At 45.1% G+C, this 72,089-nt stretch overlaps 1 protein-coding gene across 1 annotated transcript; it reads right to left on the minus strand.

Moving 5' to 3' along the window:
- Nucleotides 1–9,840: 9,840 nt before the first annotated feature.
- On the minus strand, nt 9,841–30,779 carry ZBTB7C (zinc finger and BTB domain containing 7C). Its single transcript, XM_075268829.1, has 3 exons — nt 30,587–30,779; nt 17,349–18,521; nt 9,841–10,465 (listed from the first exon to the last, which is right to left on the minus strand). Exons 2-3 carry the CDS (start codon nt 18,503–18,505, stop codon nt 9,847–9,849), a joined length of 1,776 nt encoding a protein of 591 aa, XP_075124930.1. The 5' UTR covers nt 18,506–18,521; nt 30,587–30,779; the 3' UTR covers nt 9,841–9,846.
- Between the last annotated feature and the right edge of the window lie 41,310 nt (nt 30,780–72,089).

Raw genomic sequence — 72,089 nt, forward strand, 5'->3', positions numbered from 1 at the left:
GTTGGCTTTGCCCTAGGCCCAGAGTCTGAAGCCTGCGCCAGAAGCAGATGGGTGAAGATGGAGGCGGCGCTTGAGAGAGTTCTCTCGCAAGATAAGGGACGCCCCCAGTGCTGTTTGAGCGTTGGGGCCCGCCTCCAGTGCTGTGAGAGAACTCATATACATACCGACCAAAACCGGGATTTCAAGTGAATGGCGGCGCGGAGAAGACAGGAAAGTTAGGAGAAGTATAGACTTTCTTAAGGCTATTCCGACGTGTTAATGAGAAAAAATTGTGTTTGAATGGTAGGATCCCTTTAAGGAAGAATTTTGAGGCGGAATCCACCCTAAAATCGGATCTAAATCCCTCCATGGGAACATACCCTAAGGCTCATATAACATTATGGTGCCATCATATGGCTGGGGTCTATGGGATGCTGTTACTCTCTGATATACAAGATACTGCAGAGCGTTATGGCTTCTATTATGTATGACACAAGTGTGAACTGAGCCTAAATAAATGCTACAACAATCTATAACTCAATAAGTAACTCTGTATTCTGATTCTAAGACTCACCCGTATACTATCTCGGACCATTCCCCAATCTCCCTCTTGTTAACCGAATCCCTTACAGAAGGACCTGGAGATTCCCGTCTTATTTGGCGGCCTCTGAGGGGTTTAAAGCTTTTTTTGAGAATGAATTGAAATGCATTTGTAGATGATGGCGGAGATCATGATGACATCGCATCGGTATGGGGTAACTCTAAGGGGGTGATGAATGTGTAGCCATAATATCGGTTATTTGCTTCGTCGATGGAAGTTTTACAAGACCTTACCTACTTCTTTTATATGTTCCCCTTCTCTCCTTACTATACATCTTCATTCACTCTCGGTCACAAAGGCAGATTCACTTGATTTGGAACAGGTTTTCTAGATGGTAAGAGGATGGGGTAAATTCGGAAATGGCCAAACCTATCCATGTGGGATTCCACAATGATCTATTTATGGTAGATTCACTCTTGTGATCACCTGCGCCTGGATTAGGTTCAGAGTTTTCCTCCCGGATTCCACTTAAGAGGACTTTTCTCTCCATATTTTTCGGGTGGACCTGATTATAGTCTATGAGGTTCGCAGGTCAGTGCTTTTTAAGCAGATCAGGTTTCGGTTCTCGATACTCTAGTGTGAACCTAGGGTAAGCCCTTCCTGGACTCAGTAGGTTGGCCTACTCTCTCTGTGCAAATTTGGCTCCGCCTACTTTTATGTTGACTCCGCCCATTCTCATTCATTTTTCACGTGCCCCCACACAGTATAATCCTCCTACAGTCACCCGTAAATTATATGTCCCCCCTCTATCTCTCCCCCAGTTTCATATACACCCTTCATCTGCCCACAGTTTCATGTCTCCCCTCCATCTCTGCCCCCAGATTCATGTCCCCCCATCTCTGCCCCCAGATTCATGTCTCCACATCTCTGCCCCCAGATTCATGTCCCCACATCTCTGCCCCCCAGATTCATATCCCCCTCCATCTCTGCCCCCAGATTCATGTCCTCTCCATCTTTGCCCCCAGATTCATGTCCCCTCCATCTCTGCCCCCAGATTCATGTCCTCTCCATCTCTGCCCCCAGATTCATGTCCCCTCCATCTCTGCCCCCAGATTCATGTCCCTCCATCTCTGCCCCCAGATTCATGTCCCCTCCATCTCTGCCCCCAGATTCATGTCCCCTCCATCTCTGCCCCCAGATTCATGTCCCCTCCATCTCTGCCCCCAGATTCATGTCCCCCCTCCATCTCTGCTCCCAGATTCATGTCCTCTCCCTCTCTGCTCCCAGATTCATGTCCTCTCCCTCTCTGCCCCCAGATTCATGTCCCTCCATCTCTGCCCCCAGTGTCATGCCGTCCCCTCCTTCATCTGCCCCCAGTTTCACGTTCCACCTCAGTGTACACATTAAACTTACCTTCTCCTTGCTCCCCCGCCGCTCTCTCCGCGCCTCTCTCACACACAGTTGTAGGCGCGATGTGACGTCATCACTTCGCGTCTACACAGCGACTAGCGGCAAAGCAAGGAGCTGAGCTGTGACAGCTCCTTGCTTTAGTCGCGTCTGTATTCAACTCAGATCTGCGTCCTACGAACGCAGATCTGAGTTGACTGCGTGGGCATTAATTCTGCCTGAGCGGGGCGGCTGCAATAGGTGAGCGGCCGCCCACATGCGCACGCTATTGGGAACAGTGGCCTCGGCTTATATTCGGGTCAGCTTATACTCGAGTATATACAGTATGTTCAGAGTTTTTGAGGTTCGCAGGTCAGTGCTTTTTAAGCAGATCAGGTTTCCATTCTCGATAGTCTAGTGTGAACCTAGGGTAAGTCCTTCCTGGACTCAGTAGGTTGGCCTACTCTCTCTGTGAGGTCCAACATGCTATTTCTGCAGCATCTAATGGCAAAACCCAAGGCCCGGATGGCTAATCTTCTGCATATTATAAAATCCTCTCCCCAGAGATTGGACCCCTCTTTACCCAATTGTATAATGGGATATTATAGGATGAAGGCAGGTTTGACCGACTTACTGCATCCTGAACAGTCCTGCTGCCAAAACTGGACAAGGATCCCTTACTGGTCCAACCAAGCTTTGGGCAAGAATTTTGGCCAATCGCTTGCAAGCTATCCTGCCACAATTCTTGTATAAGGCACAGGCAAGACCGATCTACAATGAGACCTATTAGCGTGAAGAACATCCGCTCCCTTAGCCACGGTAGCCATGGTTTTGGCTCGGTATCTTTTGCAACCTGTAGCCATGTTAATGAGTTTCGATGTAACAAAGCTTTCAACAAGGCGTAGTGTTGGATAGGGGAAATTTCAGCAGTGGGTTTACATGGTCAGGGTTGCCCTTTATCTCCTCTTCTATTTAATCTGTCTATTGATCCCCTTCTCCTACATTTACCGGACGTCTGTAAGTTTTGGGGACTCTGGTGGAATAATGTTGTATTGAAAGTCATTGCGTTTGCAGATGATATCCTTTGTATTGTTAGAAATCCTAAAACATTACCTCCCTCTTTGATAGCAGCGTTGGATCAGGTGCTTTGGATAAAACAGAGGATTTGCTGCCTTATGGTCCGTCCAGACCCTCATGGTCCTCAGGTTTCCATTTTCACTGGAACCTGTACTGTATAATAATATAATATCGTGCTTCTTTATATCCGGATTTCCAAGATGGCCGTCCCTATAGTATTTATTACCGTTGGAAGGCTCGAGGTCTCACTTCTATTGGACACTTTGTACACTAAGGGCCCGTTCACACAGGCACAGAGGGGGTGGATTATGCTGCTGAATCCTCGTTGAGCCGCGGTGTCCGCCTCCCGGCAGCAACCTCCGGAGTCGGCCCATTCATTTGAGCCTGCTCAGGAGGGAGAAGCCGCGCCTGTCGGAAGCCGCGACAGTCGTGGCAGGTTTCATTGGGAATCCTCTCCCTGTTTGGCAGTCCTGGAGTGGTGTTTGGCGTGGTTTTTGGGTCCTGGGGTCATATTCCGCACACCTATATGTTAGTGAAGTCCCTGCCACCTCTTGAATGTTAACAAGGACCATATTAGGAGCGGGTTCAAGGGTGGGCCCTTATGGAATTCGGACCTCTGGGGTGGCACTTTGTGGGTAGCACGGTAGCCTTGCTGGGGTCCTAGGTGCGAGTCCGACCAAGGGCAACATCTGCATGGCGCTTGCATGTTCTCTCCTGATTCGTGAGAGTTTCCTCCCAAAAATATACTGATTGGTAATTTGGCTCCCTGTAAAAAACAACTGACAACATGATATAACATTGTGGATTGCCACAACTGGATGCCATTTTTCGAACCGGATTCTGAGGCGGCCTCCTCGTCAAAATCCGGTCCAAAAATCCCCGTGTGAACTTACCCTTATTATGTTCTTGTCTTGCTTATACGGAAAGAGTTAATAAAAACCATGTAAAAAAAATAACACAAGATGAGTCTTCTCTGTATAATATTGAAATATTTAGGAAGCGATTGGCCCAAATTTTTGCCATAGAACAGGAGGGGGGCACATATTTTCCTGTGTATCTTGTGTATGGTACATGTAGTCTGGTAATTTACAGGGGTGGAAGAAGAAGACACTGGTAGACTCGTGTAGAGCAACTTCTGGAAAAACCTGACATCATAGCGTAAGATAATTCAATATATGGTATGTGCCAGTCTGGTATTCCTACAGAAAAGCAAAAACAAATGTTGCAAGCGATTAAAATAGGATGGGCAAGTCCTGAAAGCAAAAAACATCCAAGATTAAAAACTTCTGGAAAAGTTGGATGAGAGATGAGATCGCTGCTGCCACATGGCAGAAGAAAAACATCCGCCTTATGATGATGCTGTGGGACATTAACCAGCAATGTCACCTCCATCTTTGTATTTAGGTCTACCTAGGTAGCTGATGATACACAGATAGTACTGCCCCCTAGTCTTCATTTCTGATATTCTAGGCACAGATCATACTGCCTCCCCCTCTCTTCATGCAAGTATTACATGCACAGGTAATACCGACTCCATGTTTCTAATGCACATAGATTATATGAGCACAGATAATACTGCCTCCTGTTCTCTCCATGTAGATGTTGTAGGCACATATAGTCAAGGGTGGATTGACAATGTCACCGGAATTCCAGGTGGGCCGACTAGAATATGGGGAGCTGGGCCGGCAAGCTACCTGCCCTGAAGCCCCTTAGGCCTTGTTGACACGGGGCACGGGACCGCGTATTTTGGTCCTGATTCTGATGCGGGAAGCCGCGTCAGAATAGGACCAAAATGCGACTGTTGTGGCTTCCAGAGGGTGCTGTTGTGAGGCGGACACCGGGGCTGATGCAGCCGCGGAATCCGCCTGAAGAAAGGGCAGCTCGCTTCTTTTTTCCGTGAGCCGGAAAAAAGGAAGCTAGCGCTCTACATAGACCTCTATTGTGAGGGGGCGGATTCTGAGGTGGATTCGGCATTAGAATCCGCCCCCTCTTGCCCCATGTGAAAGAGCCCTTACCCTGACTATTGCTGCAGAGTGCAACCCGGCTAAAGGTATAGAGCGGAGGATGTCGGACAACACTGAGAGTATTTGTTGGACCTAACCTTCTCACTCCATGTAGATATGGTGGGCACAGATAGTGCTGTCTACCTGTCCCATGATATAGGTAGATGATGTAGATTTGATATAAAGATAATACTGCCTTCTTCTCTCTCCATTTAGGTCCAGATAGTACTGCTGTCCTGTTTCCCCATGAAGATGTGTCAGGCACAGACAGTACTATCTTCCTGTCTCTACATGTAGATGATATAAGCACAGATTGTTCTGATTCCCTTTCTCTATATGTAGATATTGTATGTACAGATATTGCTGCCTCCCTGTCTGTCATGTAACTGATATGAGCATTAACTCAACTAAAATATATCCAATCCAATCATTGTCTCCTCCATCCTCTCCTGTGTTATAGGGGCTGATTTTACTAAATAACATCAATGAAAAAGCTTGGAGAATCCCTTTAATCCTACAGAAGGTATATTAAATCTCAAATCTCATGTTTTATTCCAGAAACAGCGCCACCTCTGTCCAGTGGTTGTGTCTGGTATTGCAGCGAAGCTGAGTTGAGGTAAATGAGCAAAAGGAGCCGTGTTTTTGTAATTTTGCACACGGTTTTTCCGCAGTGCTTTATAGCTCCGGGTCATCCCGTGGGGCATTAGCTTTAAAGAGGTTTTCTATGCAAGCTGGAAAACCCAGGGAGAGGGCTAAAATCAAAAAGTGATACTCATACCTACCCCTGATCCTCTGTTTCGGGTGTCGGGTCCCCTTTTCCATCCCATGCAGCCATTGGCCAACTCATAAGTGACCTCTGCGGCCTCGGCAGTCACTTGTTGGGTATCGGTGATGTATTAGCGGTGGCTTCACCGGTACCCAATACGTGACTGCTGAGGCCAGTGATTGGTTGCAGCAGTCACCTGACCCGCTCTACTTCTGACCCCACGAGGACCTGCATTGGGAGTTCTACATTGAAACAGAGGATCGGGTTTGGTGCATATCACTTTATTTTAGCCCATCCCTAGCCACCCCATAGGTTTTACAGCATCCCTGGAAAACCCCTTTAAGCCACACCCTCTTCTCATAAGAAATCCAAATTAGCATAGACGGCATCCATTTTACAATGCGGTTTGTGGGACCATCCTAGGAATAGCCAGACCTTGGACTAGTACGTCCTGGGTGAGCAGCAAGACGTCCCTTACCCCCACCATTCATATCATGAAATTACTCAGCAGAGGGCGACACTGAGCGCGCGGCACAGCTTCTCCTAAGATAAAGAGACAATAAAGTCTCCCGGGGTGACTAGAATTACTTTATAACCTTCGACTCATCTCTTCAAGGTGGATTTGGCCTGATAAGTTTCTGCTATTTCCATTTTCAGAAGCCGCTTATGTTGCCGAAGAATAAAAATGACACCAGATTAGAACAGAATCAGGATTTATATAAAAATTCATAAAGATTAAGGAAAAAATCTGTGCAAAATAAAAGTCAGAGAACTTTTAAAGGAAAACTCCGCATTTAAACAAAGAGAACTCGTCATTCCACAATGGATGTCTGCTGTACTCTAGTCACACTCAAAGCTAAAGGCAGAATGATCCCGGTTATATCTGTTTCCAGTAGAATTTCTAAAGCAGCTTTAAAGGTGAATGGAGTATAAGGGTGAATTCACAAGCGGCAGATTAGTTTTCCTTGTATTTGTGCCTGCACTACGTATAGGGTGAATGAGACAGAAATTTCTGCAGCATCTGCCATGTGTGAATTTAGCCTCCCCCCCAAAATGGACGAGCGAACGCACTGGCAGTGAAAGCACATGGACCCCATAGACTATAATGGGGTCCGTGTGCTTGCCGCGAGATCTCCGCAGGGAATATTCGGACAGGAAAATACTTCACAATATACTTTTCTGTCCACATGACTCGTGTGGAGATCTGACGGCAAGCACACGGACCCCATTATAGTCTATGGGGTCCATGAGCTTTCACTGCACACCGCTTGTGGTCCATTCGAGGGGTCCCCATGCAGACGCCGCGAACGGATTACCAACTCAGATGTGAACCAAGGGTAACACTTTCTTACTGTTTTCTGACCACAGCTCCAAGGCCTATCTATGCATCTCCATAGTGACAGACAACAAACCCTTTGTAGTCTGATCCACTTCTAGCCATGTCCTACTTCTTCCTAACAGATATTCGGCAAAGTAGACAGTAATAGAGGACAATACACTCACTGACAAAAAAATTATTGCACCAAGGAGGTGTTATACTGAAATGAAGTTTTCTTAGTGTGATGTAATGGTGATATATGAAGACCTGAGAAGGTTCTGGGGCAAACTGGACAACTGAGCGGAGGCTCTAGGACCCTACTGCCTGGATACAAGAAGAGATACGGCAGGGCATGGAGGTATACAGGTTCTGTATAGTATCCTGCCGCACATTTGCCAAGAGATGTTGCCCTGTAAATCCTGCACGCTTGTAGGTTGCTGAAGCTGGCACCATAAATATCTGATTGGTGGCAGGACAAGGAAGTGTTGTAATCTGTGGAGACGTTCCTGACAGATCCCTTGCGTGTGCGGGTGAGCATTATCCTGCTGAAAAATGCCAGCTGTCCACCCTGCAATGAGAGTCAACACATGTGGCTGCAGGATGTCCTGGACATATCACTGAGCTGTTAGGGTAAGTTCACACGGGGTTTTTTGGTCCGGAACCTAAGGCGGAGGCCGCCTCAGTCGCCGGACCAAAATACAGGTAGCTGCGACTGGATGCCGATGCAGTATCCAGTCGCGCACTCTGCTCCAGATTAGGCCCAAATGAGTGGACCTAGTCAGGAGGGAGTGTCTTCAGGCGGAAGAATGAGCATGTCGCTTCTTTTTTCCGGGAGCCGGAACAAACGGCTCCCGGAATAAAGAACTGACCGGCTCCCATTGATTTCAATGGGAGCTATCTTTTTGGACAGGATTTTAAGGCAGATATGACCAAAATACCCCATGTGAACTTACCCTTAGTGTCCTTGTACCACTACTAAGGGTGATCGACTGTCACACCAGCAGGGGGCAGTGTATCACTCCTCAGCAAAGGTAGGATTGAAGTGCTCACCATGAGACCTCCATACTTAAATCTAACCGTCATCAGATCCCATAAACAGTCTGGATTTGTTGCTAAAGACAATACGGTTCTAGTTTGGAGCATTCCGGGTTTCTTGTTCATGACAACACTAAGGCAAACATGACTGGCTGTCAATGGCAGGACATGTAATGGGTGGGCTGATGCCAAATTTCCTTCTGCTAAAGCACCTGGAAATGGTCCAGCCACAGACAGGGGTGTGTAATACAGGGGCCACCTTTGCCTGGATAGTGGACATGGAAACTGTGGTAGCCGCTCATGCTTGTTGGTGGATCAAACAATCATCTTTATTGGTGGTCTATCTACAACCTGTGGCTCCCACCACCTCCTAATAGCTAGCTTAGAACAGCCTAGATAGTGGGGATAGCAGTCAACGATCTCTCACCAAGAGGTACACTACCCAAAAGTAGCCTCAGAGAGCCTTCTTTTGGCAATACTCAGTCAATAGGTGGATAAGGGTATGAGTTCAGGATCAGAATACACAGGGTTATTAGTTGTCTATTACCATGCATACACATCAATGTGTCTAGGAGCTATAGATACAAAATGGTGGTCAATTTTACAGACCATTTCCAAAGTTGCTTCAATCACCATTAAAATTGGAGTTACCGTTTAAGATTTGAAGCGATTTGGTGCTACAAACAATTTAGAGGCATAAACAATGATTCTTATATCTATTCCTTAATAACAGAATTGCTACCACTGGCGTGATATAAATAAAGCGCCCTGGAAACAGTGTTCCCCACCTTTGTGCTCCTTCCCCATCAACGTACGTAGAGAGCCATTCCTGGCAGTCACTAGACCTACACATTTGTGGCATATGGTTTGTACCATTGTGTTTGTTCCCTATAACCCAACCCATCCCCAATAGACATAGTCTGTGATTGGTGGCCATAGTTATGTGACGCCATATGTCAGTAGACCTGGTATCACTACCGTAAGGACTGGTGGAAATAGGAAGCAACGGGCTGAAGAGGTGGAAACAGTGGGGTGAGATTCATGAAACTGCCTCCAGACCATAGCTATAAGGGATGCGGAGGTAGTAGTTGCAAAGGGTTCCTTGAGTCCCATAAATCCCTCATAAGAAGTCACGAGTATATGAACCCATAGAGGTTCAGATGCATTGAGGTCCAAAAGCTTCGAATTACAACTTTGGCTACCGACCATAGAGAGAAATTCTGAAAAAAACCCAAATGGTGACCAGATGCCATTTTTAGTTTTCCAGATCTAAAAATGTTGCCCCTGATTTTCGTAACTGTGCCTCATAAGGTAAAGTCCTATAACTATGTGAAAGCCCTGCCCAAATTGTACAATAATTTATTCGCCTTTCCAGAGTGCATGAATCACAACCCCAGGTCTTCACCTAATTTCCAAAAAGTTTACTACAAGAAAAAGTTTACATGCATAAATGAACTTTATACTTATATATACATATAGTCATACTATACATATATATCGTGTCTGTGCTTCTTTGGAATGATTCGTCGACGGTCAATATCCATACAATTGTATAGAAAAAAAAAACAAGGGCTACAACGGCGTGCATGTTGGTTCCTTGATGTGGACCGGCCACCTAGTCGATTGTTATAGCAGCCAGTGATGGAGTCCAAAGAGAGCGCAGTCAATCAGAAACTGCACTTCGAGCCCCATGTCCTTAGTAGATCGGTACAGTCCACCACATGGCTGCCTCCATTTTGTTTTAGGTACTAGTGTCAGAAATTGGAGCATGGTTCAGTGTCATATTCCAAGGATCGCCTGCTCCGACAAAGAACGGCTGAGGGGAGATATTCTCATTGTGTGCCAAAGAGAAAGCGTAAAGTCCGCCATGCCTGTCCGACTCCAGGCGTGTTCTCTCTAGAAGTTTCATGTGAGTCTCCTCATACTGTTTGTCCAAGTCTTGCAAATTTAGAATGTTTTTAGGTTCTTCAAGTAGATGTTTTGGGCTAGGCCCCGGTACACTAATAGTCCCATTGGCCCTGTTGTTACCACTCTCTAGATTTGGTGGCATCATAACAAAGGCCTCGTCTTCTGGCCGGTTGTTGCGGGTAAACAGTAGACTGGAGGTTCTCCAGTAGGCTGGCTTCCGGCCTCTCCTGGGCCTGGACATTCGACAGCTCTGTCTCTTGATGTGACGGTGGAGGTGATCAGACCTGGTGAAGCTCTTGTAGCAGAATTCGCACTGGTAGGGCCGGATCCCCGTGTGAATGCGCATGTGGTTCTTAAGGTCATAGTTATGGACAAATTTAGCGTTGCAGTGGATGCACAAATATGGCCGCTCCCCGGTGTGTTTCCGCATGTGAATCTTCAGCTTGTCCTGCCTGAAAGAATAAGAGGTCTATGTTTATTTACCTGACAAATTCCATAAAACTACATCTATCTATCTATCTATCTATCTATCTATCTATCTATCTATCTATCTATCTATCCATTATCCTATGTATCTATCTATCATCTATCTATCTGGGGATGTGTCCATAGCAGCACAACCCTTTTAAGCTTGGCATATAAGTCTTAATGGTTGTTCGTAGTCTTGGACTGGCTCACAGGCAAATCCCTTGGGAGGCCCCTGACCCTTGGAAAGTAGTTGGTCCTAGCCCCCAAACTTCTATGCAGCATGCCATAGTACAGTTAGGCATTGTACAGCATCTCATACAGCCCATGTGCCCATATAATAAACTGGGTAGAATATTTAAAAAGCTGCCCAATTTATTATATACTAGCAGGAGGACCCGGCTTCGCACGGGTATATTTTATTTTTTGTTTGTGTACTAGCCCCATAAGAATTTCCCAGTTTTGCACTGGTGTATTTTGTATGTCGTTTGTGTCTGTCTATAAGCGTCATGTGATTATGTGTATCTCAGTTTGGATATCAGTGAAAAACCTGTGATCAGTTGTTATGGAGACCTGGAAGTAAAGCTGTGTGTATGTGACCTTGTGTAACAGTGTCAATCACAGCCCCCTGCCCCTTTAAAGCAGACATACAACAGTGAAAAAATGGCTAGGTTGCTATTGGAAACCTTGAGCAAAGCTCTAAAGCTTTGATGTGTGATATTGTGTGCTGAGCCACGTGTCTAATCCTTCAACGTGTGACACTGTGTGCTGAGCCACATATCTAATCCGCTGATGTGTGATACTGCGATCTGAGCCTAGAATCTAATCCTCCTACGTGTGTGACTGTGCACTGAGCTGCAGATCCAATTCTCCGACGTGATACTGTGCACTGAGCCACATATCTAATCCTTTGAAGTGTGTTAATGTGCGCTGAGCTGTGTATCTAATCCTCCAATGTGTTATGCTGTGCGCTGAACCATGTATCTAATCCTCCAACGTGTGATACTGTGCAATGAGCTGCGTATTTAATCCTCCGACGTGTGATAGTATGTGCTGAGTCACGTATCTAATCCTCTGATATGATAGTTGGAATATGAGTGAAAGACTTGCAGGTTTGTATTGACTAATGCAGGTCATTGTTTTGAGAATACTGTATCTCAGAAACGGTTCATCCTAGACAGCTGAGACCCGATCTAAAACCTTCCCGGACACCTGATGTATCTGTGTGCCAAATTTGGTGAAGATCGGTCCAGACGTTTGGTCGCGCATAAAGAACAGACAGACTGAGATGACATCTAGGGAAAGAGACAGATTAACCACTATTGTCCCTCCTGGGCCCCAGCCTCTTACTATCATTGTGGGGCCCTCATCATCAATCATCTTGCTCACAGAACTAAGTGGGCTAAGGCAAGGGGTAGGTAGCAGGCTAAAAACATGGGAGGGCAGGTAATAGTTACATACAGCAAGTGGCCCCAGAATGAATCCTACTGTTAGGCCCTAGACACTCCAGTCTGACCCTAGGCACTCCAGTCTGACATTGTTTTTATTGCCATTATATGTGACATTATAGCGGCACATTTAGGGACTAAGCTTCTTTATAAAGGTGAGTATGAGTGCAGATGAGTTGGGCTCCTGTCCTTATACCAGTGACAACAGTTCCGCCTGTGTCGCCATAATGGAGACCATATATAAGTATAGAATATCTGGGCACTGTGCAATATACAGTGTGTTATACACAGGCCAGAACTGTACACTAGGAGACTCTATCAGGATCCTCGGCCAAGTACTCCACATTGTAATGTTTTATTACACAGCCAGTTTCTGGCACAGAACCATCACCCCGGCTGGAAAGACACCAGATAAGACACGGACGTAGCTGTGAACAGAAGGAGAACATGTTATAACTGACATTGTGTTAGCAACACAGATAATAATGGGATTCCTGCAGCCCAGTGCAACAAACAGCCCGGCCTCGGGGATGGGAGAAGAAGGGGGGTGGGGCGATGGAGAACATTTACAGTCAGTGAATAGATAGACAAGGGATATTTTTTATTTTTTTTTAATGTTGGAACTATTTATTTTATACTTTTGCATTTTTTCCAGGGGGTGGCCATATTGGAGTGACACATGACTTGTCCATATAGAGTGCAGCAAGTAGAGATGGGGGAACTGATTCATTACGAGGTGAGTTCAACCCCAACCAGAGCCCTCAATGGTGACCTCAAGCGCATGAGACCCAAAGAGAGAGTGCCAGACACAGCAAGGAGGCCCATAAGAGGCAACGTGAGTATAAATGGTTATATTTTTTACACCTCCCCCGGAGCTCCACCTATTATACTCTGGGATCTGAAGAGACCCCACAGTATAATGATGTCACTTCTGGTTCTATCCAAACTCGTTTGACCCGAACGAATCAGGGACCAAAGCCATCCAATATTACTAACAAGTCAAGGTATAGATTGTGTTGCGTGCCCAACATAAATTGGATAGACAAAATTAGGTGGGGAACCCTAGTGAAGGACGCATTAAAATATATTCTTTATTAAGAATTAATTAAAAATCCCAACGTGATCAAACTACGAAAATTGGTCTGGACAATATGAGATATATAGGGGGTAATATATGAGATATATAGGGGGTATTGGCTCAACAATCACTGTAATAGCGAGATCACTAGAGGCAAACACCCGCCAACCGATGTATAGTATAGCTTGATAACCCTATGTCTCACAGCCAATATAACGTTGTCGTCCCCATGACAAATAGCCACAATGTCAAAAATGTTAAAAATTGCCCTCAATAAAGGGGTAGGGGTATGAAGATGTGGCCTCCATCCTTATATTCCGCCACTAAATCGTTACAATGATACCCTCACCATAAACTAAGATAGGGCTATAGCATTAACTAATGTACATTGCTTACAAATAGTAGCACTTCGATGATGTAATTAGAATGTCAGTGTCTCAAGTGTGCACACCAATAGAGGGCGCTGACTGAGAATGTGCAAGTCTATCTTCCATGATGTAATTAGGGTCAGGGGATAATCGTACACATCAGGGAGAGTGTGTGCCTACATAGGCAGTACGGAGACTTACAAGTCATTCCTGCTCCGCTAGGGATTCTGGGTAAAAAATACTGGAGAATAGATTTGCATATGATATAATTAGGAAGACAGAGTCTCAGTCAAACAACCCTATAGAGGGCGCTCCCTTTAACATCATGCCGACCTTCTCAGAGGCCTTTGTTTGCAATGATGTTGGGATTATACCAGACGCAGTCTTCTCAGCCAAGGATAGCCGTTTCGATGTATTTGCATCTCATCAGCTTGGCGTAGAGAGGACTGATCTGGCAGAGCCCTCTATAGGTGTGTTTGACTGAGACTCTGTCTTCCTAAATACATCATGGAAGATAGACTTGCACATTCTCAGTGAGCGCCCTCTATTGGTGTGCACACTTAAGGTTCTGTCTTCCTAATTACATCATGGAAGTCAGATTTACATATTCTTGCCATGTTTCTTTGCAGTGGAGTGCTCATGGCTTAATAAGACTCCACACACCTATATGGTGGTCTCTCCCTATGGAGTGACGATATCCCCTTAATAGTAGCACTTCTTCATAGTGGAAAAAAGAAGCGATATGCTCGATCTTGCTGCAGCGTCCGCTCGAGACACGCTCCTGTTTAGGCCCATTTATTCGGGCCTAAGGCTGAGTTCACAAGGGGTATTTTGGTCAGGATTTTGAGGTGGAATCAACCTCAAAATCCTGACAAAAAAACCCGCTTCCATTAAAATCAATGGGAGCCGGTCAGCTCTTTTTCCCGGGAGCGGTTTGTTCCGGCTCACAGAAAAAAGAAGCAATGTGCTCATTCTTTCAGGCGGATTTGCCTCGTGACCTCTGCCTGAAGACACTCCCTCCTCCCGACTAGACCCATTCATTTGGGCCTAATCTGGAGCGGAGTGCACTGCACCGGCATCCAGTGGCGGCTACCCACCCGTCTTTTGGACCGGAATCTGAGGCGGCCTCCGCGTAAAATTCTGGTCCAAAGTATCCCGTGTGAACCCAGCCTAACCAGAAGCGGGATGCCGCGACAGAAATAAACACATGGCAGAAAACTTTTCCGCCGTGTAAACTAGGCCTAATACGGCACAATGTAAAAACCTTCCCTCTCTCAGGCTGTCACTTCTGAGTCTGACTTGTATAGTCGATCACATGATTATAAAGTCATGAAAGTGTTTCATTCCCTTCATGTCATCTCCTGCTGCCTCCTGCCCATGTACATCTTACCGCAGGACATGTACTATAGAGATGGCTGTACTTGTCACCCAGTCCTCTCCATGGCAGGGAGATCAGTTAGATATATTCATTGCATTGAGCTTCATCTTCTGCACTGATCTGACAGGTGAGATTTGGGCTGAAGTGGGGGGGATGAAGCATGTAACCACACAGCTCCCTCTGTAATTGAGTAAAGTGCTTTATCATCTCTTTTTCCAATCATTATGGAAGCGATCAGAGGGCTCTGGCTCTGCTGGCGGTCAGGGGGTCTGGCTCTGCTGGCGGTCAGGGGGTCTGGCTCTGCTGGCGGTCAGGGGGTCTGGCTCTGCTGCCGGTCAGGGGGTCTGGCTCTGTTGCCGGTCAGGGGGTCTGGCTCTGCTGGCGGTCAGGGGGTCTGGCTCTGCTGGCGGTCAGGGGGTCTGGCTCTGCTGGCGGTCAGGGGGTCTGGCTCTGTTGCCGGTCAGGGGGTCTGGCTCTGCTGGCGGTCAGGGGGTCTGGCTCTGTTGCCGGTCAGGGGGTCTGGCTCTGCTGCCGGTCAGGGGGTCTGGCTCTGCTGCCGGTCAGGGGGTCTGGCTCTGCTGGCGGTCAGGGGGTCTGGCTCTGCTGCCGGTCAGGGGGTCTGGCTCTGCTGCCGGTCAGGGGGTCTGGCTCTGCTGCCGGTCAGGGGGTCTGGCTCTGCTGCCGGTCAGGGGGTCTGGCTCTGCTGCCGGTCAGGGGGTCTGGCTCTGCTGCCGGTCAGGGGGTCTGGCTCTGATGCCGGTCAGGGGGTCTGGCTCTGCTGCCGGTCAGGGGGTCTGGCTCTGCTGCCGGTCAGGGGGTCTGGCTCTGATGCACCCCCGGACTGTAAACTAGCAGGAACTTTTTGCCAAGATTTGTTTTGTTAAAAGTTTGTGTTATAGTTCGAAAAATACAGTAAATATTTTTTTCCATTGTTATAGGCCCATAAGGTCTTGTGTTTTTGTGGGATAAGTTGTATTTTTTAATGGTAACATTTAATGTAATGCATAATGTATTGAAAACCATAGAATTTATTTAAAAACTAGCATCTGCCTGCGACTTCGTCTGCGGGTTGGCGTGGGTGCTGAGCCGCTTGTATTTAGCGAAGTGGTGTTGGTTAGGATCCGCCATGTGGCCCCCCCTCCCTTGCCTCTGGCCTAGCCGCATGGCCTCGCTACCTACCGCCTGTTCCTGGCTTCCCCCTTCTCACCCGCGAACCTGCCCCCTTCCTCCCCTGCACCCATGCCCCTGCTCCCCCTGGCGCCCTTGCCCCATCCTGCACCCACTCCCTCCCGCGCCCCCTTCCTCCCGGGGCCTACCACCCCTATCCCGCGGCCCCCTGGGCCTCCATCCCCGGCCCCCCTCCCGGGGGCCCCTCTTTACATTTCTCTTTTCTTCATTCACTTTATTTTGTTAATGAATAAAAATAAATCATTAAGACTTATGGAAAGATTCTTACCTGCCTAAAACATTTGCATAGTACTTTGTGCGTGTATGTGTATATATATATATATATATATATACATAGCTGTGTGTGTTAAAAAAGCGCTGAAGAAATAAGCAAAATCTCTCTTTAAATAAAAATTCAATAAAACAAAAAAAAAAGTTTCTGATCAGTATCCAGCTAAACCACTAGATGGCACCAGATGTTTATTGACTGTTCGTGATTCGCCTGATGGCGGTGTTGGGAACTTCTGCTTCCTGAGAAGAACTTTCTGAACCCATTCTCAAAACAGACCTTGAAATGTGTGAATGTTGCTTAAAGGTACAGAGCGAATATCACCCCCAGTAGATAAAGCAAACATTACATGACAAGCTGGAAGAATATTTGTAATGTTTATAGGAGTCGCCACTTGGCTATACCCCAGATCGCCTTTAAAAGGGTTATCTAGGGAGTAATAATACATTACTTGTACTGGTTAAGCTTTATTACTAATATACACCCGTGTCCTCTGAAGCCTCATTCAGTTCCCGTGAAGTGGAGGGCAGCTGGGGAGGCCAGAACTCTTGTTCGTGCCAGCACTCCGACTCTCGGTCACGTGACCAACTCCCCTCTACTCATCAGGCCTGTGGCAATGGATTCAGTGATGTCAGTGAGAGACAGAGTGGCTGCAGGGGAGGCAGAGGTACCAGAGTTCTGGCCTCCCCAGCTGCCCTCCACACAGGGATGTATATTAGTAATAAAGCTTAGCCAGTGAAGAGAAAGCACCAGTAAGCTTTATTACTCCCCAGATAACCCCATTATAGGGGTTGTTCAGTTTAGAAATACCCTTTTTCCATACACCAAGGGAGAGTCCTTTTTTCAGGTTCCTGGGACCTGGAACATATGTTGTTACGAAGAGTGTCTCATGTCCTGTCCAGCATTATACAAGCAACCCATTGATTTGAATGGACACTGTGTAATGCTTCATTTCCCCTATGGTGGCGCTGCAGGGATATTGAACACTTACTGCCAGGTTCTCCTGCCGATTGCTGATCGGACAATTTATTGTCTGCGAACCCTCTTATTAAGTAGGATTTTTTTTCCTGCTAAGAAGATAGAAGTATATACTGTATACTTCTAGATACTCATATAACAGCTACTTTCTATTGGGTTCTCACCTGGTGAATCGGACCTCACAGATACTACACATGTATGGCTTCTCTCCCGTGTGTGTCCTCATATGTCTTGGAAGTTTTCCGGCTCCCATGATGACCTTATGACAGATCGGACATTGTTGGGAAGCCTTTGGCTTTATTTTCCTCTCTTCTTCCAAAGGCCATGGTGGAAACATACCCAAGTGAGCAGCACTGAGAAAGCTAAGATAGGCACTGTAGTCCATTTCTGCCTTTATCTGCCCAAAGTGCTTGGAGGAATGGTCCAGGATCATGTCTTTGAAGAAATCAGTGGAGAAGGGAAGGGTTGGGATCTCATCGTTTTCCTCCTCCTTAATTTTCTTGTCTTTGATCACGAGATTTAGTGGCCCAATATCGACTTGCTGCTCTTGGAGTTGGGAAAAAGCTGCCAGATCTCCATTCCAAAGCTGCGGAAAAAAGCCTGGAACAAAATGAGATATGGTTGGCCTTTTGTCTGCCATGTTGTTTTTGGGATGAGAGTCCTCACTTAACAAAGACTCAATGGAAAAGTCCTTGACAGCACTTTGGTGGCCAGAAGAATTATGGGTGGAAAAGTATTGGGTTGGTAAGTCCTTCTGAGATCCATGGTAGGTTTCTTCTGGATGGTCCGACGCAGGAGGACTTTGATGGCAGCTACTTTCCTGAATATCCATTTGGTTCTCCTGGTTCACAAAGTCTTTAGTGTCCTCTTCATCCTCATCATCATCTTCATCATCTTCTTCCTTCTCCTCCTCTTCTTCTTCTCCATCTCTCGGTGCCTCAAGGATCTCCAGGCAGACATTGATAATACACTGGATCTCCAACATCTCAGCCGCATCCAAGATATGTTTGACATTGGACGTGGTGATCGTGAGCGTTGACGTATAAGCAAATTCCAATATAGCAGAAAACGCTTCTGGTTTAACAAAGTCAATTTCATAAATGTAGGGTTGGTCAATGACCGATCCAGTGGTGAAAAGCTTCTTGAAATATTTACTGCAGGCGGCTAGAACGGATCTGTGCGTCCGGTACTCTTGGTCCTGGATGATGAGGATGACGTCACAGAGGAAGCCGTCATGGCGCTGTTGATTGAGGCCACATAGGATGTCACTGCTGTGGTTGGGGAATGGAATGCCGATCAGATCTTCATCGCCACTTGCCATGTTCTCATGAGTGGTCCTATAATAGAGGAAATTCGAGATCAGTATAGGAATGTGAGGTATCATATACAGAATTATCAACCCAAATTACTTTATGAGTAGGCTATGACTAGAGAACCATGGTTGGTAATGGCCATGATTGGTAATGGCTCATAAATAGTTCCAAGTTCTAAGATATTTGCCAGTAGATTAGAAGGAACGCTGCTGTTCCCATCTCCTTGAGCTCCATTTTGACTACCGGTGGGGAAAACCTCAACATGTAAGGCCAAACGTGGACATACAGATGCAGGCCCATAACATTTGAACCTCTCCGGAGACCTAGCTATGATTTCTCAAGCACCTTTATACTGAGTATCCGTCTTACAGGCTATTTTATTTGGCCTGTAGAACCAATGCAAAGCCTTCTTTACGTGACAACCTCATCCTGTTGGTGTAGTTGGGCCGGGACACGATGAGGTTGTTGATGATGTTACTCTGGATGGTGCAGTTGTCCTTTCCCAATAGGACTTAAGCGTACCATGACTTCATGCCTAATGCAGTCATTTATTAAGCCACGGCTCCACCCACTCTGATGGATATTAGAAAAAATTTCCAATAATTGTTACTAATCTTTCTACTTTTTTTTTTTTCCATTTAAAGGGCATTTCCACCCAAAATATAAAATTGTCCAAAAATCACAAAACAAGATTGCCACTAGATTCTGGTGACCATATTGGATTTACTTACATATGTTGGCATATGGGATGGGCATGTGGGAAGTACAGCCATATTGAATCAGCTTCTCAGAAACAGACAAAACGATTAGTTTGCCCCTTTCTGTTGTCACCTTTGCCAAAATATCACTGCCACAACTGAATGTAACAGTAGGGTAGGGGATGTGTCTGATTCCTGGGGATCGACCATGAGAACAGGGGTCCCCGAGTCCGAAGACGTGACCAGCACATAATGTGCCCAAGTAACATAGATAATGGCAGAGAAACCAGAAGATACAGTTTTGCCCACTCTTGTGAGACTCGAGGAGGTCACCACTTTTGTCAATAGGTTCCAAAATCAAATTATCCCCTATCCAATCCAATCCATCCAATCCAACTATATTATAAATGTGAAAGTTTGTGTGTTTGTTCCTCAATCACGCCTAAACGGGCAAACGGATTTGGCTGAAATTTCGCACATACATACCTTGGGTCCCGGATTGAAACATAGGCTACATGGTATCCCCGTAGACCACCGGAATACACTTCCGCGAACGATGATTTTCACTTTGGAATTCGCTGAAGGACCTGAGATGACGTCATCCCAGGCCCTTCAGCTGCTCACCCAGTTGGCTGCCGCTTCTCTGTGGGCGAAGCTATTGGCTGGCCAGCATGCAGAAGAACATGGCGTCTCTGAGAGGTCCGGAACGTCCGTACTGTGAGGCAGCGAGAAGTGTACCAGCTGCCCCGCCTGTGTGGGCTCGGCGCGGGACCGCAGTGCTCTGCCGTGGCCAGACAGGGGGTCCCCTGCACCGCTGTGTGGAACGCCGGTTCCGCCTGCTTTCCCACAGCCTATGGAGTCTGCATGTCAGTCAGGGATGTAGCCTATGTCTGCAGTCCCACACAGTGTCAAGTCGCCACCTGTGGTGAGTGCACCCTGTCATTCGGCAGGAGAGTTAGGGGAGTTTGAGGAGGGGGAGGGAGGGGTGCTGAGCGAGAAAGGGGTGTAGAGGGTGTGGGGGTTGCTGGTCCAGCAGAGGACACGGGAAAGGGGGAGGCTGGGGAGGTAGAGCCAGGGGCCCCTGGGAGGGAGAGGGGGCAGGGGCACCACGGAAGTTGCCACGGACGGGATGGGGGTACAGGGCTTGCCGTGAGGGGGGGGCTGGGGCCATGAGAGACAGAGGGGGGCCGGAGGCGCCGGGGCCGGAAGCGGCATCAGTGTGGGGGACCAGCGTGGACGGGTAGAGCAAGGGGCAGCCGTTAGGTAGAGAGGCCGCGGGGCCAGGCGAGGAGCATATGTGGCCAGGGCGCACAGGGGTGGATGTGGCGGCGGCGGATCCAAACCAATGGCGCCTGCCTAAATGTTACCGGCTCAGCGCCAACGCTAACCTGCAGACGAAGTCGCGGGCAGATGCTAATAGGGGATAACTTACAGATCAGTGGGGGTCTGATCGATCAGGAGAATGGAGTAGTGGTCAGGCAGTACACGCACCACCTCATTAAAAGGGAGTCAAAATGTACTTCGGCAATCTCCGACACTGCATTGAAATGAATGGAACGGTGCATGCGCCGTCCACCACTGCTGAGCGGTCATATCCCCACTGATCTGCCAGTTATACTCTACACTATGGATATTGTGATAATTTACTTGGAAGAGAAATCCTCTTTAAGGTTGGGGTCCCACATGGCGTAAATGGGACAGTAAATGTACAGTGAATGGGATTCTAGCAAATACGCACTGCGGATGCGCCATGGTTTCCAAAAGCATTGTGCTTTTGGAAATCGCAGCATATCAATAATACAGAGACACCAGCAGTTTCCCTATAGGTATAATGGAAGCAGAAAGTCCACAGAAACTCCCCAAACAGAAACCCGAACGCAGATTTGAATAGAACCTATCTGCGCCACCACTACATCGTAACTAATGTCCTATAGAGTGCAGACACTATTACCTGGAGGGAGGCAATGGCCGCCTGGTGTAACACTACTACATGATAATTTCCTTTCTATCTGATGTAACCGGACCTCCCATGTCCTCCTGTGTTTTTCATTCCTCTGTGACTGGGGCACCTTTAAGTTGCACAGTGGAATTTACACGCTGCGCTGGCTTCCTTTTTCTTCATGGAAGATCAATGCATACAAGGGACCTTGTCCTGATCTCTGTCCACCTCCCACCCCCACACACCCAGATACTGTAGCAACACCAGTATGACTAGCATGTGGGAGCAGGAAGCCTGAGGCCATGGGAAAAAGGATGTGTAAATATTACCCTCCAGCTGCTAGGGGGGGCTACCTACCTCTGAGAGCCATTCAGGACCATGACCTTCTCTGCAGGGACAGTTAACCCTCTACACGATCATTTCCCATCATATAATGCGGCCATAAGCACTATGGATATATTACTCTAGAACTGACTAGGTACTTGGACCATCACAGGGCAACAGGTTGCAGACTACTCCTGTAAGGCCCGGTCTCACTGGGGTCTGGTCAGTGAGATACAGTGCAACTGAATATTGGATGGATTTTAAAGGGGTTAAAAATATCTATCCTCTATCCAACAGCTATGGAGTGAATGGGAACAGGGGCTCATCTCCATCCACTAGGGGGTTGGGCCACTTTTTGTGCAACTGAATTCCCAGTGGGGATAAAGCACCTCCACTCTTAGGTTGTGAATGTGTGGGGGGGGTGGGGGTGGGGTCTCAGATATCAGACCATGGATCAGCAATTTATATTCTATCCTGAGTTTGTGGATGATTCTGCCTTACTTAGACATCTAACAGTACGATAAAGCTGTCATGATATCTCTCACCCTCTAATGATAATGAGATGACTCTGCTCATCATGTCCCAATCTATACGGTAAAGCTGACAAGTGAACAACAGAAAAGGTCAGCTTATTGCAACTCTTTAGAAGCCAGTGTAGAACTATTTCAAGATATAAAGATTAGAAGAAACCTCACCAAAACATTCATTATATATAATTTAAATAATATATATATTTTATACAATCCTATCTCCACCGCACTGCTACAGCCACATCAAAGCTGTATTTACTGGTTACACACACACGTGGACATAATTGTTGGTACCCCTTGTTTAATGAAAGAAAAACAACAATAGTCACAGTAATAACTTGGGTGCCCCCAATGCTGCGAGTGAACTCTCTCCAGCGCCGCCTCCATCTTCTTCCGCAACAATACTGTGTAAGCGGCCATTTTCTTGTGGCCTGTGGGCACGTGCAGTCTGCTCTTCCCAAGGCCTAGAAGTCTGAAACCTGCACCGGAAGAAGACGGGTGAAAAGGATGTTGCTGAAGAAGATGGAGGCGGCACTGGAGAGTTCTCTCACAGCATTGGGGACGCCCCCAGTGCTGCTTGAGCGCTGGGGCCCGCCCCCAGTGCTGCGAGAGAACTCATTTACATGCCGACAAAAAACGGGATTTATACCGAACGGCGGCGCGGAGACGACAACGAAATGTAGGAGAAGAATAGCCTTTCTTAAAGCTATTCCTACGTGATACTCATAAAAATATGTGTTTGAAAGATAGGATCCTATCATTTCTGTCCAGGCCTGTTTCATGAGGTTTTATTTAAAAAAAAAAAAAACTGTTGAAGCGAAAAGCAATTTTCATAGAATTTTTATTTATTATTACTTCTGTCAGATTCAAGTTATTTCTGTGACTATTGTGGGTTTTTCTTTCATTAATTGAGGGCGACCAACGATTTTTCCACGTGTATATATAATATTTTTAATTTTTTTTTTTTTTACCAGGTTCATCGCTATGTTCTTGCCTAAAACACAATCATATGATATCTAGCGATGGCGAAAGATCGGATTCCGCAATAACGTCAACTCATTAACCCCTTAATGCAAACCAGGTCACATGGGCAGAGTGACTCCTTGATGGGTTGTTCTTAGTATTCCTACAGGTTGTGACTCAGTCCGCCGGGGATTGTGACGCCTTATTATTAATGATATTGTTTTCCATGCTATACCAGCCAAAGGCGTAACAGTCATGAATGTGCTGACAGCTATACTGACCATGAATCCAGGGGGCTGGGACCTTACAATACCAATGAATGAGCGGAGCGGTGTTACGCTGCCATCTGTCCTACTATGAATATTCCCATGGTGCAGTCATATATATACCTGACACCAAAGATATCAGAGTGCCGGACTCCAAGGAAAAAAACTAAAAACTGGCCATACACATTCAGCATCAGACATAGGTTCCTTGGCCCCAAAATTTGTAATAATATCAGGAGCTCACCCTCATACAAACCCTATAAATAGACCATAGTAACCTCTAGATTTGGGTGTCTTCTGCTGGACCATTATTGTCTTAGACCCTGGGCTCACCGGAGGTTCCTCTGATAGGCCAGGCCAACAACCAGCTATCTAATGTCCCAAATTTCCCCCATTGACAGATGTCAGGCAGAAAGGAGAATCAGACATGTTATATTTGTTCCTACAGGAAATAACAGGGTCATACTGAGCTTTGGCCCCTTTATCAGACTGGCTTGAGCGTTACATAATATCTAACCCGTACTGTGAAACTAAAAAGAGAATCTTTTATCGATTTCTGAATTTTAACAGTTTCCAGGGAAGGGGAGTGCCTGCCAATATGGCTGCCATTACACTGCCAAAAGGACTGGTCACCCAGCTCCTACGCTGACACCCCACAAAGGCTGTGCACGCTACAAAATCTGTAACAGGGTCCCCACCCACTATGTATCCCTCATACCCCATAGAGCGATTTCCTCTTTTGCTCCCAACAGAACGCCTGTGGATTTATCTCCTCCCTTGCCCCCATTCCCACAGAGTCCCTGCCCTCCTGCTGTCCTCCCCCCAGTACTGTCACAGAACCCCTTTCCAGGTTGCCTCTTCCCCCAGTCTACCACATCTGCCATTTTCCTAATCCCCAGGCCATTCACCTGCACAGTCCTGCCCCCTAATATCTCCCCTTCACATCCCAACAGTGCTCCTTCATAGGGCCTCTGCCATATTGCTCCCTACTGCAAAATCTGTAATCCAGCTCCCAACTTACTATGTACCCTTCCTACACCCCCACTGAGACCCTTCAAATCCACTGGCTCTGCTTTGTCCTTGACAGAGTGCCTGTCCCCTTATTGTCTTCTACCCTTGCCCCCATCCCCACATTAATCTGTCTTCCCCGTGTTTCCACAGATCCCCTGCCATGTTGCTTCTTCCCCATGCCCACTACACCTGCCACTTTTACCCCTTCCCCGACAGTGCCCCTTCCTACCTTGTGTCCGTAGCCCTCTATAGGACCCCTGCAAGACTACTACTCATTGCAAAATCTGTAAGAGGATCCTCCACCGACTCTTACTCCATATCCAAGTACTGTCTCCTCTTTTTCACTCTACATAGTGCTGTCTACTTATTGTCTTCACCTTTGCCCCCATCCATATGGAGCCCCTGCCCACCTGTTGTCTTCCCTTCAGTACCTCCACAGATTTCCCTGCTAGGTTCCCTCTTGATCCAGTCAACCATACCTGCCATTTTTCTAATCTCCAGCCACCTCTCCCACCTAATGTCTGTCAACTAATGCGTCGCCATTACCTTCCAACAGTGCCCCTACCTACCTACCATCCCTGTCCCTTCACAGAGCCCATACCCAGGGGTGAACCTGCCCTTTTTGCCGCCCGAGGCGGACGACAGAAAGCCGCCCCCCCCTTCCCCGGGAGGAGGGGGCTGAGCAGAGGGGGGCGTGGTGGAGGGGGCGTGGCAAACCGAGGGGCGTGGCTTAGAAGGGTTTGCAGGCAGAGAGCAGGCAGGGAGAGGACCTGCTCTCTGCCTGAGCGTGAGGGGAGGCCGCTGGAGCAGCGCTGCTCCAGCGGCCTCCCCAATTCTCCCCAATCGGTGCTAAGCCAGTCCAGGACAGCTTGTCCTGGACTGGCTTAGGTAAGCAAAAATGCCGCCCTCCCTGGGGCCCTGGCATAGCGCCGCCTGAAGCGGTCGCTTCAGGTTGCCTCATGGGAGGTTCGGCGCTGCCCATACCAGGTTGCTTTTCTCATTTTCTGTTCCTCTATTCCATTCCACCAAATTAGAACTTTACATTAGGGTTGAGCGATCCGGATCGGAAAAGATCGGATCCCGATCGGCGATCGAGCAAATTTCACGATCGGGATCGGCTGGAAAATGATCGAAAATCGGATTTTGAAATTTCAAGATCGGCTCAACCCTACTGTCTATATAATACACAATTAGGGTTGAGCGATCCAGATCGGGAAAAATCGGATCCCGATCGGCGATCGAGCAAATTTCACGATCGGGATCGGCTGGAAAATGATCGAAAATCGGATTTTGAAATTTCAAGATCGGCTCAACCCTACTGTCTATATAATACACAATTAGGGTTGAGCGATCCAGATCGGGAAAAATCGGATCCCGATCGGCGATCGAGCAAATTTCACGATCGGGATCGGCTGGAAAATGATCGAAAATCGGATTTTGAAATTTCAAGATCGGCTCAACCCTACTGTCTATATAATACACAATTAGGGTTGAGCGATCCAGATCGGGAAAGATCGGATCCCGATCAGCGATTGAGCAAATTTCACGATCGGGATCGGCTGGAAAATGGTCGGAAATCAGATTTTAAAATCGATCCTGAAATCTCAAGATCGGCTCAACCCTACCTTACATACCTACAACATAGCATTTGTCCCTACAGAATCCTGCCAACTTGTATAATTTTCTCTCTCCAGACCCTCTACATGGGAGGGCAGGGACCCAAACTCTTACGCTACTTGGGGCCCAGAAATTCCTTATGGCACCCCTGTGCACACCCCCTTCACTGACTTGTTTATAACATATGTTCATCTTTGCAAGAAACTTGGCAAAAAGTTCATCCGAAAGTTTCCTATTTCCCGGTGATATGTTGGATTTTAAGGGTTAATGTTCCTTTTAGCTGCAAAATAGAGGATAATTTTGAGAATAAGAAACCTTCTCCAATCCCTGTGCACACTCTGCAGTGCCTGTCATTAAGATCAGTGGCCCTTACATTGCCCCGCGCTTCGATTTTTCATGTTGTATAGGAAGAAGACGTTCACAGGTCGATATTTAATTGAGAAATAGAAGAGGATCCTGTTTATTCAGTATATACAGAAGGCATTAATTGGCGAGGTGCGCTGCCTGCAGCCATTGTCCTGGTTAACCTTGATATATTGTAGATCAATACAGCAATAAAAATATAGCCATCTCTCCTGGAATACTAGAAAAGTGCTCAAAGAAAGTAATTGTTTTCTTAATCTTAGGCCGTGTCCGACTCTGGGGAGACATTCGTTCTAAGTCCCAGACACATGATACTCCGGCTCATCGCACTCCCACGGAGAGACACAAAAATGGAAAGCAGGAAAATATTTATCCGATCGGTGACTATTATACTTCTTATAGCAAAATGAATACGCTGTGGCAAATAAGACCTTTTAAATGGGGGGGGGGGGTCCAGTTTAGAAATCCATTGACATACACTCTATGAGTGACTTTTCGGTTAATAAAGGGGGGTCCTCTATTTAGGATCTTCATCTCTCGGTAAGAGTGGTTACAAAGAGTGTCTCTCCCTCTGGAGGACCCATCCTGTCCTGCATTACATAGACAACCCATTGATAGGAGTGGACACTGTGTAATGTTTCATTTCTCCAGTGGTGGCGCTGCAGGGAAATTGAACACATACTACCAGGTTCCCCCACTGCTACAGCTGATCACTGGGGCTCTCAAAAGTGTAGCATTTTGTGATCAGGTTATTGCCAAGGGACCTTTCTAACCAGTGGCGTAGCTAGGAATGGCGGGGCCCCGTGGCGAACTTTTGACATGGGGCTCCCCACCCCAACCGACACCGGTTGGGGGCCCCAGAGTATAATAATCGGAGACCCGGGGGGAATAAAAACATAAACCACTGATTCTTACCTGTCCTGCAGTTCCTACGCTGTCGGCCTCGCTGCCGTCCTTCTTCAATGATGTCGGACGTCACATGACCTGGGACACAGGCCTGGTTCATGTGACATCAGAGACGTCAGACAACTAGGAAGGAGGCCCGGCAGGATTGTGGAGAGGTAAGTAACAGTGTTTTTTTTATGTTTCTTACCTCTCCTGGGCCTCCGATCATTATACTCGGTCTGCAAAAACCCCCGAGTATAATGATATTGTTTGTGGGGCCCGCGGTGTCATTTACCGATTTCGGCCCAGCCAGGATCGGTAAGTAAATAGGGCCCGTAAGGGCCTATTTAAAAAAAAAAAACGCAGCGGTAACGGCTGTCACCGGGCCCCCTAATGTCCCGGGCCCTGTGGCAGACGCCTCTGCTGCTATGGCGGTAGTTACGCCCCTGTTTCTAACAAGTAAGGATTGTCCAAAGTGCAGAACCCCTTTCAAGGGTTTTTCCAGGCTAAAAATATCTATGCCTATCCATTAATATTATTTTAGTGGGTGTCCAACTCTAACTTTACTCAGCAGTTGATACACAGAGAACAAAAGCAGGAAGCAGACAGCGCTGTACTCTGTGTAGTGGTCAGACCAGGTACTGCAGATCAGCTCCTATTCATTTGAATAAGCTCAGTTCTGCCACAACACAGAGAACAGCGCTGTCTGTTTTCTGCTCCATTAGCTGTGTAACAGCTGATCGATGGGGGGTCTCAGGTGTTGGATCCCCACTTATCTAATATTAGGCACCTCAGGCTTGTGCAAGCACTAACAGAGTTAAAGAATAGGAAGAGCCATTTCCAGAGAGGAAGAAATGTAAGTATGATGGGGTGAGGGTATATTGATGACGTTCCTTTTCCGAAATGGGGATACATAACGTCACCAGATTATTATCAGAAAGTGTGCCCCATTGATATGGGTAATTATAGATTTTTTAGGAAATTAGAGTTAGGTGGGCAGAAGGGGTTTAGTTTATTGATTCATTTTAATTTTATCCTTGACAACCCCTTTAAGAGCTGAAAATCTGCCCTCTATCAGTGTAGAATTGGGAACTTTCAACCTGTAGCTCAGGACAGGTGTGACCACTCGAGTGGCCAACTAGACGATTGCTTTGAGGTCCTGCAGACCAGGGGACATGCCTGTTGCCTCCCCTGTCGCCCCAGCTGCCAGTTTCTATTAGGTTAATCATTTTTTCAACTATTTTGCAAAAAAAACATCAAAAACAGACAGCAGCCTTATAAAGGGTATGGAGAATGTGGGGGGTGGGCCCTCTCAAAAATGCTACGAGGCCGAGAATTTTCTAGCTACACCCCTGGAGCTGATAATTGTGTTGCTGCTAGGCTTGACTCATACTGATACATTGTAACAAACCCTGGCACGTACACATTTACAGATTTGTTCCCACTCCCTAACAGCAGGCAAACAAGAAACAACTCTCAAAAGTGAGAAATGAGACAAGTAAAGAGCGGATGCAAAAATTCTCAGAATAATTGTAGAATAGTTAGACCTTTTATACAACATAAAACTGGAAACCTGATTTAAAGGAGATGTTTGGTGTACAAATCCAATTTTAAAAGCATCCTGCAAATTTAATGGGTTCTCTAGGTTGGTGAAAGAGTTAACAGAACGAGTCCTCTACTCAAGGGTCCTCATATCTGGTTACAAAGAACTTCTCTCACTCCGGAGACCCTGTCCTCTCCTGCATTACATAGGCAACCTATAGATTGGAATGGGCGCTATGTAACTCTTAAAGGGGACCTTTCACCACTTTCACAAAGTCCAACTCTTTGCATCCTTTAATAGGCGCCGTTCCACTGATTCCAGCACAGTTGGAATTTTTTCTCTAACCACCACCAATCCCGAGTTATGCTTTCTATTGTTAAGTGGGCGGTCCCTGAATCGGAGCAGAGAGTCTGGGACCGCCCACCAGACAAGAGAGCGCATAACTATACTGAAACTAACAGACATGATTGCTCAGGAACGGTGAGGGTTAGAGGAAAAATTCCAATTGCACCAGAATCAGTGAAAGGAGGCCTATTGAACACTACAAAGAGTAGAAGTTGGTAAAATGTCCCTTTTAATCTCTCTTGTGGTGGCACTATAGGAAAATTGAACACTTCTTATTAGGTTTCCCAGATCTTTTTTGCCATGTTAACAAGTAGGCATTGTCTAACACAAAGTACTTATAAAGGGCTACCCCAAGACCCAAGAAGGACAACCCCTTTAATAAGGGATAGGGTTCCCTTTCAGGATCCTCACCATTTAGCAGTGTTATTCATTTCCTTTGTAGTCCTGCTGCACGGTTACCTTACATTAGGTTCAGGGTTGGGGGTCCCCGCTTACTGTTGGAGGACCCTTTTAAATAAAACGTATTATCTACAGTATTATATCAGTTTTGTTTTTACATTTTGTGTTCACATTTTCATGTGTTTTAGTTTTGTGTTTTCTTACAAAAGTTACTGTATTTTTATATGTTTCCCTATTATTCCAGAATTTCGAAGCAACTCCCATGTAATGATTTTTGTTTCAGCGAGGGGGGGGGGGGATGTTTATTGCTGTCTGCTCTGTCTTCACTAGAGGGCAAAGCAAGTACAACAGTGAAGATATTAAATGCCCAAACACTGCCAAGAAGAGGAGGAGGAGGAGGAGGCGGCGGAGAGACTGAGACAGGCAGCGGCAAGAGGAACTTAGGGGCATCAATTAACCCATCCTCTGCCATATCAGGGCAAGTTTACCTTTATAGGAAATGTAGAAGAAATCTTACGGAGAATTACAAGTCTAAAGGAAGAGGAAGAGATAGAGAGTAAAGAAGGAAATCTAGGCTCCTTTAAGAAGCACATAATCTCCTTTTTACCTTAAAGGAAAACTAAGGCGATAGAAAAAAAATCATCAATGCTGCGGTGGCGATAAGATATATAGGGTTAACCCAGTACTGGAGCCGTGGGAAGGAACTTTTGAGATGGGTTAGGATACCCCTTTAATTATTTTTCCCTTTAACTGTGTAATCAATGAACCAAAAGTTACATTATTTTACCCCAAACCTTCCAAAACAAAGTCACTCATAGACCAAAAAGTGCATCAACTTTCAATGAACTGCACTGAACCAAATGAACTACACTGGCAAACCCGAGATACAACAGACACACAAGAAACAAAAAGTATAATCCTTAACCCTTCCATATAAAGTGAGAAGATTGCAAACAATCTGGCAGAAAGCAGTTTGTGTTGTACAGATATAGCAGAGCCGAGCTTGTCCTTTGGCACTGCCCCTGTGATATGTTCTATAGGACTTCGAAAACCTAGATCTTAATTTGAGTTATCACATGGGACAGCTAATGTCGTTCCAAAGATCTGAGTAGCCAGTTGAGCTCTGCTACATCTGTACTCCACAGATGTCACCACTTGCCTGTACCCCCAGCCTAGTGTCCATATCCTGAGATGCAGATACAGTACCTTGGTGTGTCTGTGGTGCTGGAGCTATGACCCCATTACAGCGGATTGGTGCAGTTTGCAGTCATTGGGTTCAAGCCTCTGCAGTCAGAGCTACGTACAGTAATCCAATGCAGGGAACTGACGAGACACCCAGTCCCTTAGGGTTAGACTGTGCTCCAGACAAGTCTGAGATTTTGGCATGTATTCTGGTCACACCACCTACTAAACAACCCTACTAGTTCCCCCCACCCAACAACATCAGCACGTCAGATCAGAAGGTAAAGACCAACCCTTGTGTCTTCATTCAGAACATGGAATCCGGGCCAAGAGTGTGATTGTAAACCTGCCTAATAGCCACACCCGAGCCAATAATCACACCGCCCAGCCCCAGCTTTCCCTGCTAATATCTCTGCTAAAAAAACAGTGCTGGTTCTGTGCTGTGCCCACTTTTGTTTAACCCTTGCCTTGTTGCTAGAGCCATCCAAATGTGAACTGTAATAATACTCTTGTACATAAGGGGCAGTATTATAGTAATTATATTCTTGTACATAGGAGTAGTATTATAGTAGTTATATTCTTGTACATAGGGGCAGTATTATAGTAGTTATATTCTTGTACATAGGAGTAGTATTATAGTAGTTATATTCTTGTACATAGGAGTAGTATTATAGTAGTTATATTCTTGTACATAGGAGCAGTATTATAGTAGTTACATTCTTGTACATAGGGGACAGTATTATAGTAGTTAGATTCTTGTACATAGGAGCAGTATTATAGTAATTATATTCTTGTACATAGGAGCAGTATTATAGTAGTTATATTCTTGTACTTAGGAGTAGTATTATAGTAGTTATATTCTTGTACTTAGGAGTAGTATTATAGTAGTTATATTCTTGTACTTAGGAGTAGTATTATAGTAGTTATATTCTTGTACATAGGAGCAGTATTATAGTAGTTATATTCTTGTACATAGGAGCAGTATTATAGTAGTTATATTCTTGTACATAGGAGCAGTATTATAGTAGTTCCATTCTTGTACATAGGAGCATTATTATAGTAGTTATATTCTTGTACATAGGAGTAGTATTATAGTAGTTATATTCTTGTACATAGGAGCAGTATTATAGTAGTTATATTCTTGTACATAGGAAGTAGTATTATAGTAGTTATATTCTTGTATATAGGGGGCAGTATTTTAGTAGTTTTATTCTTGTACATAGGAGTAGTATTATAGTAGTTATATTCTTGTACATAGGAGCAGTATTATAGTAGTTATATTCTTGTACATAGGAGTAGTATTATAGTAGTTATATTCTTGTACATAGGAGCAGTATTATAGTAGTTATATTCTTGTACATAGGAGCAGTATTATAGTAGTTATATTCTTGTACATAGGGGGCAGTATTTTAGTAGTTTTATTCTTGTACATAGGAGTAGTATTATAGTAGTTATATTCTTGTACATAGGAGCAGTATTATAGTAGTTATATTCTTATACATAGGGGGCAGTATTTTAGTAGTTTTATTCTTGTACATAGGAGCAGTATTATAGTAGTTATATTCTTGTACATAGGAGCAGTATTATAGTAGTTATATTCTTGTACATAGGAGCAGTATTATAGTAGTTATATTCTTGTACATAGGAGCAGTATTATAGTAGTTATATTCTTATACATAGGGGCAGTATTTTAGTAGTTTTATTCTTGAACATAGGAGCAGTATTATAGTAGTTATATTCTTGTACATAGGAGCAGTATTATAGTAGTTATATTCTTATACATAGGGGGCAGTATTTTAGTAGTTTTATTCTTGTACATAGGAGCAGTGTTATAGTAGTTATATTCTTGTACATAGGTGCAGTATTATAGTAGTTATATTCTTGTACATAGGGGCAGTATTATAGTAGTTATATTCTTGTACATAGGGGCAGTATTATAGTAGTTATAGTATTGTACATAGGAGCAGTATTATAGTAGTTATATTCTTGTACATAGGAGCAGTATTATAGTAGTTATATTCTTGTACATAGGAGTAGTATTATAGTAGTTATATTCTTGTACATAGGAGCAGTATTATAGTAGTTATATTCTTGTACATAGGAGCAGTATTATAGTAGTTATATTCTTGTACATAGGAGCAGTATTATAGTAGTTATATTCTTGTACATAGAGGCAGTATTATAGTAGTTATATTCTTATACATAGGGGGCAGTATTTTAGTAGTTTTATTCTTGTACATAGGAGCAGTGTTATAGTAGTTATATTGTTGTACATAGGAGCAGTATTATAGTAGTTATATTCTTGTACATAGGAGCAGTATTATAGTAGTTATATTCTTGTACATAGGAGCAGTATTATAGTAGTTATATTCTTGTACATAGGAGCAGTATTATAGTAGTTATATTCTTGTACATAGGGGCAGTATTATAGTAGTTATAATATTGTACATAGGAGCAGTATTATAGTAGTTATATTCTTGTACATAGGAGCAGTATTATAGTAGTTATATTCTTATACATAGGAGGTAGTATTATAGTAGTTATATACTTGTACATAGGAGCAGTATTATAGTAGTTATATTCTTGTACATAGGAGGTAGTATTATAGTAGTTATATTCTTATACATAGGGGCAGTATTATAATAGTTATATTCTTGTACATAGGAGCAGTATTATAGTAGTTATATTCTTGTACATAGAGGCAGTATTATAGTAGTTATATTCTTGTACATAGGAGCAGTATTATAGTAGTTATATTCTTGTACATAGGAGCAGTATTATAGTAGTTATGTTCTTATACATAGGGGGCAGTATTTTAGTAGTTTTATTCTTGTACATAGGAGCAGTATTATAGTAGTTATATTCTTGTACATAGGAGCAGTATTATAGTTATATTCTTGTACATAGGAGGTAGTATTATAGTAGTTATATTCTTGTACATAGGAGGGAGTATTATAGTAGTTATATTCTTGTACATAGGAGCAGTATTATAGTAGTTATAGTCTTGTACATAGGAGCAGTATTATAGTAGTTATATTCTTGTACATAGGGGCAGTATTATAGTAGTTATAGTCTTGTACATAGGAGCAGTATTATAGTAGTTATATTCTTGTACATAGGAGGTAGTATTATAGTAGTTATATTCTTGTACATAGGAGGCAGTATTATAAGTAGTTATATTCTTGTACATAGGGGGCAGTATTATAGTAGTTATATACTTGTACATAGGAGTAGTATTATAGTAGTTATATTCGTGTACATAGGAGGTAGTATTATAGTAGTTATATTCTTGTACATAGGAGCAGTATTATAGTAGTTATATTCTTGTACATAGGAGTAGTATGATAGTAGTTATATTCCTGTACATAGGAGGTAGTATTATAGTAGTTATATTCTTGTACATAGGAGCAGTATTATAGTAGTTATATTCTTGTACATAGGAGGTAGTATTATAGTAGTTACATTCTTGTACATAGGAGGTAGTATTATAGTAGTTATATTCTTGTACATAGGGGCAGTATTATAGTAGTTATATTCTTGTACATAGGAGCAGTATTATAGTAGTTATATTCTTGTACATAGGAGGTAGTATTATAGTAGTTACATTCTTGTACATAGGAGCAGTATTATAGTAGTTATATTCTTGTACATAGGAGGTAGTATTATAGTAGTTATATTCTTGTACATAGGAGCAGTATTATAGTAGTTATAGTCTTGTACATAGGAGCAGTATTATAGTAGTTATATTATATTACTGCAGTCTCATCTCCCTACCTATACCTGGAGCTTCCACAATATGGGAGCAGAGTTCATTTGGTATGAAATTATAAAATCGTTAGAGATGAGCGAATAGTATTCGAAACTCTAGTTTAGAATACCTCGCTCCATAGGAATGAATGAAAGCGTCCGGCGCTTAACCCCTTGGTGTTTGTCCGCTTCCATTAACTCCTATGGGAGTGAGGTATTCAAAACTAGTGTTTCGAATACTATTTGCTCATCTCTAAAAATCATCAAATCAATTGAATCATTTACAATATTTATTCAATGACAACAATTACTGACCAATGTGACACCAATCACAGGGACCTTAGTCAGACGTTCTCTTCTAGATTATACCATCACTTGCTGTGATAAGAAAAACGTCTTCCAATTAATCATCCCAACCAATCTCTTCCTTGGTCTGAGTTTGTTGCAATGTGTCAGTGCAGATAAAATACATTAGTCTGGATTCCAGATGACCGTTTAGTTTGCAGAACAATGTCTAGCCTGGTTACAGTTGCAGCAAAGGCTCAGCTCTGAGCATTACAAGTGTACGGGGATATTGTCATTCACTCAGCAAACAGGGAAGTGATTAGAATATAATTATTACGGCTTTATTTACATAAACCTGGAAAATCCCATATAAAGAGCAGACGAGAATTATCGCCTGGAAATAAATGAAGAGATGATGGGACTGAGCTCATCACCGGGGAGTAATAGGTATGGCTGCAGGGCTGAGGATGGTGCGCTGCGCTCTTGTCGGATAATAACAGGACCTCAGTGTCATCTTCTTTCATTAGCTCCAGATCTAAGTGCACATAATAGTCAGATGTCAGTGACAGGTTACATTCTTGTAGCTTATCTCATTAGCCATAAGAGAAATGTGCGACTGTGGAGAAACCAGGACAAGGAATGGAGGACAGTCACCTGGGGGCTGAAAGACTGCCGAAACCACATGCACAGCCACAGCACATGTAACAATTGCATCTTCATTTTGCTTTTTTCTACTACCATTACCTGTGAATTTCCCTCTTAGACAAGTATTGCCTTTGCTGTCTAATTCAGTATTAATCATGAACTGGAAGAAGATGTGCAGAATGTATTTATACCTTGATTGGGGCTGAGCTGCAATACCACACATAACCTGTGCACAGGTGGGGTGCTGTTTTTGAAAGAAGACAGGTATGATTTTATATGGAGGTGCAACCTGTCCGACTACAACGCCCTACATGCCGTACAGCCCGACTAGCATTCAGCTATCTAAAGTGTATGGCAGGCTTAAAGGGTTTGTCACGTTATGGATATTTAATCCCTATCTACTTGTGAGGGTAAAATCAAAGAATGGCCGCGCTACTGGGACCGATATATCTCTTCTGCAGCAATCTCCGACCCCCTCAAGTACTGGAGATACGCACTTTGACCACTCAGTTGAGTAGTGCTGGGAATGGGGGCAATAAATCCAGATAGAGGGTTGCGTTGAACCTGTGTACGGCAAAACCGTTTGCACTTGCAATTGAGGAGCCAGACTTAGATCTGATGAAGGGATATGTCACACCCCGAAACGCGTTATCTCCAATAAAGCCTTTTACAGTGCCCCCAGTGTGTTTGTGAGGAGCGTGAGTCACGGATTTTTATTTTGGAACTCTCCTAATCCGTATCTACAGGACAGAAGATAAGTGTCCAAACGCTGGTCCCCCAGTGATAAGGAGGAAGTGGGGATAGAAAGTCCCCTAAAACTTGCTCTCAATTGACGCGCCAATGCGCTTATGTAACCGGTCCTCCATTTACTTCTATGGGGCTTTTCTTTAGCCCCACAGAAGTGAACTGAACGCTGTGGGGCGTTCGGGCCCCCTTGATGGTCCCGGCGATCGGGCCCCCAGTGATCAGACACTTATGTCCTATGAATAGGGGATAAGGGTCCATAACTGGGCAACCCCTCAATTCCTAGGGGTGATACGCCAATAGATGTTGGGACTTCACCTTAAACTCTCCCCTCACTAAACTCTCCCCTCTACAATCTATTCTGAATTAAGCGGCCAGGCTCATCTATCAGGCTAGACGCTACAGCGATGCCTCCGGTCTGTGCCAGTCACTACATTGGCTGCCTATTCATTATAGAATAAACTATAAAGTTATCCCCCTCAACCACAAGGCTCTCCATAATGCCGCCCTTCCCTACATTTCCTCCCTCATCTCTGTCTACCGCCCAACCCGTGTTCTCCGTTCACTCAATGACCTAACACTTACATCCTCTATTATCAGAACCTCCCGCGCTCGTATACAAGACTTCTCCCGAGCTGCACCACTTCTCTGGAATGCTCTACCCCGGACAATCAGATTAACTCCCAATTTCTACAGTTTCAAACGCAAACTAAAGACGCATCTTATCAGACAAGCCTATCACAATGTCTAACGTAAACCTTTAACCCTCCTCTGTCCCCGCTCCCACATTACCCCACATGATATGATGCCATCTCAGGATAACTTTATAGGTCCAAGCTCCATCCACATGTTAGAGGACACCACTAGTGACGGCTCATAAAGTTTCATGTTTGTGTAATGACAGTCACCTCTATTACAAAATTGTCTGACCTCTGTATAAGCAATACCGCCCCTGCTACCTCTTGTGTCACCCCCTCTACCTCATAGATTGTAAGCTCTTGCCAGCAGGGCCCTCAGTCCCATTGTGTGAAATGACTTTAATTGTAATGCATCTTCCTGTCTGTATTTGATCCCTACAAATTGTACAGCGCTGCGGAATATGTTGGCGCTATAGAAATAAAATTTATTATTATTATTAGTAAGGGTTAGCAATCTCTATGGATGAGTATCGGCCAAAATCATGAGCCCTCAGCACGGTGGGGTGTGTCTGGGTGCTGGTAACCAGTCCCTGTTACAGTACTGTGGCCCGCATGGGTCACGCCCGTGCCTGCAATACCTAAGAAAACAATTAACCAAACCTAACACCCCATGAGCTGCATTTTATCGCCATGTGCCGAGACTTGTTCTCTCAGGTTCATTTCACCAGAACTAATCTGCTATGTCGATCCCTACAAGGTGTGAACGGTGTCAACAAGCGACGGACAAACTGGACCCCGTCCAGAAGGCCGTGGCGTAGTACAACCCCCTGCTATACAACAAGATAGCCCAGGGTTACTCTTTGCGTGAGGTCATGTTCCCTCTTTTTCTGCCTATTGGTATAAAACTAGTCATCCCCTTTGATACGGTCATGCGCAAAAATTTAAGTCAGGTGCGGGGAAAAATATTGCATTTTTATTATGATGATGCTTACTTGTATAGCGCCATCATATTCCGCAGCAGCGCTTTACAGACATTGACAGTCACTGTCCCATATAGGACTCACATCTACAATGCCTATCAGTATGCCTTTGGAGTGTGGGAAGAAACCCACCTAAACACGGGGAGAACATACAAACTCCTTGCAGATGTTGTCCTTGGCAGGATTCGAACCCAGGACTCCAGCACAGTTAGAATGCTTTCAGAAATCGAAAGGTTAATCGTTTATTTATGTCAATTACCAAAATGAAGGGAATGAATAAAATGTAAATCCCATCAATATTCAGTGTGACCTTTGCCCTTTGCCTTCCATCACTTCTTGCAGACAGTTTTTGGCAGAACTCAGCAGGGAAGTTTTTTGCCGCCATCTTGGAGAACTAAGCCCAGATCTTCTGTGGATGTTGCTTGCTCCAATCCGTCTGTCTCTTTATGTCATCCCAGACGGACTGGACGATGTTGAGATCATATCATCGATTCCAGGACTCCTCCTCCAAAGGGCGAAGGTCATACCAACTATTGATGATATTGATATAATATTGATGACTATTCAGTGTTATGTTTAGTCCTTTGCAGGCGGCTGGGGCCCTTGTTACGTCGGGCACACCCTTGTAGTATTCATTTGCTTACAGGTATAGTTCCCATTTCACGATTACTGCACATTTTGCAAACCCTTTGTCCCATCTTTAATGTATAAACAGGTTTGGGTTTGTTAATATGGAGAATTTGACATGAAGCTACCACCGACATCTCCACAAAACAGCTGTAATCCAGCACTGCTCAGGACTGTCTATCTCGCTTTGGTTCCTTTATACGGCCCCATCAGGGTGACACAGACATCTGCAGGGGGATTAACCAAGAAAGCGAGCACAATGCCAAGGAGACAATGCGGGCCCGGGTCTCCTCCTCCCTGCACACCTACATTTTGTACATCTTGTCTCAGGGATAATGTGTTATTAAACCACCCACCCTAATAGCAGCGAGCACTTACCCCCGGGCAAGAAGGTGTCTCAGCACCTGCTAAAAGCTAAGTAGCTAGACACACACATAACACACAACCCCAGCCATGTTTATTCCAACCTGGGCGGGATGATTATTGTTATTCCTATGATATATACATGTGCCCCTGCCCTCCGAGAGTGCCAAGTACTCCAGAAACCGGCCATACAATCCCTCAGTCTGACTACCTGTGCTCACAGTCGCCGCAGTAGTCGCACCCCTTGTCATTATCACCCCTCTTGCATCATTTTTTTTTTTTAATGTAGATTGTGAGCCCCATATAGGATCGCAATCTACATTTACCCCCGTAACAGTATGTCTTGTAGAATGGGAGGAAATCCACGCAAACACGGGGAGAACATACAAACTCCTTGCAGATGTTGTTCGAACCCAGGACTCCAGCGCTGCAAGGCTGCAGTGCTGACCACCACCGTGTGGCCCCCCTTGTTAGATCATTATACCCCCTTATCATCATTATTCTCCATCTTACTATAATCACACTTATTACATCATCATACCGCTTTATCATTATGACATCATCATTCTCTATCTCATACTTATCACACTTACTACATCATATTACATCATCATGCCGCCTTATCACCATTGTTATGACATCATCATTCTCCATCTTACCTTTATCACACTTATAACATCATCATAACCACCCTTCTTCATCCCTATGACATCATTATTCTCCGTGTCACCATTTTTTGCCCTCATTACATCATCATACCCCCTTATGATCATCTTTATGACATCATCTGCTCCCCCTCACATCATTATACCCCCTGATCATTATCATTGTGACCTCATCATTTTCCATCTCTGACCTATCACCCTTATGACGTCATTATACCGTCTTCTGTTTGCATGGCATGAATTTGAGGTACAATATCACAATCTACATTGAGCCCACCAATGGGTTGAAAAGCCCCCGGCTTCCAGTTTCTCCTGATTTAGAGGACGGGCACACACCGTGACAACAGCAAATGGCCACACCATATAAATGTTACTATTGTGTCCATACCTTGATACAGATACAATAAGCTCCCCCTAGTGGTGGCAGACGGCTGCAGGAATGTTATTGTGTAGCTCAAGAGGGGGCTATTATCAAACATTTTATGCAAATTTCTGGCTTAAATCTTTGCTCTAAGTCACCATTTTTTGGTGCACAGACATATTTGTTTTTTTTTCCTCCATTAGTACCATGCTTGGCACATTTCTAAATGGTGAGGCATCAATGGACTTCAGAGATTGACAAATTCAAGGGAATATTCTAATTTCTGTACATGATTATGGGGCGGCCACCTTACCTGAGCGCTCCCTCTGCTCTTGTTAACAGCATTTAGTGATACACTTTACAGCCGTCTCACGGCTATAGGTTGCAATAGTCTGTAGCCAACTCAGGCATGCTCTGTACAAGGAGGGGGAGAAAATATCCTGCGACATCACTTATTATTATCTTCTATTGTAACACTGTCTGCGGCGGCAAAGAAAACACCTACAGAATTGGCAAGCGGTAGCTTAACCTTAGGCTTAGTGGTCAGAGTTAAAATTGCAGGATTTAGCATTTTTAAAAATGATAGAGAGTAGTATATAAAATTAAAAATTAAATGATCAAAAATAATATTTAACATAACAAATTGGTAACATATTTAGACATGTATTTGGAGCTGTGTTTTAGAAAAAGCTATAAATATATATGTTAGAATATATATATGGAAAAAAGATTAAAACAATCGGTGCAATGTAAGTGCAACTGAGTTTGATGTCTGCACTGGGCATTGCAGGGCACCGGGAGCCACATAACCCGTTGCAACACCCTGGGCTGACACCATTCCTACACCCCACCCATTATCAGGATGGGTCATTTCCAAACCTTCAATTGTATGGAAATGAAAGGTGAAGGTGCTGTCAATGGGGAAGACCAATCCCAAAATATGTATCCTGCTAGAGCCAGAGGAAGGAGATCCCCTCCCTCCCGCCATGTGTGCCCACACCTCTCGCCTGTCCCATTGTATTCCTATACATGTGTATATATATATAGCTTATGTCACGCTTGTACTTTTGCATATTTTGCTTTCTTTTGGGCGTAAGTGACAATAAAAGTGATGTAATAATCCCCTGCTATTTAGGATGATGTGAATCAGCCCGGCTGCGGTGACCGAGATCCCTGTGTCAAGAGTCCCAGCGCTACAGTATATAGAAGCAGCATGGCGGACAGGAGCACAGCATCTCTGCCAGGCAAGAATATAGCAACACTATATATGGGGAGGGTCATATGAGATAACAGGTAATAATTAATATAGTCATATTTAAAGGGAAGGGAACACCTTAATGCCCCTTTAATGGTAACTATGATAGTGTCATGTGTTATCATACACGATAGGCTTACCCTTGGTTCACATCTGTGTTCGGTAATCCGTTCGGGGAGTCCGCATGGAGACCCCCTACCAAACGGACTACCGAAGCGGAAGATTATAATGGGGTCCGTGCGCTTGCCGTGAGATCTCCGCACAGAACATGTGGACATGAAAGTACTGTAGATTGTGAAGTGCTTTCCTGTCCGTATGTTCCCTGCGGAGATCTGGCAGCAAGCACACGGACCCTATTATAGTCTATGGGGTCCGTGTGCTTTCACTACACAACACTTGCAAATGCGCTCGGTAGTCCATTTGGGGGTCCCCATGCAGACTCCCCCGAATGGATTACCAAAGCAGATGTGAATGAGGCCTCAGATACAGTGGCTCAGCACATAGTATGATATTGGTTTTGTATTAAGGGGGAATCTAGTCTGCAGTCTTCGGTATTTATTTAGGGGTATGTAAAAGGGTTCACATGTACTATCTGTAATAAAAGCTTTCACTTGGGGCATCTTCCCACTATATATGGGGCCCTGATTTCTACGGCCCCTTTTAGCATCCCCTGGTTGTACAGTCTTACTATTTGGCATGTATGGGTACACCGTCCTTCAGACAGTATCACATATACTAGACTTGGATACAATGGCTTAGTAGAGATGACCCTGCACACCATACCTAAACATGACCATGGACACCATGTATGACCATACCTAAAGATGACCATGCACACCATGTATGACCATGCCTAAAGATGACCATGGACACCATGTATGACCATACCTAATGATGACCATGGACACCACCATATATGACCATACCTAATGATGACCATGGACACCACACCATGTATGACCATACCTAAAGATGACCATGGACACCATGTATGACCATGCCTAAAGATGACCATGGACACCATGTATGACCATACCTAATGATGACCATGGACACCACCATATATGACCATACCTAATGATGACCATGGACACCACACCATGTATGACCATACCTAAAGATGACCATGGACACCATGTATGACCATGCCTAAAGATGACCATAGACACCATGTATGACCATACCTAAAGATGACCATGGACACCATGTATGACCATACCTAAAGATGATCATGGACACCATGTATGACCATGCCTAAAGATGACCATGGACACCATACACACTATAACTAAAGATGACCATGGACACCATGTATGACCATACCTAAAGATGACCATGGACACCATGTATGACCATACCTAATGATGACCATGGACACCATGTATGACCATACCTAATGATGACCATGGACACCATGTATGACCATACCTAATGATGACCATGGACACCATGTAGGACCATACCTAAAGATGACCATGTGCACCATACTAGACCAGACCTAAAAATGACCCTACACACCACACCTACAGATGACCATGCACACACATCCCAGCAGTCCTGAATTCGCCATGATCATCCCTAGTTTTCAATAACAATCCCAACAAAGGTTGACTTGTCCTACTCCAAGGGTCGATGCTTATACAAGCCTTGCCCATAAGTGACTGTATCACACGTAATATACTTAGATACACAGGGGGGATGGGATATAGTAACCCATCTATGGCAGAAGACTATGTAAATGTGGCTCATCTTTGGCACACAGACACCTATCTTGTACGTTGTTCTTTCTGTGCTTTGCTCACCACTTTTTACGTATGTTGGCGGAATGAGGCGAAGACCAGGGCGGGCCGGGGCAGGGATGACTTGGCTCGACAAATTTATTATAAGTCACACCAGAAAGCTGTAGTGAGATATACCCGAAATCTGCGCCAGGTCCCATAATAATTCAGGCGCATCTGGTGCCAGCCGGGGAGTTGGCATACAAGACGCTAGTCTTAATAATTTCCACATGATAGGGTTAGATACACAGAGTCAGCAGACAGTATCACATGAGTGGATTAGATACACAGGGTCAGCAGACAGTATCACATGAGTGGATTAGATACACAGGGTCAGCAGACAGTATCACATGAGTGGATTAGATACACAAGGTCAGCAGACAGTATCACATGAGTGGATTAGATACACAAGGTCAGCAGACAGTATCACATGAGTGGATTAGATACACAGGGTCAGCAGACAGAATCACATGAGTGGATTAGATACACAGGGTTAGCCGACAGTATCACATGAGTGGATTAGATACACAAGGTCAGCAGACAGTATCACATGAGTGGATTAGATACACAGGGTCAGCAGACAGTATCACATGAGTGGATTAGATACACAAGGTCAGCAGACAGTATCACATGAGTGGATTAGATACACAAGGTCAGCAGACAGTATCACATGAGTGGATTAGATACACAAGGTCAGCAGACAGTATCACATGAGTGGATTAGATACACAAGGTCAGCAGACAGTATCACATGAGTGGATTAGATACACAGGGTTAGCCGACAGTATCACATGAGTGGATTAGATACACAGAGTCAGCAGACAGTATCACATGAGTGGATTAGATACACAGGGTCAGCTGACAGTGTCACATGAGTGGATTAGATACACAGGGTCAGCAGACAGTATCACATGAGTGGATTAGATACACGAGGTCAGCAGACAGTATCACATGAGTGGATTAGATACACGAGGTCAGCAGACAGTATCACATGAGTGGATTAGATACACAGAGTCAGCAGACAGTATCACATGAGTGGATTAGATACACAAGGTCAGCAGACAATATCACATGAGTGGATTAGATACACTGGTTCAGCAGACAGTATCACATGAGTGGATTAGATACACAAGGTCAGCAGACAGTATCACATGAATGGATTAGATACACAGGGTCAGCAGACAGTATCACATGAGTGGATTAGATACACAGAGTCAGCAGACAGTATCACATGAGTGGATTAGATACACAAGGTCAGCAGACAATATCACATGAGTGGATTAGATACACTGGTTCAGCAGACAGTATCACATGAGTGGATTAGATACACAAGGTCAGCAGACAGTATCACATGAATGGATTAGATACACAGAGTCAGCAGACAGTATCACATGAGTGGATTAGATACACTGGTTCAGCAGACAGTATCACATGAGTGGATTAGATACACAAGGTCAGCAGACAGTATCACATGAATGGATTAGATACACAGAGTCAGCAGACAGTATCACATGAGTGGATTAGATACACAAGGTCAGCAGACAGTATCACATGAGTGGATTAGATACACAAGGTCAGCAGACAGTATCACATGAGTGGATTAGATACACAAGGTCAGCAGACAGTATCACATGAGTGGATTAGATACACAGGGTCAGCAGACAGTATCACACAGGATAGACTTACAAACATCGGCTTGGCATGAGTTTATAGTAATGGGTGTTGTAGTTTGGTTGTATATACCGCTATACGGTACATGATACTAGCACAGAGTGCAGTGTTATGTGCTTTCAGTCGCTGTCACTTAGTATTACTTTACTACACATTTACATTGATGATTGTTCCCTTTATTTAGGCTGTAGGCCAATATTATATACTGAGCCCATAGACGCTGATGTAACGGCAGACACATTGGGGAGCTCCTACTCTGTACCCACTAACATGAGCTATCTGGGCACCTTATGGCAATATTATTTATACTCCCTTTCATGGTATTATTAGGGCGCTATATAATATGCCACAGCAGGGGGTATTAATAATAGGAACCGCACAGGGCACCGTGCTGGGGCTTGTCCTGGCACATACTCCGATACCTGCCCTAAAGCATCTCTGAGAACACATAAAACATGTCATGTACAATCCGTCTGGTTCTTGCACCATTTTCAGCGTTGCATGTTTTTATTGGAAATGTACATGATTGTATGCAAATCTGTTTATTCCGGGGTCTCCAACAAGTTATGGAGCGCAGATGGGGCCTGGTGACTAGACAACATTGGCCAAAGATGCCTAGTACTGCTGATCTGTATGGGTCCCTGGGTATTGGGATAGGGCATCAATTAATGGGGTTTTAATGGATCCTCTATCCCAATACCCAATGACCCCCTCAAATCAGCAGTAGTAGTGGTGATTCTTGAGCGCTGCTTTCACTTCCCAGGCCACGTGATGTCACGTTCATCAGTCACATGGCCTGATCGCAGCTCAGTCCCATTCAAGTCTTTGGACTGAGCTGCAATACCAAACAAAGCCACTATGAAAATATAGGGCGCTGTGCTTGGTAAGTAGTGAAGAGGCTGCAGCGTACCCTGTCCATTTTTAATTAATAGCTTATCCTAATAGGAAGTCTCGATTATTTAGCCTGGACATCGCCTTTGACATCAGCGGAGCCCCCCGATTTCGCTGGTATCATCCAACTATCCATTTTATATGGGGTGTCCCAACCCTTCCCCAACTGATGATGTCATAGGAAAAATACGATGGATTTCTGCACCCCACACCAATTGGCGGACGAAGAGAAACAGACTATGGCCAGAAGGAGCTCTACTCCTGTTTAGGTGAATGGGAGCAACTCTGTAGATCCCCCGCACCACCACTAGTGGCAGCAGAGAACTCCAGCTCTACTCCCATTCACTTGAATAGGAGTAGAGCTGGTTCCAGCCATGTACACTGTATACAGCCCTCACCAACAAAATCAGCTAAACGGTGTCTGATCCCCACTGATCAGATACTGATGGCCTGTCCTGTGTATAGGTCATTAGTATGCAAAATATTTGGGTCTTGGACAACCCCTCTAAGATGCCCCTATACATAAGAGTGGAGGGGTGTATGAGGATTAGGCATACTGATTGGAACATGTCCACTTTTCTCAAGTGTTGTTCCCCTATCCCCTTGAAAACACATCCATCCTTAGGCCAGCCGAGCATGCCTGTGCCCTGGGAAGTCAGGTGGAATGTCTATGAAGCCATTGAAGTTGTATGGCGGCCTTTAGACTGTATTCTACCTTTGCTTTATGATATTACCTCCATATTTGTGCAGCCTATGGAGCTGTCAGTGGGATGGCGGTGTGCGGTGACTCACTCAGCTATACGGTAGAATTCTGCGGTTGGCCACCAAGACTTAGGGAAAACATTTGTGCAGTTTTCTTGAACTCCTCGGAGCCGGACACCTCTACGGGACACCAGACTCCCATCTGGAGGGCCATCTATATCCATCCTGACATTATAATTCTGCTCTCTGTTCAGGTGCCCACAGGAAGCAACCCACTACCCCCCTCCCAAAATAAACCAAGATTGGGAAGAGTCTGGGAGATACTATTTCAGCTGCAGCCCACTCTGGGTGGGTTCGCTTCCTTTCTAAAATAAAATTCAGACCATTTCCCGACCGCAACATCTCAAAGAGCTGAGAACAGAATGGAAAAAGTCAGATAAACACATGGAGATAACTGTGCCGTGATACAAGGATCGGTGGTAAGGCCTCTGCCCACCAGGATGTGTATACACAAGGAGATATATATATATATATATATATATATATATATATATATATATATACTGACGGGCCAGAACTTTACTGCAGAGCAAGTGAAATAAGCAACAGATGCTAGGGGAAATAATATCATCAGGGTGTACGACTGAGTCACTGACAGCGAGGGTGGGGACGCCAGGCGAGAGGATATTCTAAGGAGCTGGGTGTGGGGTTGCGGGAGGGGAGGGGGGTGAAGGGCGTATTAAACAATGCAAACACCAAATGTCAGAATGTTTGATCTAGCTGAGCTCACAGGGTGCAGCAGGTATAGGCAGGCCAGGTTTAGTGTGCCAGGTAAAAAGTGCCAGGGGAGCTTCCTGCAAGGATGACAACTTAAAGGGAGATGATTTGTGAGGGTACAAGGAGCGCAAGATTTAGGGAGGGGGGTACCAGGAGTGCAAGATGTGTGTGTGAGTGGGAGGGAGGACTACGAGTGTAAGATGTGGGGGGGACTACGAGTGCAAGATGTGTGTGTGAGTGGGAGGGGGGACTATGAGTGTAAGATGTGGGGGGTACTAGGAGTACAAGGTGGGAGGGGGAAAGAGGGGGACTACGAGTGCAAGATCTGGGGAGATACTAGGAGTGTAAGATGTGGAGGGAACTAGGAGTGCAGAGTGGAGGGGTACTAGGGGTGCAAGATATGGGGGGGATACTAGGAGTGCAGGATGTGGAGGGTACTAGGAGTGCAGGATGGGGGTTACTAGGATTGCAAGATATGTGGTAAGTTACTAGGAGTGCAAACTATGGGGTACTGGAAGTGCAGGGTGGGCGGTACTAGGACGGAGGGTGGGGGGTACTAGGAGTGCAATGATGTGGGGGGGGGGGGCAATGAGTGCAAGATGTGGCGGGTACTAGGAGTGCAAGATGTGGGGGGATACTAGGAGTGCAGGTTGTGGAGGATACTAGGAGTGCAGGATGGGGGTTACTAGGATTGCAAGATATGTGAGGGATTACTAGGAGTGCAAAATATGGGGTATTAGGAGTAAAAGATGTGGGGGTGCAAAAAGTGCAAGACGTAAGTGGGGTACTAGGAGTGCAAGATGTGTGTGTGTGGGCAGGAGGGGGGTACTAGGAGTGCAGGATGAGGGGCTATTAGTAGCGCAAGATGTGAGAGTACTAGGAGTACAATATGTGGGGATGCAAGGATTGCAAGATCTTGGTTGGTTGGGGGGGTTACTCTTATTTGGTGATTTTAGTTTGGCTAATGGCTTAGATACTGTGTATTGCTCTCACTATGCACTCTATAGAAGCACTATATTGTCTAGTTTTTATGAGTAATGTAGGGAGGTATTGTTTAGGTATTATATGACACTAATATTTGGCACTATACTGTAGCATTATTTAGTTTCTAATACTGTATTTACACCGTGGGGACTGTTATTTGAGCACTGTGTTGTGGTAATAAATGGGTACTATATGTCACTGTTATATGAGCATGGCATTGTGGTATTATTTCGATTCTATATGGCATTGTTATTTAGACACTGGGTGGTATTATGTAAGTACTACATGACACTGTTATTTGAGCACTGTGTTGTTGTGTAGGTACTATATGGCACTCTTTATTGGTGAATATATTGTGGTATTGCTTAGGCTTTATATGACATTGTTCTATGAGCACTATTTTGCAGCATTATATAGACTCTATATTTCACTGTTGTTTGGACACCATAGGGAGGTATTATTTAGGCTCTATATGACAGTTATATGGGCATGGTATTGTGGTATTATTTAGCCACTATATGGCGCTATTATTTGGACACAGCATTGTATTTATATTGCTTTATATGTCACTGCTATTTAGATATTGTATGGAGCTATAATTAGGAACTATGTGAAACTGTATGGAGGTATTTTATGTCATTGTTTTTGGGAAGTTACGGACTTATCAGATACTATCATGAAGGGCTGCACACAATTACTACTTAGTAATGAATACCACTGCTTGGGCACTATGGTGGTATTATGTGGCTACTATTAGACTGTAGGACACTGGATAGAAGTATTATTTAGTATCACTTCATGTGTACTGTGGTTCTATTATTTAGTTATCGTTATTTGGGTACTATACGGTGGTATTTATAATGTACAGCTGTTATTTCAGCACTGTATTTTTTTTTTTTTTTTAATGTAGATTGTGAGCCTCATATAGGGCTCACAATGTACATTTTTCCCTATCAGTATGTCTTTTGTAGAATGGAAAGGAAATCCACGCAAACACGCGGAGAACATACAAACTCCTTGCAGATGGGTTTTTGCCCTTGGCGGGATTCGAACCGAGGACTCCAGTGCTGCAAGGCTGCAATGCGGCCCGAGTACTGTATATCTTGTGACTGTATAGCATTCTTTAGACACTATGGCGATATAATTAAGGTATTGCTATTATATGGAAGTATTTTGAACATTTTTTTTTTTTTTTTATGTAGATTATGAGCCCCATATAGGGATCACAATGTACTTTTTTTTCCTTTCAGTATGTCTTTGTAGAATGCAAACATGGGGCATACATACAAACGCCTTGCAGATGTTGTTCCTGGCGGGATACGAACCGAGGACTCCAGCGCTGCAAGGCTGCAGTGCTAACCACTGAGCCACCATGTTGCCCCGTATTTTGAACATATTGTGGGACTATACTGTATAGAATTAGTAATAAGGAGCTGCATAACACCATTAGTGTCACTATATGGCGGTATTTAGAATATTGGGGAACTGTATGGCGGTAATATTTATTTAGAATTTTTGGGGTCCTGGTTTGTACAAGGCCCTCCACGAAACTTAACCCTGTCCTGATTGTAACTAAGATACGTTGGCTTGGAAGTCACGAAATTCAAGTCCAAGACATCACCATAAGACTATAACATGGGGCAGGACTGTGTGCTAAAAAGTTTTTTTCGAGGTGAATCCCCCCCTTCCCCATAGCATCCCACAAATTAACCTGGTGCACACGTTACCTGTTGGAATATCCTATTTGCAAGCTGTGAAGCACATGCATGCAGTGTTTACCGTGTGAACAGTTTGGCGGTATGCTATATGTTGATTTATGGCTATGCGGCATGTGAGCGGTAGGATACACAAGTGGATCTCTGCTCTGTTTTTAATCATGTGATTTAAAGGGAAAGCGTCTATTTATACATGAAGGAAGTGGAGATGACCACAGTCAACCCGTAATTATCAGAAATCCGTCCCGTTCGCCTCTCGCAACCATATTTCCATGAAAATTGAATTTGCTTTGTGGCCTGGAGACAATCAGATAATAGTGAAGAACATATGTTTAACTCATCTTTTGATTTTTTTTGTTTTTACTTCTGAAAAATAGAAACACAAAATCGCTCCAGTTTTAACCAACAGAAATGGGCAAAACCATGAAAATGCGGACATTTCGCCAAGCCCCCCAAGCTATGACTTTCATCCCCGAGCCAAGAAAACTGAGCTGAAGATATCATACTGCCAGAGTCAGTGGAAAAACACAACACGGTGTCATGAAGACCAGATTTCTATGTTTTACATGTGTATTTTTAGATAACCTGTGGATATAGGCCAATCCAAGACGCTGCAATATCAACAGCGGGAAGGGCCGAAGGCCTCAATGACTTGTTTCCCCCATCATCATCATCATTTCTGATGCCGGCAAGGGATAGACGCCGGCACAGGTGCCGGGGCCTGAGACATCGCTACACTCCTGCCCTGCATGAAGCCAGCAGCAGCAGGAGCGATGCTGCTATTCCGCTCCTCCGTCCCCCCGCTAGGAATATCAGCATCGCCCCTGCCGCTGCTGGCTTCATGCAGAGCAGGAGCGTAGCGATGTCTCAGGCCCCGGCACCTGTGCCGGCGTCTATCCCTCGCCGGCATCCGCCTGTCTATTACAGCGGATGCCGGGTCTGTATTGGCGGCCCCTTCTCCCCCGTACCTCATACCTGTAAAGTTGCAGGCCGGCTCCTGTGTGGCGATATCGCAGGAGCCGACCTGTTCGGGTGACAGCCGGGAGTCACTGCTATATTACTATTGCGGCTAGTCTATGACCAGCCGTAATAGTAATATACAGAATGTCCCATAGACGGCAGTTGTATTGCCGTCTATGGGACTTGCAATCAAGTGACTGCAGGTTCAAGCCCCCCGGGGGGGAATAAAATAGTAAAAAAAAAAAAAAAAAAAAAAGCTTTAAATATATATATTAAAAAATGAAATAAATAAAAGTTCTAAATCACCTCCTTTCCCTAGTATATGTATAAAAATAGAAACTCATATGTCAAACACATACACATTAGGTATCCCTGTGTCCGAAAATGCCCGGTCTACTAATAGTTTTCCTGTACGGTGAACGTCAAAATCACAATTGCTAAACCGACGGGTTGTTTTTCAATACAAAGTGATCTAAGCAATAGACATTCCCCAAAATGGTATAACTAAAAAGTACATCTGGCCCCGCAAAAAAAACCCCACTCTATGCGTCCCCGTACAGCTGCAGGGTCACCTGTCAATGTGGCCTTGCAGCTGTTGCAAAACTACAACTCCCATATATTAAATATTTTACAATTTTTTGCTTCAAATTTTTTTTTCCCTATTTTCCTCCTCTAAAACCTAGGTGCGTCTTATAGTCCAGTGCGTCTTATAGTCCAAAAAATACCTGGGGGGTTGGTGCTGGCTGACTGTTAGGGCCCGTTCACACAGGCACAGAGGGGGCGGATTATGGCGCAGAATCCACTTTATAATCCGCGCCCTGACAATGGTGGTCTATGGAGACCACTCGTGGGCTGCCCTTTCTCAGGAGGATTCCGCAGGTCGTTGAGCTGCGGCGTCCGCCTCGCAGCAGCAACCTCTGGAGTCGGCCTATTCATTTGAGCCTACTCTGGAGGGAAAAGCCGCAACTGTCGGAAGCGGCGACAGTCATGGCAGGTGGATTTTGGCCCGAGATTGACGCGGCTCCCCGCGTCACTCTCGGTGCCAAAATCCGCCCTTCCGCTCCCATGTCAACAGGGCCTTAGAGGGTATACAGCAATAAATAGCCCTTCTGAAAGTTTGTGCACCCTTCCTCTGTGTTAGGAGGACTAACTTATTCAGGATTATACAGATCTTCAATTCAAAGGACTTACGAAAAATGGAATATTCCACCCTGTGTTTACCATCCACCGCCGACAATCAAAAAAACTTGTAATTGGCATCCAGGCTTGTATTTCTAAACTTGCGGCTTTGTCCGATGCCATATTTGCACCTTCCCATTATACATCCAGAGGACAATTTCAGTCCAGGGTCAGAGATGTCACTGCATGGACTTCAACATCCAGGCGAAAGAGCGAGGTACGAGATAGACCCCAAGGGACAGACTTCTCATTTCTTTGTGAAAAAGAAGAGATGACCCCATGAGAAAGACAACCATAGTGACCCCATAAGGAAGATAACCGCAGTGACCCCATAATAAAGACAACCACAGTGACCCCATAAGGAAAATAACTGCAGTGACCCCATAAGGAAGACAACCACAGTGACCCCATAATAAAGACAATCACAGTGACCCCATCAGAAGGATAACTTCATTGACCCCATAATAGAGCTGGCAGTAGTAACAACATAATACAGCCAGAGTGACCCCATAATATGGACAGTCCCGGTGACCTCACAATTGAGACAGCAGCAGTGATGTCATTATACAAATAGCCATAGTGACTGCATTATAAAGACATCAACATGACTCCTAATAATACATCACAACCACAGTGACCTCATAATAGAGACAGCCACAGTGATCCCATAATATGGACAGTCATGGTGACCCCCATAAGAAAAACAGCCACAGTGATGCTATTATACAGATAAGAAAGACAATCTCTCATAATACAAACCTCTATAGTTCTTCCATAATAAAACCAGCCATAGTGATGTGTAATAGAGCAACAATGTACTATAATAAAAGTAACCCCAGTACTCATATGATAAAGAAAGCCACAATGCCCCATGTTATACACAGCCACAATGCCCCATGTTATACACAGCCACAATGCCCCATGTTATACACAGCCACAATGCCCCATGTTATACACAGCCACAATGCCCCATGTTACACACAGCCACAATGCCCCATCTTATACACAGCCACAATGCCCCATCTTATACACAGCCACAATGCCCCATGTTATATACAGACACAATGCCCCATGTTACACACAGCCACAATGCCCCATGTTACACACAGCCACAATGCCCCATGTTATACACAGCCACAATGCCCCATCTTATATACAGACACAATGCCCCATGTTATACACAGCCACAATGCCCCATGTTATACACAGCCACAATGCCCCATGTTATACACAGCCACAATGCCCCATCTTATACACAGCCACAATGCCCCATCTTATATACAGACACAATGCCCCATGTTATACACAGCCACAATGCCCCATGTTATACACAGCCACAATGCCCCATCTTATACACAGCCACAATGCCCCATGTTATATACAGACACAATGCCCCATGTTATATACAGACACAATGCCCCATGTTATACACAGACACAATGCCCCATGTTATACACAGCCACAATGCCCCATGTTATACACAGCCACAATGCCCCATCTTATACACAGCCACAATGCCCCATCTTATACACAGCCACAATGCCCCATGTTATATACAGACACAATGCCCCATCTTATACACAGCCACAATGCCCCATCTTATACACAGCCACAATGCCCCATGTTATACACAGCCACAATGCCCCATGTTATACACAGCCACAATGCCCCATGTTATATACAGACACAATGCCCCATGTTATACACAGCCACAATGCCCCATGTTATACACAGCCACAATGCCCCATGTTATACACAGCCACAATGCCCCATGTTATACACAGCCACAATGCCCCATCTTATATACAGACACAATGCCCCATGTTATACACAGCCACAATGCCCCATGTTATACACAGCCACAATGCCCCATGTTATACACAGCCACAATGCCCCATGTTATACACAGCCACAATGCCCCATGTTATATACAGCCACAATGCCCCATCTTATATACAGCCACAATGCCCCATGTTATATACAGACACAATGCCCCATGTTATATACAGACACAATGCCCCATGTTATACACAGCCACAATGCTCCATGTTATATACAGCCACAATGCCCCACGTTATACACAGCCACAATGCCCCATGTTATATACAGACACAATGCCCCATGTTATACACAGCCACAATGCCCCATGTTATACACAGCCACAATGCCCCATGTTATACACAGCCACAATGCCCCATGTTATACACAGCCACAATGCCCCATGTTATACACAGCCACAATGCCCCATCTTATACACAGCCACAATGCCCCATGTTATACACAGCCACAATGCCCCACGTTATATACAGACACAATGCCCCACGTTATACACAGCCACAATGCCCCATGTTATATACAGACACAATGCCCCACGTTATACACAGCCACAATGCCCCATGTTATATACAGACACAATGCCCCATGTTATACACAGCCACAATGTCCCATGTTATACACAGCCACAATGCCCCATGTTATACACAGCCACAATGCCCCATGTTATACACAGCCACAATGCCCCATGTTATACACAGCCACAATGACCCATGTTATATACAGACACAATGCCCCATGTTATACACAGCCACAATGCCCCATGTTATACACAGCCACAATGCCCCATGTTATACACAGCCACAATGCCCCATGTTATATACAGACACAATGCCCCATGTTATACACAGCCACAATGCCCCATGTTATACACAGCCACAATGCCCCATGTTATACACAGCCACAATGCCCCATCTTATAAACACAATGGGGGTAATGTATTACGATTAGTATTTCCTCCGCCATTCTCAATAAAGTCCCTGACTGGCACACTACATGCCTGAATTATTATTAGAAGGCTCTGGTACGATCCTGTGCACCAGACGTGAAACATACACCAGTCAGGAACTCTCTCAAAATTTATTGGGCTGAGACATCCCTGCCTCGGCTCACCTTGCTCTCCATGTTGTCCAAAAACTGGTGCAGAATACACAACATGGCGCCATCTCTGGCACTAGAAAGGGCCGTGCATCAAAAATGCCATAACTGGGTTAATAAATTCCCCTCCAGAGTCCTCATAATAATCCCAGCCAAGGTAAGCCGCAGCGCCCCAAAGATTAACCCCTTGGCAGCCTGGCAGTCCCCACGTCTCACCCTGACTATCTATTACAGGTGTACAGTGCAACGTGTGTAAGAAGAGATTCCAGAGAAGTCCAGCTGGACGTCGTATTACAGCACAGCAAAGACCTGACTATTGTGGAGGAGCCAGCGCAGGAATCCCAACCCCCTCCCTCTATTCATATTTGCTTTTCTCTGCCAAAAATAAATTAAAAAATAAAAGCCTATCTCACGGCGGGAAGCTGTGGCGTAGTTTCGCCAAGTCCCCACGTACAATCAGACACCTGTGTAATCACCCTACACAATGCCGGGATATCTCTCTTCTGGAAATTCTCCACAATCCGTTTTATGTTCCCATTCAAGTCTATGGCTGTTCGGCTTAAAAGCTGCAACCTGACACTGAGCTGACCCATGTGGTGCACTGCCTATAATAAAAGCACGCGGCCCTCCCCCCGAATGTGAGATCCAAAGGCTCCAGATTGTGAGATTGTGCAGAACAATTAAAAGCGGATCCGTGTCCGTCCACCATTGTGAAACCGTGCACGCATTGTTTAGTTTATGTGGACCATGACTGTATAGATCAACCATTGGCCCTCGGGTGGGGGAGGGGAAGTGTCAACTATTTTGTGCACTTTTCAGGTTTAGGGGGGAAAAGTTGTCGCTTTTCTAGCCCGTGACGGATTGTCAAACAAATTGAAATATTTTTCGACGTGTTGTATATTAGGATTTTAGCAACTAGTAGTACAGGCCTGTGGCTGTAATGGGGTGCCCTTATATAGGGTCGCATATTTCGTGTTCCGTTCCTCTTAAAGGGGTTGTCCAGGAATTACAGTTCTTGGCCAGGAGGCTGGGGAAGATGAAACATTAAAAAAACCCAAAAACCTTCTTTACCCCGACGTTCCAGTGTCCCCCGCTGCTGTCCAGTCTGGCATCGCCCTGGGGACTTGTTCCAGCAGAAGTTGTCTCCGCACGTGACTGCCGAGTCCAATCCATGGCCTCTGCGGTCACAAGAAAGGACCTGGGACGTCACTCACATACATCACCAGTGACAGGTCCTTTCCTGTGACCCCTGGTAATCCCTTTGGAAAATCCACACGGTGTCCACACCAGTCATGCAGACAAGAAAGTAGATCCTGAAGTACTTTTCTGTCCGCATGTTCCGTGCAGACACCGCGCCGAGAGCACACAGACCCCATTATAGTCTATGGGGTCCGTGTGCTTCCACTGCACACCGCTTGCCAATGCGTTCGGTAGTCCGTTTGGGGCGGTCCCCATATGGACTACCGAACACAGATATGAACCAGGCCTAAGACACCACTTTGCAGAAGTGCAGAGGCAAAGTGAATGAGAATCAGGCTAATCCCATCCACACGTTGCGGGAAAAAGATGCTGCGCAAAAGCTACGTTTTTGAAAAACGCAACATGTCATTTATTTTGCAATGAAAAATGCTGCAGAAAAAAATGTGTTTGCACTTTTTTTTTTCTTTTGCTGCGTTTCACTACGTTGGGCCTTAACCTAAAGGAGGATTTCAGTAATTAGATCTAAAACATCAAAACGTGTGTATTACCCGATCTGAACTAACTGCTTGCCTGTTGGCCATCAACTATATACGTCCAGGTGGTCAGCGATAAACTTGGTATAATGATGTTCCTAATTGTATCGGACATTGCCTCATGGGGTTTTTTGCCTTACCCTGGATCAACACTGTAGGGGATTGTAGGGTTATAGGTGGGACTTGATGGACTTGATTCTTAGGTGTGTATGTGTACCGTATATGCATACCTCCCAACCGTCCCAGATTCTGTGGGACATTTACGGATTCGGTGTCCTGTCCCGCGGTCCTGGTCCGTGGGAGGTATGTCCTGGTTTCAACTCAGATCTGCATCCGGAGGACGCAGATCTGAGTTGAATACACTCGCGGGTTGAATACATCCACTAGCCGCTGCGCCCCGCCTAGTGGATGTGTAGGCGCGATGTGATGACGTCACATTGCGCCTACAACTCTTAGTGAGACTGCGGAGAGAGCGGCGGGGAGTGTTGGAAGGTGAGTATAAGTGGTTTTTTGTGTCAAACATTGAGGTGGAACATAATGAAGGGGGCCCATGAAACTGGGGGCAGATGAAGAGGGGGGGAATGGCGTGAAACTGGTCAGAGATGGGGGGACATGAATCTCGGGGTAGATAAGGGGGGGGGAGAACGGCATGAAACTGGGCAGAGATGGGGGACATGATTCTGGGGGAAGAGATGGGGGACATGAAACTGGGGGCAGAGATGGGGGACATGAAACTGTGGGCAGAGATGGGGGGGACATGAAACTGGGGCAGAGATGGGGGACATGAATCTGGGGCAGAAATGGGGGGACTTGAATCTGGGGGTAGATAAGGGGGGGAGAACTGCATGAAACTGGGTAGAGATGGGGGACATGAATCTGGGGGAAGAGATGGGGAGACATGAAACTGGGGACAGAGATGGGGGGACATGAAACTGGGGACAGAGATGGGGGGACATGAAATTGGGGGCAGAGATGGAGGGGAGACATGAAACTGGGGGACATATGGAGGGGCGACATATAATTTATGGGTGACTGTAGGAGGATTATACTGTGTGCGGGCACATGAAAAATGAATGAGAATAGGCGGAGTCAACATAAAAGTGGGTGGAGCTAAATTTGCACGTTTTGTCCCTCTTTCGGTTCTTCAAAAGTTGGGAGGTATGTATATGTATAGCTTTGTATACATATGTAATGGATCATGAATGTATTTTAATCTGCTTTTATATGCATACATCTGCTTGGCTGGGTGTTTATGTGTGTATATATATATATATATATATATATATATATATATATACACACAGTATCTTTCTGTATCCCTGTGTTAGGTGGCTAAGCACATCTGTATATAGACTCGTATACCTCTGGATATGAGCATATCATTGCTACACACTGAATATATACATTTTTACTTGGTTTCTGCAGGGGGCCCCAGAGCAAAATTTGCTCGAAATCCTCCCGGGTGCTTTTTATGCTCCTGGTTGAAATATTAGCATAAAAATATTACTTCTATCTGTCTTGTAAGATAAGACTTGTTCACACTGACATTTCTCTTTCCTATGAAATATTCTGCAGGATATGTTCACATTTAGTTACAGTCCGTGCCAAGCCACGCGGTGCCAGGGCAGAAATCACCTGGATGGTAATCTACATGGGTGGGGTCCTCTCTCCCACATATTGGCAGAGAAGAGAGCCAGCGAGCGGGGCGTGAAGAGGGAGAGACTGTGCTCAATACTGGAGACAGGCGGTAATATACTCACTGAGAGAAAAAATACCGCACCAATATGGAGTTGTTGGAATGGACTCAATGCGATCTAGGATGGAAGTCATCACTATATTACTGCCAAAGGAGAAGGTTATTGGGGGAGACTAGAATTGGGCATAGGGTCTAGGACCCGTTGGGCGCCTCTAGCCTGGTATACAAAATGAGGTACAGTAGGACATGGAGGTGAATAGATGAACGGGACTGTTGGGACGGATAGAATCAGCTTAGTAACTAGTATAACCTGAAGACCAAGGAGAAATACTGCAAAAACACTAAATACATGGTCACTGATGCCCAAATCTCACTCTATGACACGTAGGGGCCATGTATACGGCAAACCACGGTGGTACATATAGTCCATACAAGTCCACAATACTGAACTGTAGACATTGCATGTGCCAATGTATGAAGAAGACCTCCACACGTCATACATGGTGCAGTATGGACAATTGCAGTCTATGGCCACCATTCATAGGAGCGAGCAGGAAGCATCTGTGTATACTTAAGGACGTGGGTGCTTCGTAACTCCAAAATTGGCCACATAAAGCCACAACTCCTTGTCTCCAGTAAGAAGAGCAGCTCTGGAGCACAAACTGCTGCTCTACCAAGTACAATACCAAGCAGTGAAGAGGAACCAGGGCAATGTTTCTGCTTTCTACTATCTTCTGATATGACGTAGCTTATGGTGGACCTTCAATGGGACGTTGCTATAGCTGGAAGCTCCGTTTCGAGCTTTCTGCAGCAGATATAGAGTTAACAAGACATTAGCTAACATTTAGCTGGAGGTTGTACTCCCCCGGAGCAGAGGAAAGGCGCAGCCTGTCTGTTTTATGTGGTTGACATTACTGAACTTGAGAAGTGTACAGCAGCTGGCTGAATGGGATCCAGAAGAAGCAATGGGAAGCCGCCTGCTGGATCTGTACTCAGCATAACATAGCATAGGGCTGGTCTGCCCCGGTCCTAGAGATAAGAGCACCTGACTGTGGGCCTGGCAGGACTGTCACTGGTGACTTGTAATAGGAGTGCCCAGTTTATTCTACTTATCACAGGCGGGGTTCCCACCAGATATCAGCTTCATTCCATGGCCTCCCACCTATGGAGAAAGTCTTGCAATGTACAAGAAGGTTCCATCGGTGAGAGAAACTGGTTAAGTGCATAGGTCACATGGGGGTAACTGCACCAAAATACCCCAATCCATCCCCCCATGGCTCTGTGCTGACTACCCGGACCTGAACATCTACGCAAATAAACAACATTCTAACGTAGTAACACGACGCTCATTCTGACACGTAAACGTGTCAGAGTCAGCGCTTCAAAACAGAATCCCATTGACTTCAATGAGTGCCGTCTTAAAAAGCCTCCCATTGACTTCAATGTGTTACGCGCGTTAAACGGAACCCTTTGAAGTCAATGGGATTCTGTTTTGAAGCGCTCACTCTGACACGTGTTTACGTGTCCGAATGAGCGCCGCGTTACTTCGTGAGAACGGGCCCTAATAGGATGCTGGTCATTTATTTTATATTATATAGCATAAAAAATAAGATCCGTCAACAGCCCACAGTCTCCAACTCATATAAAGCCACACTGACCTTGTGTAACCTCATTACTGACCGTTTCTATGTAAGCCCTTACAGAAACAGCAATTTTATGTTTTGGAATTTCATTTTTTTAACTTTTTTCCAGGATTATTTTTTGCAGGACAAATTGTATTTTACAATGGCACCATTTAATACCCCATACAATGTCCTGGGAAGCTGAAGAAAGATGAGAATGCAGTACAAATGACACGTTACCTATATTCGGAGGGACAATTATATTGTTTTTGTTATGTGTTAAGGCCTTTACAAAAATTAAAAATCTAAAAAAATTCAAAAAATTTTAAAATTGCAATTTTTTGTTAACCCTGTATTTTTTTTTCCATGTACAGTGGTATGTGAGGACACACTATTTAGCGGGGCAAGTTGTTGGTTTTTATTAAGATCATTTTGGGATATTTGTGATATTTTATGCAATTTTTTTTTGGGAAAAGTGAAATAACAAAAAAACTGCAATTTGCACATTTTAATTTTTTTTCCTGTTAGGGCCCATTCACACGGAGTAACGTGCCGCGTGACCTGGCATGTATATGCCGTGTGAGATTTTGCGGGTCGTATACGTTCCCATTGATTTAAATGGGAGCGTGGATCGTAAACGCCGCGTTATTTTGCGGCCGTGATTTTGCGGCAAAATCTGCAAAAAAAACTAAGCTTTTCTGCATTGTGTGGCCTCGGCCTAATATAGTCAGATTTTTTAAATATAATTTTTAAAACTTTTTGTTTTCTGTTATTCGAACACTTGGGCGCCGGTACTAGAGTTGAGCCAAAGTATTGGCAAATCAGGACCCGCCCTTGATGCACTTGCAGATTGATCCGCATAAAGAGATGATCGTCTCGGTATTGGTTTGTGGTCACAAAGGTATGTTTCTGCTTCTATTAAAGGTCTCAATGTAGCATGATTATTGGTTTTGGAGGTATTGTATAGCTGATAGACTCCCTCAAAGGGAGTCTATCACCTACCCCAATTTCGTCAAGCTGCCTCCTTAGTGCTGTAGGCGCTGTGACAAATTGTACCTTTAATGTGTTTCACTGTCCCGTGGATGCCAAGAAAAATACATTTTATTAATTGTGCAAATTAGGTACTCAGAGCACAGGGGGCGTACCCTGAGATCCCTAAGCACATGCCTCTGTCCAGTTTTGGGCCACCCCTTGGTCAGTGAGAAATGATCATCCCATTGCTGTTGAAATTGACATTATCATCAGCTCGACTAAATATCGCACATGCGCATACACTGCATGTGTAACTACAAAAGTGCAAGATTATGTGGCCCATACTGCGCATGCGAGAGAGTTCACCAACCAGATGATGACGTTGCAGGAGTAGGACTATCATTTCCCACTGGTCAAGGGATGGAACAAAGCTGTACAGGGGCGTGTTTTCAGCAGATAAAGTTGTATTTGGGGATCTCTGGGAATGCACGCTGTGCTCCGGGGACCTAGCACATTGATAAAAAAAAATGGCCTGGGCGCATGCGCAGTAGCATGGGCCTCTACTACGGCTACTGCGCATGCGCCCAGGCTATTTTTTTTTTATCAATGTCCGTTCGCGAGCGCCGGAGGAGGACGAGACCGGAGGACATCGGAGGAAGAAGAGGTGTGGACGAAGAAGAAGACACACCCAGAATGCCCGACCAGCGCGCACGATCCGTAAGTAGATCACATTCTTTTTTAGGGTTTTATTTTAAAACGGGGGGGGGTAGTTTAATATAACATTTACGGTGCCTGAATAGCATTTTTAAAGGCTATTCACGCATATGTGGGGCTCTATCAGCATGATTTTGCTGATAGAGCCCCTTTAATGTATAAGAATGTCATGGTGCCTACCGCACTATGGTGGCCGCTTGAAAGGGTTGGAGGAGGTGATAGACTTCCTTTATATAAGCCATATACTCAGCTGACCACTAACCTGCTTGCTGATGGTTTCTACTTAACACAAGGTATAAAGAAGCACAAAATGTAATGAATAAAGTAGGACAATATTACATAATAAACATATCAATGGGGCCTGACAAGTTCTGCTGTATATTTATAGACAGTCAGTCAGTCTACGAGTATATATAACTCCAGAGTGACCTCAAGTGACCTGTGATACAAATTAAAATTGCAGCCCAAGTGACCTGCAACTGCAAGAAAGCTGCAAGACACCTTACAAGTATGCAAAAAATCCCACATTGCTGGTGCCTCGGCCTTAGGATAGAGAACCTGCAAGAGAGCAGCGGCAACCAAAAAATCTAAAGCTGACTGGTTTGCAGTTTTTCCTTTTTGGGGGACAGGGGGTTCCATTTTATTATGTTATGATGTAGGCCTATACCATTACAGAAGGCGGGGAGGGGGTTTCCAACCTCTGGGGCTAAGGCTGGTTGGTTTTTCACCTTGGGGCAGCCACTGTGCAGGGAACTACAACACAGCCCCATTGACCTGAATGGATGTGCACTGCAGTTCCCTGCACAGCAGATAGATGGCAGTGCTGCGGTGAAGGGGAAATCTGTGCACTGCCCCTATTATTGGAGGTGCACTGTCCTAGCTATATACCATCACCTCTAATCCAGGATACAGTACTGTCTGTGGTCGACTCTCTGCCTCTCAATTATTTCGCTATTTTGTGCAGAAAACAAGTGCTGGACTATCGGAATCTCTGAAATAACTTGTGAGGAAAGAAAACCTTATTATATACATGACACTGCTGACCATTAGTCCTTATACCAAAGACATGGATTACAGTATATAGCTCCAATACATTAGTCCTATAGAACCTGTGACTCTGCAGATGTTGTGGAACTACTACTCCCAGCATGCCTTGACAACCATCACTCTCCAGCATCCCCTCAGCACCATGCCTCTCCAGAAGTTGAGAAGGTACAACTTCCAGCATCACCTAACAGCCGTGACTCTGCAGGTGCTGTGGAACTACAACTCCCAACATGCCCCGACTGCCATCATTCTCTATTTGTTGTCGAACTACAACTCCCAGCATGCCCTGAATGATCTGTCTCTCCAGATGTTGTGAATGTACAACTTCTAGCATATCCTGTAAGCTGTCACTTTCCAGGTGTTATAGAACTACAACTCCCAGCATGCCCTGACAGCCATCACTCTCCAGGTGTTATAGAACTACAACTCCCAGCATGCCCTGACAGCCATCACTCTCCAGGTGTTGTGGAACTACAACTCCCAGCATGCCCTGACAGCCATCACTCTCCAGGTATTATAGAACTACAACTCCCAGCATACCCTGACAGCCGTCACTCTACAAGTGTTATAGAACTACAACTCCCAGCATGCCCTGACAGCCATCACTCTCCAGGTATTATAGAACTACAACTCCCAGCATACCCTGACAGCCGTCACTCTACAAGTGTTATTGAACTACAACTCCCAGCATACCCTGACAGCCGTCACTCTACAAGTGTTATTGAACTACAACTCCCAGCATACCCTGACAGCCGTCACTCTACAAGTGTTATTGAACTACAACTCCCAGCATGCCCTGACAGCCATCACTCTCCAGGTATTATAGAACTACAACTCCCAGCATACCCTGACAGCCGTCACTCTACAAGTGTTATTGAACTACAACTCCCAGCATGTCCTGACAGCCATCACTCTCCAGGTGTTATAGAACTACAACTCCCAGCAAGTCCTGACAGCCGTCACTCTCCAGGTGTTATAGAACTACAACTCCCAGCAAGTCCTGACAGCCGTCACTCTCCAAGTGTTATAGAACTACAACTCCCAGCATGCCCTGACAGCCATCACTCTCCAGGTGTTATAGAACTACAACTCCCAGCCTGCCCTGGCAGCCATCACTCTCCAGGTGTTATAGAACTACAACTCCCAGCAAGTCCTGACAGCCATCACTCTCCAGGTGTTATAGAACTACAACTCCCAGCAAGTCCTGACAGCCGTCACTCTCCAAGTGTTATAGAACTACAACTCCCAGCATGCCCTGACAGCCATCACTCTCCAGGTGTTATAGAACTACAACTCCCAGCCTGCCCTGGCAGCCATCACTCTCCAGGTGTTATAGAACTACAACTCCCAGCAAGTCCTGACAGCCATCACTCTCCAGGTGTTATAGAACTACAACTCCCAGCAAGTCCTGACAGCCATCACTCTCGAGGTGTTATAGAACTACAACTCCCAGCAAGTCCTGACAGCCGTCACTCTCCAAGTGTTATAGAACTACAACTCCCAGCATGCCCTGACAGCCATCACTCTCCAGGTGTTATAGAACTACAACTCCCAGCCTGCCCTGGCAGCCATCACTCTACAGGTGTTATAGAACTACTACTCCCAGCAAGTCCTGACAGCCGTCACTCTCCAGGTGTTATAGAACTACAACTCCCAGCCTGCCCTGGCAGCCATCACTCTACAGGTGTTATAGAACTACAACTCCCAGCAAGTCCTGACAGCCATCACTCTCCAGATGTTATAGAACTACAACTCCCAGCATGCCCTGACAGCCATCACTCTCCAGGTGTTATAGAACTACAACTCCCAGCAAGTCCTGACAGCCGTCACTCTCCAGGTGTTATAGAACTACAACTCCCAGCAAGTCCTGACAGCCATCACTCTCCAGGTGTTATAGAACTACAACTCCCAGCAAGTCCTGACAGCCGTCACTCTCCAAGTGTTATAGAACTACAACTCCCAGCATGCCCTGACAGCCATCACTCTCCAGGTGTTATAGAACTACAACTCCCAGCATGCCCTGACAGCCGTTGACTCTCCAAGTATTATGAGACTACAGCTCCCATCTTGTTGTACTTCCATGGCAGGTCCTAGTTTACAATACACATCCTGCTGTATACACATCTGCACACTCCATACACACAGTCACCCACACTACAGCGTACAGCTGTATACCCCGGCATAGACTCTTATTCGCCTCAATCCCCTTTAGTTGTCAACTTCATTTTTTACTTACATTGCAAAATCCTCAGCAAGTAAAAAAAGAAGCTGTATCCTGTACTAGAATATAAGATAATACAGATGACTGACCTCTCCGTGTCCGTCCGAGCAGGCGGCTATTATAGAACTGCTGGTTTGTTCCAAAAGTGGGAAAAATATCAGTAGTGGGGGGGGGTGTGGACTGGAAATTGTCATTGATTTGTATGAAGAGCGCAGAGCTTCCCTAGGAGTGGTTACATGAATGTACTCCCACCACTCCCTCGTAACCAAAAGTATTTGGCGTGGAGCCCTTCCCGTCCACCTGTACAATTAAGCTCTAGGCTCTGTGTGGGACTATGTGCCCTGCCATCTCTCTGCAGCAGCGCTCCTCTCCTGACCTAGGGGGACATCTCATCTGTCCTCGTGTAAATGTACTGAGAAGCTCCTGCAAAATCCGTGATAGTATCCAAGCCGGGCGGCTCAGTGGGTAGCAGATCTCACTTTATTCCCACACTCTAATGGGGACAAGGACAGAGGAAAGTATTGACAGTCTGTGGGGGTATTGGAGAGAAGGCGTACCTCCTAACCACCCCGGATTCAGCGGGACAGTCCTGGACTTTGGGTGCTATCCCAGGTGGTGGGCCGTGTATCCCAACTTTAGCCCCCGGACACATAAGGGTAAAGCAGGTTACCATCAACTCTCGGGCACAGTGTAGTGACATCACCACAATGCGCCAAAGTTGCCTACAGAGGAGATAGGCCAGGTGTTTGTTTGTTTATTTGTTTTATTGGGACCAAAATTGTACATTATACTGAGTGGGAGCCACAAAGCGGCCATTATACTGTGTAGGGGACACAAAGACTATTATACTACATGTAGGCCATAAGGGGGACATTATACTATGTGAGAACCTCAAGAGGGATACTTGGGGGATGTTATCCTCCGTGGTGGCCCCTAGGGGGATGTTATGCTGTTGGGGCCCCTTGGGGATTGTCCAGTGTGTGGGACACTTGAAGATATTAAACTCTATGGGGGCCACAAGGGGGAATGCTACCAAGTGGAGGACACAAGGGGCCATTGTATTGTGTGAGGGCCACAAGGAGTACCTTGAAGCTTATGGGCCCCAATGTAAAATCTACGTTGGAGCCCACACTTACTTTGTTCCATTTGAAATATTGCTATTTTAGGTGGTAGAGAGACCTTTGGGGACCCTTCAGGGTCCAGGTCCTGGGGACATGATACTGTATGGGGTCATCACGAAGACATTAGACTGTGTCAGGGCCATTAAGTCTAAAGCTAGGAGTGGTACCTCAACTGTGGAAAACATCTTGTGTGGTACCAGTCCCAAAAAAAACCCCAACCCGATGGGCTACAATGACTACCGACCTGTAGCACTGACATCCCACCTGATGAGGGTCCTAGAGAGACTGGTCCTGACACACCTACGCCCCCTAGTGAGCTCCGCTCTGGATCCCCTCCAGTTTGCCTATCGGCCGGGCATTGGGGTAGATGACGCCATCATCCACCTTCTTCACAGAGCTCTCTCTCACGTAGAGAAACCCAGGAACACTGTGAGAATAATGTTCAACACCATTCAGCCAGGGCTACTGAGGGAGAAGCTGAACCTTGGTGGTGTGGACCATCACCTGTCCAACTGGATACTAGACTACCTGACAAACCGCCCTCAGTATGTGAGAGCCCAGGACTGTGTGTCTGACACTGTGATCTGTAGTACGGGGGCACCACAAGGTACAGTGCTTGCCCCATTTCTCTTCACACTGTACACTGCTGATGACCAACCATGGACGTGAGAACCATTTACAACAGCATCACTCTCTTGAGGAAACCACCCCAAATTACTGGAACATTGAAAGATGGTCCTTCTGAAGCATGACGGGCAGGATGTATAATATAATGGAACTGGAAATCTAGTCTGGATAAAAGGTAGTCTTCTCGTAGACATGGTCTTCTCATAGAGATGGTCTTCTCATAGAGGTGGTCTTCTCATAGACATGGTCTTCTCATAGAGATGGTCTTCTCATAGAGGTGGTCTTCTCAAAGACATGGTCTTCTCATAGACATGGTCTTCTCATAGACATGGTCTTCTCATAGAGGTGGTCTTCTGGAGAGACTATTGGTGACCAGAGCATGGTGTTCAGTAATGGAGAATATCAAGTCCACCAACTCATTCTACGTGATATCTACAATGTCATACTTTCCCCTACAGACCACCCTCACTATCCTTGTAATGTTCCCACCAAACCCTACCTAGCTCTACACCATGACCACCATGGACCAGCTTTACTCTTCTACATTAGACCAGACCATAACACCCAACACTAAACCATTAGGACCAAGTCACTTCTGGTGGCCGTCACACAATAGATAAAGTCTCCAGATATCTACCCCAGGGGTGCAGAACAGACCAAACAAGTTCTGAGAATAAGAATGATGCAAGAGGACCTTAGGGGACAAGATGTCATTTAGTAATCTTTTCAGAAAAAAAAAAACTTAAAATAAAATTCTGTTGCAACTATGTAGAATTGTTATAAAAGAAACCAAATAGCAAAAAACAACAACAATGCATACAGTATATTATACATATAGTAGAAAGCTCCTTATAATCCAAAGAACTTTCCATAAATGAACAGTACAGGTGAATATAAGCAACTTTGTAATATGTCTTATTAAAGAAATCAGTTTCCTTCTCCACTTATTAGACCGATCACCTCCTTATCTTCACTGTGCATCTGTATAGAATCCATCTCTGTATTCAGCTTCACACAGAAGTCTATGGAGAGGGGAGGAGGCTGATAACTGATTTATTTGCCTCATCCTGTGCAGTCTTATCTTGAAGATACAGCAGAGCCTTAAGAGCTCTCTCAGTCACAGTTTAGTATCTACAGTTATGTGTGTTTCTTTTCCAGCAGCCTCCTCCTCCCCTCTCCATAGACTTCTATGTAAAAAGTAACTCAGCCTGATATGTGGAGAAGGAAACAGATTTCTTTAATAAGATATATTACAAAGTTTCTTATATTCACCTGTACTATTCATTTATGGAAACAGGAATAGTCTTCGAGAAGTCCAGACCACCAGACCTGGGTGTATGGAAACAGTCAAGTGCTGCTGATCTACTGTTTCCATAGAAGTGAAAATATTGGAAATCTAGATTATAAGGGTTATATAGGTGTCTATCCTGAGGATAGGCCATAAATAATTGAAGCACAGATACCCCCTTTAACCTCTTCTTCACCCTAGACTACCAGAGGTGCTAAATGTTAAAGAGTTATTCCCATACACTACAAAAGAGCTCCATAGACTTCTATATAGACTTCTCCCATCAAAAATGGACAAATGTGGGTAATGGGATTCTCGATAGTTGAGGGTCCTACATAATTTGTGATGTGGTGCAAGCTAAAAGAGTGAGTATAGTCGGACTCCATTGCCTTGTCATCTGAGGCCGAAGACTTTATTCCCACTAGTCATGATGGGAGAAGCCGCAGCTACTGGAGCTCCGGAGCTGACCTCATCCAGCAGCAGAGATGGGTTAAGGATATGATTTCTCTTCCACGTGTACTATGTCGATGGGAAGTGATTTATGGTGGAAGGTTAACTCCAAGATTTGGCCTTATCCACTAGGTGTGGTGTGTTTATTTTGTTTTTGGGTGTGTTTGTATAGCTGTGAGGCATGTGGGAAGAGGGGGGGGGTGAATTATCAGACAGTCATGTGACCCACTGACGGGAATAAAACATGATGACCTCAGAACGCCGTGTACCCTTAGAATCACCCACATAGAGTGCTCCATGTACATATATACCGCAATCATCTTCTAGCTGTAGATCTCACTACGCGCCATTGCTGTAATATTAGGATATGTATGCTATAAGATGCACCTATTCACTGGACACCCCTTCTTTTAGCTTCGTCCTGCACCACATATTGCCCATAGGCAACCATTTTGTAACCTTTTTATTGTCTGGCACAACCTAATAGGACTTTACAGAAGGGAGTCCTGGGGGGCTTTCATCAGGTCCTTGGCTGCCATGTAAAGGTATCTTGTTTCTGAGCCCTCTCCCTCCAAGACACTTTAGCTACTGTGGTCGCTATTGTCCGTGGCATCCAAAGGGTTAAAGGCATGGGTTCGGTGGTTTGCCGATCCCGGTTGTTAGGAGCGGGTACGGCGTCTGCTTCTGACAGTGTGGAAAAATCAGCACTTCTGATGTATACAGTCACCCATTAGTGAACAACATAGGAAGTCTAAACCAGTGGTGCCGAATACGTCGATCACGATCTACCGCTCGATCGCAAAGGAAGTATGGGTCAATCGTGTGACATTTTTAAATTTTTTTTTACTTTTTTTGTTTGAACCAGTGCAGGAGAGCTTTTCAAAAACTTTTTTTAGAATCGCCATATTCAGACACCTGTAATTTTTTTAAAATTCATTTGTACAGGGATGTATACGGTGTCTTCTTGTTGGGGTCCAGGTATACTTTTTAGGTATATCACATTGGGGATTTTTTATTGCTTTGATTACTTTTAATTAAAATTTTTATCACAGCAAAAAAAATTAATGTCGGTTTGGAACTTTTGATTTTTTCCCCCCACTATGGCGCTCACATTCAGACACAGGGATATCTATTGTGTAGTTGTTTCATAGTCATTTTCTACTTTTATATGTATTCTGGGGAAAGGGGAGTGATTTACATGGTTAATTCTTTTAATTATTTTACACTGTATTTATTAGACCCTTGGACTTGGAGGGTCTGATCACTAATACGATACGTTGCCAAATACCAGCACTTCTATTACAGGCTGCATTGATAGAAATATATGCCAGACAAGCCTGAGAACCTTCAATAGACTTCCAGCAGGATCACCATCCCCGCATCTCCTACTGGGCGGTGGCGCCGATGCGCAGTCGGGAAAATGTCACTAATAGCAGGCACCTGAGCGACTGCTATTTTTTAAAACCCAACATTCCCTGTAATAGTATGGCGCTGGTTAGGAAGGGGTTAAAAAAATATATATGATATCCATGCAATATTCACTCTGGCAACTAAGTAGACACTAATAAAGACACTTTCCACGCTACAGCGATGCCTCCGGTCTGTGCCAGTCGCTACATTGGCTGCCCATTCAATATAGAATAAAATATAAAGTTATCACTCTCATCCACAAGGCTCTCCATAATGCCGCACCTCCCTACATTTCCTCCCTCATCTCTGTCTACCGCCCAACCCGTGTTCTCCGCTCACTCAATGACCTAACACTTACCTCCTCTATTATCAGAACCTCCCACGCTCGTATACAAGATTTCTCCCGAGCTGCACCACTTCTCTGGAATGCTCTACCCCGGACAATCAGATTAACTCCCAATTTCTACAGTTTCAAACGCAAACTAAAGACGCATCTTTTCAGACAGGCCTATCACAATTCCTAATGCAAACCCTTCTTGATGCCTTTTCAGCCTAACATATTTGTCCATGCTCTATTCACATGTTAAAGGACACTACTAGTGACGGCCCATAAAGCTTTGTTTGTGTAATGGCTGCAACCTCTATTACAAAATTGTCTGAACACTGTACACTCATCGGCCACTTTACTAGGTACACCTGTCCAACTGCTCGTTAACACTTAATTTCTAATCAGCCAATCACATGGCGGCAACTCAGTGCATTTAGGCATGTAGACATGGTCAAGACAATCTCCTGCAGGTCAAACCAAGCATCAGTATGGGGAAGAAAGGTGATTTGAGTGCCTTTGAACGTGGCATGGTTGTTGGTGCCAGAAGGGCTGGTCTGAGTATTTCAGAAACTGCTGATGTACTGGGATTTTCACGCACAACCATCTCTAGGGTTTACAGAGAATGGTCCGAAAAAGAAAAAACATCCAGTGAGCGGCAGTTCTGTGGGCGGAAATGCGTTGTTGATGCCAGAGGTCAGAGGAGAATGGCCAGACTGGTTCGAGCTGATAGAAAGGCAACAGTGACTCAAATAGCCACCCGTTACAACCAAGGTAGCCAGAAGAGCATCTCTGAACGCCGCACAGTACGTCCAACTTTGAGGCAGATGGGCTACAGCAGCAGAAGACCTCACCGGGTGCCACTCCTTTCAGCTAAGAACAGGAAACTGAGGCTACAATTTGCACAAGCTCATCGAAATTGGACAATTGAAGATTGGAAAAACGTTGCCTGGTCTGATGAGTCTCGATTTCTGCTGCGACATTCGGATGGTAGGGTCAGAATTTGGCGTCAACAACATGAAAGCATGGATCCATCCTGCCTTGTATCAACGGTTCAGGCTGGTGGTGGTGGTGTCATGGTGTGGGGAATATTTTCTTGGCACTCTTTGGGCCCCTTGGTACCAATTGACAATTGTTGCAATGCCAAAGCCTACCTGAGTATTGTTGCTGACCATGTCCATCCCTTTATGACCACAATGTACCCAACATCTGATGGCTACTTTCAGCAGGATAATGCAATGCCATGTCATAAAGCTGGAATCATCTCAGACTGGTTTCTTGAACATGACAATGAGTTCACTGTACTCCAATGGCCTCCACAGTCACCAGATCTCAATCCAATAGAGCATCTTTGGGATGTGGTGGAACGGGAGATTCGCATCATGGATGTGCAGCCGACAAATCTGCGGCAACTGTGTGATGCCATCATGTCAATATGGACCAAAATCTCTGAGGAATGCTTCCAGCACCTTGTTGTATCTATGCCACGAAGAATTGAGGCAGTTCTGAAGGCAAAAGGGGGTCCAACCCGTTACTAGCATGGTGTACCTAATAAAGTGGCCGGTGAGTGTATAAGCAAAGCCGTCCCTCCTACCTCTTGTGTCACCCCCTCTACCTCATAGATTGTAAGCTCTTGTGAGCAGGGCCCTCAGTCCCATTGTGTGAAATGACGTTCTTTGTTTTGTATCTGTCTGTATCTGAACCCTACAAATTGTACAGCGCTGCGGAATATGTTGGCGCTACATAAATAAAATTTATTATATTATTATTATTATTTCCAAGTCTGTAGGGGTCACCTCACTTACATTACACATGGGATTACAATCGAAGGTAACACCTCTGACCCAACTTTACATCAATGACTGATAATAAATGATGTCATATCTTCTCTCCTCCCCCTTCCTGTCTAGAAAATTCTCCCATAGACCCCAATGATGCAGCTCCAGACTTTTGCTGCCTGTGGCCACCATTTTTAAGTAGAGACACCCTTGAAGCAGAGGCCCACCTTGCACCCTGCTCACCTAACCTGTCCATCACCGACTGACTATGGATTGTGACCAGATCTCCATTAGCATTCTATGATGTTACTGTAGGAGGCGCTCTACCTGCTCATCCCCTTGTGGGAATAGACACACTAATCCCCAGGCCAGACAATTGTTTGCTATTGTATGCAGTAGCTGTCATCATTCAGTGTCCTGCAAAGCTGCGCTAAACCGCCATTAACGTGACTCATCAGATAATGTACGAATTAGGGGAAGGTATGTATCCTGTAAGCTTACAAAAATAGTCACTAGACATGAACGAACCGGTTTGACCAAATTTTGACCCAAGCCACCCCCTAATCACTATTATACCCGGCCGTGGAGATGGCATTTCTGCGACCCGAAGCAAAGTTATGTTTGTG

The sequence above is a fragment of the Leptodactylus fuscus genome, chromosome 1 (assembly GCF_031893055.1).
Source record: "Leptodactylus fuscus isolate aLepFus1 chromosome 1, aLepFus1.hap2, whole genome shotgun sequence".
In the NCBI taxonomy this organism is placed as follows: Eukaryota; Metazoa; Chordata; class Amphibia; order Anura; family Leptodactylidae; genus Leptodactylus; species Leptodactylus fuscus.

Excerpts from the sequence above, each read along its gene's own strand:
- ZBTB7C (XM_075268829.1), bottom strand. The coding sequence starts at position 18,505 with ATGGCAAGTGGCGATGAAGATCTGATCGGCATTCCATTCCCCAACCAC. Across the intron at positions 10,466-17,348 it reads TGTGAGGTCCGATTCACCAG|GCAGGACAAGCTGAAGATTC; the intron begins GTGAGAACCCAA and ends TTATTCTTTCAG.